This window comes from Camellia sinensis, chromosome 11, assembly GCF_055761805.1.
Source record: "Camellia sinensis isolate YWXY chromosome 11, ASM5576180v1, whole genome shotgun sequence".
Lineage (NCBI taxonomy): Eukaryota > Viridiplantae > Streptophyta > Magnoliopsida > Ericales > Theaceae > Camellia > Camellia sinensis.
The window spans coordinates 153453989-153526077 of NC_138971.1; the positions used below are offsets into that span (position 1 = coordinate 153453989).

A 72089-nucleotide genomic window follows, 5' to 3' on the forward strand; every position below is an offset into this window, starting at 1 on the left:
TAATGGCTTCAAAGAAGCTGAACCATTACTTCCAGGCCCATAAAATTGTGGTACTAACTGAACACCTCTTGAAGTCTTTGCTACAACAAGGAGACTTGACAGGATTAATAGCCAGATGGGCAGTGGCCTTGGGACAATATGACTTGGAGTACAGACCCAGAAAAGCAATCAAAGGCCAAGTTTTGGGCGACTTCGTGGCCGAGTTCTCACCAGAATCCATCGCACATCGGGCTCCGTTGAGCTAAGATGAACGATGTCCAAAAAAGCAAGGAAAAGCCCAGCCAAATGCAACAGAACAAAGGAAAAAGGAAAAACTCAGACTCTGCAGCATTTACATCGGCAACTCCTTTCGACTGTTTGTCGATGGGAGCTCAAACCAGCAAGGAGCGGGGGCAGGAGTAGTACTGGTATCTCCAGATGGAGACGTATTGGAACAGTCCATTCGATTGGGGTTCAAGGCCTCAAACAATGAAGCAGAATATAAAGCATTGATTGCAGGACTAAAGCTGGCGATAGGAGCAGAAGCAGATGAAGTGGTAGTCTTCTGTGACTCCCAGTTCATAGTCAACCAGACAACGGGCGAATTTGCAACCTGAGATGAAAGGATGTCAGCCTACGCAAAGGAAGTCAACAGGTTAGTAGCTTTGTTTCATAATTGCCGACTACATCAGGTTAGCCGAGATGATAACAGTCACGCGGACGCACTAGCCAATCTAGCCAGTGCAATACAACCTGAAAAAACAAGGACAATAATGGTCGAATACTTGCCAGGCCTGAGCATCGAACCACTGACCCCAGAGCACGAAGCAATGTGTGTGGACATGGGACTAAGCTGGATGGATGCAATTGTTGCATTCCTAAAAGAAGGAAAAGCTGCCAGACGACCACAAGGAGGCACACAAGATTAGATTGAAGTCAACGAGATTCAGTCTGATAGCAGAAGGACATCTTTATAGAAGATCTTTCACTGGACCCCTTTTAAGGTGTGTACACCCGTCACAAGTTGAAGATTTTTTGTATGAAATACATGAAGAAATCTGTGGAAGCCATACTGGGGGTAGATCACTTGCCCATAGGGCCATTACCCAGGGGTATTGGTGGCCCTACATGCAGAAAGATGCAGAAGCCTATGTAAAGAAATGTGAAAAATGCCAAAGGTTTGCACCATTGATACACCAACCAGCAGCAGACCTTAACCCAGTATCCAGTCCTTGGCCATTTGCCCAATGGGGCATGGATCTCGTTGGGCAACTGCCCCAAGTAACTGGACAAAGAAAGTATCTGCTGGTAGCAATAGATTACTTCACCAAGTGGATAGAAGCTGAGCCCTTAGCCAAGATCCAAGATATAGACGTGAAGAACTTCTTGTGGAAAAACATCATCACAAGATTTGGGATTCCGAGAGCAATAATTACTGACAATGGAACACAATTTGACAACAAGCTAATCAAGAACTTCTGTGCAAAGTTCAAGATCAAGAACTACTTTTCAACCCCAAGCTTTCCTTAAAGCAATGGTCAAGTAGAAGCATCCAACAAAGTAATCCTAGATGAGATAAAGAAGAGGCTGCAGGTAGCAAAAGGAAAGTGCGTGGATGAACTACCAAACGTGTTCTGGACATATCGGACTACGCCGAGAAGATCAACAGGGGAATCCCCCTTTGCCATGACCTATGGCACGGAAGCTATCATTCCCCTTGACGTCGGCAACCCTGGGATCAGAACCCAGGGAGTAGAAAGTGGGACTAATGATATACTCTTAGCCCAAGATCTGGATCTACTAGAAGAAAGAAGAAAGAAAGCTGTAATTCAGCTCGCAGCCTACCAGCAGCAGCTTGCAAGAGCTTATAATAAGAGAGTCAACCTAAGGGAGTTCCAAGTCGGTGACCTAGTCTTGAGAAAAGTCGTCGGTAACAAGAAGGATCCCAGGGAGGGCAAGCTTGGCCCAAATTGGGAAGGACCCTACAGAATCACTTCGATATTGGGCAACGGTACATATCGGCTTGAAGATAGTGAGGGCAAAGAGTTGCCAAGACCTTGGAATACTTGTAATCTAAAGTTTTTCTACCATTAGATTTTCCTTGTTATTTGCCGATGTCATGAATAAAATTTTAGCAGAATTCTTCTATATTTGTGACTGATGAAGATACATAACGTTGTTTCGGAATATATGCATAATGAGACCCCAAGTGGAACTTAGGTTCACATTAGGGGGCAGAGAGAAGAAATGATGTTTAAAACTTGTTGAAACCTGAGAAAAGTTTACAAGTTGAAGTTAAACCGATATGATGTTTAACACTTATTGAAACTTGAGAAAAGTTTACAAGTTGAAGTTAAACCGATATGATGTTTAACACTTGTTGAAACTTGAGAAAAGTTTACAAGTTGAAGTTAAACTGATATGATGTTTTACACTTGTTGAAACTCGAGAAAAGTTTACAAGTTAAAACCGAAAATGATGTTTCACATTTGTTGAAACTTGAGAAAAGTTCACAAGTTAAAACCGAAATGATGTTTTACACTTGTTAAACCTTGAGAAAAGTTTACAAGTTAAAACCGAAATGATGTTTAACACTTGTTGAAACTCAAAAAGTTTACAAGTTAAAGATTAAAGTTAAACCGAGAAGATGTTACACACTTGTTGAAATTTGAGAAAAATTTTCAAGTTGAAACCGAGGTCACGCTAAGAAAGCTACTTGGATACTTGCTGAAGTAAATAGTCATAACCGAGGTATGTTATCCCGAGAAGGTTACACAAGATAAAAGTATGTATTAAAGATATGCAAATTATTCTAAGTATGAAGGACATACAAAAAGCAATAAAGGGAAGACAAACAATGCAAGCATTCAAGAAAGAAGTTGTATTCATAAAAAAGCACATCGGCAATTTAAAGAGTTTACATTACTTTGAAAAGAGAAACAAAGAACAAGAAAGGAAAAGTAAAAACATCAAGACTAGGATTTCTCAGCATCATCAGCAGGCTGGGTCTGGATCTCGGAAGACTGCTGGGAGGACATCTCGGCCACCTTCTCGGCCGCAAGCTCAGCATCAATCTCCTGAAGGGCCTGATCAAGGCTCTTTTCGGTGAGAGGCACGTCCAATGAAGCCTCCTCAGGGGTAGCTTCCTTGGGGACCTCCTCAACCTCCTCATCTTGAGTCAAGTCCAGGACTTGCTCATTTTGAGTAGGTGACTTGGCCCCAGCAGCTTCCTTGGGCTTCCTCACCAAAACCTCCTCCTCGGACTCAGAGTCGTTGTCGGCGGGTTGGCTTGGAGTTGGGGGGAATGGTAGAGGAAGGACGTCGACATTCCTAAGGGGGAGTCCTTAGGGACATCAAGCCTTTTCGACAAGGTCATCCAGCCAAGGGTGAAACCCTTGTTGCATGCCTGCTTCACTTGCTTTTCGTAATCCGCCGTGACATCGGTCACCCCTTCGTTGTAGCCCTTTTCATCGGCTGCCTTGACTTCGGCCTCTTTGGTGGCCAGAGCGTCTTGCAGTTCCTTTTGGGCCTGGGCTATTTTCTCCTCGGCATCCTTCTTCTCGACCTCAAGTACCTTTTTGATAGCCTCAGCAGAGTCCGTTTTTTCTTCGGCGTCAGTTTGAGCCTTAATGGCAGCCTTGGCCTGGTCTTCCAGTTTTTTCATTTTTGATTGTAAACTTTTATTGGCCTTTTGAAGACTGGAGACCTCCCTCTTCATCTCGGCCAGCCTCTCCCAGTTCTCAAAAGATTGAACTGAGAAAGAATGGGCGTGCTGAATGGCCTGAAAATAAACAGAACAGAAGTTGTTAGAAAAAATTATAAGTATGGAAAGAACAAAACGAAAGAAGAAGTTGCTAGATAAAGACACTTACTTGAACGGAGCGTTGAAGCATCAGAGCGTAATTTTCATACTCGCTCAACTCGGCATTTCAGTCAAGATCGCCGGGAGAAGCAGAGCAGTACTGAGGGCTACGCCGACGTTGATGTCATCAGCGCTATCGTTGGCCATAACTGGCTTATCTTCCAGAGTGATTCTAGGGGCCCAGGGGGCATCGTGTCTTTTGGACCCCGAGGTTGTTGCAGAGGATGACCTCGGCTTCTTTGATCTTGGAGACTCAGATGGTTGGGCCTCAGAACGTCTCTTCCCAACAGCAGACTGAGACTTGTTGCTCTTATGTAATTTAGAATTCGGCAAGATGTCTTCAGTGTCAACCTAAGTTACCTTGGCCTTTGGTTGAGCCTTTTTTATTCGTTTTTGTTTTGGTGGAGGCTGGGTTTGCGTTGGCTGAGCATCAACGGTTGATGGGATGCTGGCCAGGAGATCTTTGGCAATAACTCTTTGACAACCCATCTCAGCAGGAAAAGTGGTTCGTCGCCGGCATTGTCGTTGGGATATCGGGATCAGGTATGGAGCCGAGGTTGACGGTTGCTCGGCCGGATCAGAGGTTGATCCCTGATCAGTCCGAGATGTGGACGCGGCTTGTGGAGTCGTGGCAGATGGTGGAGGAAGACTCTTTTTCTTCTTTTTTGGAATGTCGGAGAGTACTAATTTCTAAGTGGGAATGAAATTAAGTACCAGATGAGCTCTTCGTTTGAGGACTGGCAGATCCAAGAGTTTCCTCAAGTCTTTGCTGGGATAGAAAGACAGACGGAAGCCCTTTGGTGGTTGAGGAAGAGCTGCAAGAAAAAACAAACATTAGAGCAAATAAAATGTTGAAAACTTTAAAAACAAGTAAGTATGAACACATGGCTCTTACCATTGCCCTCTACGAAAATTGTTCGAGGAAGAGGAAAGAGATGAAGGTCATCATCTGGAGCAAACTCCCAGTTCCCCGAGATAATAAAGTAATCATCTCCAGCTCCCTTGTTGGAGTCTGGGAGGTCGGCTACGATTTTGTATTCGGTGGATCTCGGCTTGAGGTAGTAGACATAGCCCGTGTCTTTTTTAAGGCCACACATGGTGTAGCAATACTGGATATCGGCTAAGGTAACCCTAACATTTTATTGTTTGGCTAAGGCTATGATGCTATTAATGACTTGATAAGAATTGATGGCAAGCTGCATTGGGTTCAGTTTATAGTAGTGAAGTATTTCACGAAAAAGGATATTGAGTGGAAGCCGAAGTCCGCACTCAATAAAGGCAACCACAGGAAAGGGCATGGAATCAGTTATAGGCATGAGGGAGTCATCATCCCCAGCCAACCTCAGATGGACGTTGGCAGGGATGGAAAACTCTCGCCTAAAGTATTCTAATTTTGTCGGGGTGTTTACCCTATGCTTCCACATACCCATGGCGTTGGCTTAAATGGAGGTATCAGATTTCAGAAAGAAGTATTTTTTGAGGATTTAAAGGACCTCGGCTAAAAACCTAAAAATGTACTATGGTAAGGGTTTGTAAAGATCTAGAAGGAGTTCGTTTTAGTTTTTCCTAAAAACTTGTGGGTTCTATAAGCAAATCCCAAAACCTAACTCTATGGAAGCAAGGTTGGAGGCAGAAATCTAGAAAAGACACAGAAAACAGAAAACAAGAATGTGTTTCAGAATCAAGAACAATGGTGAACTACCAAGAACACTGTGACAGAGTGTGTGAAAGGGTATAAGGCCAAAAACAGTGGCAGAAATCAACAGGTATGTGAACAGTGCAAGTGTTCAAGACATGGGCAAAGAGCAAAATTATGAAATAAACATGCTCAGATACATGATTCACGAATCAAATATTTGGGTAAAACGACAATGGCGACTAATGATGAAACAAGATTTCTTAGAGCACAACAAGAACTGAAACCAGGAGGAACGATGACTTAGTAGAGGGAAAAAGCCAATGTTGAGATCGTCGAAGTCAGAAGAACGGCGGCTGCAGAACAGATTGGCAAGAACTTCGCCGAAGGAACTAGACGGAACGAGTTGCAGAGCTTTGGAAGCTTAAGCAATGGAGGATCTTGAAGGAAAAAGTTTGAAAGAGAAAAGCTTCGAATGCAAAAGTAAAGAGTAAAGAGTGAAGATACAGAGAGAAAAGAAACAAGCTTTGTTAAAACTTGAAACGACAGCAAACAGGGTAATTAATGCGCCTAAAACAACGTGAGCGTCAGATGGCACACAAATTCGCGAGACGATTTAGAAGCACGTCACAAGCACGATCTAGTAAGAAGAAGGCACGTGGCTAAAACGGTTGAATTGTGATGCATGACAGCTCATACGCGTGAAGAAGCCCTTGGGATTCTTAATCTTTAAGAAGACATATCGGCCTATGATGATGATCTCGGCTTACGCTGATGTACTGACAGGAAGTATCGATATAAGTTCCATCACCTTAGGATGCCGAGGTAATAGAACCTAGGGGACAATTGTGGGGATATATTTTATGAGTCCCAATACGTAGCCAAGGTGACGTCAACGTGTCAGCCGAGGTGCCACGTGCCCAGGACATAACGCCGAGGTGATCTCGGTAAGGCTGAGGTTATCTCCGAAGATATCAGAATCCAAGATAAGCGGATAAGGCACAAGAGTCCTAGAATAAGGAGGGACTATAGCATGGATAAGGATAACACTCTTAGGGAGTTTATCTTTATCTCTTAGAAAGTCGAGGATAAGCACTGAACAAGAGTCCATTGAAGCTAGGCTTCTAGTGGGACAATGATTGAGTTAATTATAAAAGAGAGGCACTCCCGTGCGTCTAAGGTACGCAATTTATATTCTGAACAATGAGTTTAGCACTATTGATTATCTTTGAGAGATATATTGACTTGATCGTCGGAGTGCCCCCGGGTGGACGAACCACCACCGGAATCTTCTCTTTCTGTTGCAGGTCAGCTAGGTGTCATCTATTCTGCCAGTACTCTCCAGCTGATTACTGAGTTGGGCAGTGTGATCGGAAAATCACTCACACACAAACAAATTAGAATTAGATCAGACCATATCATCAAAGCAAAAGAAACATCAGATTAAGCATCAGTATAAGGATTCTACGAATTCTTCATACACGAATTTCTGAATACAAAGGACAACTCAAAAAGCTACTTCCTACTTCCTTACACAAACACCCAAACCATGTAATACTATCCTCAAATATAAACGAAATGTATCAAGAAATGAGTTTTGCAATTTTAATTTCTTTTTCCTCACAATGGTAAATCTTTTTAAATTATCAACAGCAAAATAAAATTCTATATTAATCAACACAACCATATCAACTATATAATTAATTCTTTTGATCAAAACTGAATTAACACATCAAATGATAAAATACCAAGAAAAAACTAAATGATCATTGTAACATTACTCAAATTTTAAGCTAATAAATTAATTTTTAAGCCCCAATTAAACTAAACATGAATAACCCATGATTCAACTATGAACCAATAAACATGAGAGAGAGAGAGAGAGAGAGAGAGAGAGAGAGAGAGAGAGAGAGAGAGAGAGAAAGAGAGAGAGATAGATGCATGGAAACAAACCTAGTACAATTAATAGAGTAGAAAATAGAGAGCTTTTAAACAAGAACACAAAATCTTCCATTAAAGCGTTACATATAATTATATAATAATAACTTTCAACTAATAACCTTTAAAACACTTAAAATAAAAAGCACTTTCACTGTTAGTTATCAAAACGAAACTGTTTTCGATTCTTCAAAGTCTCATATCATAAACAAACACATTCTTATTATATACATACACAAGAAATAATATTCACTGAGATTTTTGCCCAATTATGAATTTTAAAGCATGTTGATTTTTTCTTGTCTTTCTTCTGCATTAATATTCATATATTTCTATTGATTGGCCATGAAACTCAATGACTAATATCACAGAGTAGGTATGTCCAAATCAAACTTCTCAAGCTCTCTCTCACCTCGCTTGTTCTGCCTTATGATAATACTCTAAACGAATCTAACACTCACAAATACGAATTAAAAATGAATCATATTATGATAATACATCATCAACACAAACATTACACTAATAAATAAGCATTTTCGAAGAATAAATACGAAAAATAGATCAAAAACCAAATCTATGGAACTAAAATCGATTAATCGATCAAACCTGGATGCTGAAATCATAGTGGAGAGAGATGCTATGAGACTCATCGGGGATGAAATTGTTGTCGAGATCAAAAACAATCAACGAGATCCGTAGAGAAGAACCATTACATTTGCGAAAGAAACCGAAATTAGGGATTTGAGAGAGAGAGAGAGAGTGATGAAATATAGAACCTTGACGCTTTGTTATCACTACAAGAAAAGGGGGTAAAAAACACGGATGCATTAGCGACGGCGCTTGTCCCGTCGCAAAAAATGGTTTTTTGCGACGGCAGATTAAGCCGTCGCAAATGAAGGATTTAGCGACGGCGTTGTCCCCGTCGGTAATAAAAAATGCGCGGATAGGGGAATAAATGCATCAGTATTAGCGACGGATGTTTTTACCGTCGCCAAAAAAATGTTTTGAGACGACATACGTTTGCTGTCGCAAATAGTTTACATATTGCGACGGCAATTGTCCGTCGCAAAAAAGTCTAATTTAAACGGCGTCGTTTTATGAACAAAATACTTGCCATTTGCGACGATGTAAAACCTACCGTCGCAAAAAGTGAAATTTTTTTTGCCCCTGCTCTTCCCTATTCATCTTGCCGGTCGATCAAAACATAATCCAAATCCCTAAATGTTTGAAACCAATTTCTTTCCCCCAAATCCCTACGAAGCCGAACGGCTGTATTGATCATTTCAACCAAATCCCTACGAACGGCGAACGGCGAACGGTGGTGCGGTGGTGCTGCGGCGAGGACGACAGGTATGCTCTCTCTCTCTCTCTCTCTGTGTGTGTGTATATATATATACAGATCTGTATCATCTATATATATATATATATATTGATATATATATAAAAATATGTAAAGTATATAAAAATATATATATACATTATAATTCTAATTACATTGATATTATTCCCAACTTAAAACTAAAATCTGTTTTCATTGTTTTCCAATCATTTTATTTTTTTGAAAATAAATAATAACACTTAATTTGTATATTTAAATAAATAATAATAACATTTATGGAAACACTCATTATTTCCAATCATTTTATTTTATTGAAAAATAATAAACTTTTAAAAATTCACAACCTATTTTTATATATTTAAAAAAAAAAAATTGTTAACGGGTCTCTTATTTGTGGCCACTTGCTAAAAATGTTGGAAATGAAAATATACATGACTTATGAAAGTGAATGATGTATAATCATTTTTAGCCTGATTAATCAATTGTTTTAGTAGGGGTGTTTACATACTAGTTTAATTTGTTTATGAGATGATCCAAGTACTAAACCTATCCTTAGAGAAATTTTGGAATCATAAATTGTGAAATTTTAGAAATCGAACGAAAACCAAACTGCAAAATTTGTTCAAATCCGGTTTAGTTCCACGATTGAAGAGTTTCAAAAAACTTCATTGGTATACTTCAAATTTCATAATATAACCCAACAAATTTCTCATATTATATACACTACTTAATCACTAAAGTAATGCAATTCTCAATAATATAAGAAGTGTCCAATAAAAAATAATATGAAAAATTACAAAAAAAAAAAAAAAAAAAAACTCAAAGTTTAAGTCTTATAATAAAATAAATCATGAGTTTAATTTTGCTGATACTGTTATTGATGTACCTATCATTTGTTCTGTTTTTCTTCCAGACAACTGTATCGAAAAGTAGTCTTTTTGATCATTTGATAAACTTTTGGGAATTTAGGCTGGGACTTGATCCAGGAACTTGAAGCCTTTATTTTTTGGTGGATTTTAAGTTCCAGTCACCACTCTATCGATAGGTAATGGTTCTGTGCTTAATTTGGTTATACTGTACATCTATCTAGTCTGTGAACTTCATAACCATAGCTAATGCAGTTCTGCTATCATTTCATTATATGTAGTTTTTGCATTTTCTTTCAAGGAGAGCATATCTTACAATGTTCCCAACATGTAGTGTGCGAGGCATTTAAGTATTTACGTTACCTGGTTGATCTTTGCTGGTGTGTTTGTGGAAGTAATTTGTAGTATGGAAAGTAATTGGGCCTCCATATATATAGATAGAAAAGAAACTTGGACTGGGCTTTCTTATTCTACTTTGTTACATAAGATTATGTATGTGATGTTCAAAATTATAATATACAGAATAATGATCCATCTTTATTAAATAATTTTTGAGACAATATACTTGATTAGTGTGTTTTTGTATAACTCATCTATCAAGTTTATAAATAATGCCGCATAGTATTATGGAATACTAATAATTTGGAGAATTCTACCATACACATCCATTTATCATATGCATCATTAGTTATGTCATTTTTTTTTTCTTTAGTTATGATGAATTATCTTCGTTAATTATGATATTATTTTAATTAAGACTTATAAGATCTTTGGTTGTGCCTTATGTGGTGTTTGGTTATGATTTATTTATTTTTTAAGTTATGACTCAGAAAGTATGAAATTATATCATTTTTTTCTTCAATTAATTGATCTCACGTGTTGTTGTATAAGTATTTCATTTTTTATGTTATCCTATTAAATCGGTAAATAACTAACTAGGATAAGACTACCTACCTATTTGAGAGAAATTGGATGGATAGGTATCATGGTACATGAATACGTAGGTATTATATTTAGAGTTACTTTGATGAGATATTTTTGTGGATGTGTACAGATGATGGATAAGAGTTGGATCGATTTTCCAAATAGGATGTCGAGCGAATACATTAATGGGATTGATGAATTCTTTGTGTTTGCCTACACCAATAGGGTTGAAGGTTCGATGATCAATTGTCCGTGTAGGAAGTGTGAGAATCGATACTATTTTGTACGAGAGGGTGTACGGGAGCATCTGATTTTGAATGGTTTTTTAAAAAAATACAAACATTGGATTAATCATGGGGAATCTTACGTATCTCTGCATGGTAATCGAGAGAATGAAACATTAGCTAATTCAGACATTGGGGATGATATGATTGGAATGATACAAGGGGCTATGGGAAATCCACATGCCGATACAAGTGTCGAGGGTGATGAACCACAGGGGCCTAATCCCCATGCATTTGAACCCCAGCTCGGTCCAAATGCAGAGACTGCAAAGTATTTCAAACTTCTTCAAGATGCACAAAGTGAATTGTATCCTGGTTGTCAGAAGTTCACATCTTTGTCATTCATTGTTCGACTTTTACATTTGAAGGTGCTTAATCAGTGGACAGACAAGTCTGTTGACATACTGCTTGAGTTATTGAATGAGGCGTTCCCGTTGGGTGTGAAACTCCCGGACTCATATTATAAAGCTCAAAAGGTCACAACAGATTTGGGCTTCACGTATGAGACGTGGGATGCATGTCCCAACAGTTGCATGTTGTTTCGAAACGAGGACGCCAATCTTGATAAATGTGTCATATGCAACAGTTGTAGATGGAAATCAAATGGTGATGGTGGTTCAAATGGTCCTAACAAAGGTGGCAAACGAATAGCTGCAAAATAGATGAGGTATTTTCCTTTAAAGCCAAGGTTGCAGAGGTTGTTTATGTCATCCAAGACGGCCAAGTTAATGAGATGGCATACAGAGGAACGAACTGATGATGGTGTCTTCAGGCATCTTGCTGACTCCCTTGCATGGAAAGATTTTGACCGTCGGAATATTGACTTTAGTAATGATTACCGAAGTGTAAGGCTTGGCTTAGCATCTGATGGTTTTAACCCATTCAGAACGATGAACATAGTTCATAGCACTTGGCCTGTTGTGCTCGTTCCATACAACTTGCCGCCATGGATGTGCATGAAGCAACCATTTCTAATTTTAGCTGTGCTTATTGACGGCCCAAAAGGACCTGGTGACAAGATTGATGTGTACATGCAACCGTTGATTGAGGAGTTGAAAGAACTATGGAATGAGGGTGTGTCAACATTTGATGCATCAACAAATCAAATGTTTCAAATGCATGCAGCTTTACTGTGGATAATTAGTGATTTTCCTGCATACGCAAACTTGTCAGGATGGAGCACTAAAGGTGAATATGCATGTCCTTGTTGCAATAAGGAAACTACATCGTGTTGGTTGAAGCATAGTAGGAAACAATCATACTTGGGTTATCACAGATTTTTACCTACTGGCCATAAATTCCGGAAGGATAAAGTATCATTTGATGGTAGTCGGGAAGTCCGACTCAAACCCAAATTGTTGTCTGGAACTGAGATGTTGCTACAATTTGAATCTGAGGGTATTTTAACCCATTACAAGAGGGATGACCTTAAGGAGAGGCATATGAGACAGGTAGAGAAGGAGAAAGCTGGACATCGCACCCACAGTTGGAAGAAAAAGTGTATCTTTTATAAATTGCCATATTGGGAGCACAATCTAATAAGACACAACCTCGATGTGATGCATATAGAGAAGAATGTTTGTGACAATGTGTTGTGGACAATATTAGGGGTTGCAGGAAAATCGAAGGATGGTGTTAATGCTCGGCGTGATTTACAAGATATGAATATTAGAAAACCCCTACATTTGCAGTTAAGAGGGTCGAATAAAGCCTATTTACCAGCAGCACAATTCACGATGACCAAGGATGAGAAAGATTTGTTCTTGAAAGTGTTGAAGGAAGTAAGAGTTCCCGACGGGTATTCATCCAATATATCACGTCGTGTGCGCTCACATGATAGAAGTATTGGGGGTCTTAAGAGCCACGATAGTCATATTCTGATGCAACAACTTATTCCATTGGCTATTCGAAGATCGTTACCGAAGAATGTAATTGAACCCTTGATTGAATTGAGCAATTTCTTTAGACAATTGTGTTCAAAAGTGAATCGTGCGACGGATTTGCAATATATTCAAGATCGTATCGCTATAACACTTTGTCATCTAGAGAAAATATTTCCTCCGAGTTTTTTTGATATAATGGAGCACTTGCCTATACATCTAGCTGATGAAGCCTTATTGGGTGGAGCGATTCAATTTCGATGGATGTATCCAATTGAGAGGTATCTTCTTACTTTGAAGCAATACGTGCGTAATAGAGCTCATCCTGAAGGATCAATTGCTAAAGGATATCTTATGGAAGAATGCATGAATTTTTGTGCACAATATCTCAATGATGTGGAAACCAAATCTAGTCGACCCGTGAGGAACTATAGTGGTGCTGATAATTTGGGTCATGCTATTGGTGAAAACACAAGCTTTTATCTTGATAATACTTCTTGGGTACAAGCTCATCGGTACATCTTATTCAATACAAGCGTGGTTCAACCATTCATAAAGTAGGTTAAGTCACTCACTCAATATTTTATTATGTTTTATTGAATTTTTTACAAATTTTTTTGTATTGCTAAAATTTCAATCTACAGCGAACACCTTGAAGTACTTAAGCTCAAAATGCCTCGTGTTGACGATCATCAGCTTCGGCGTGAACATTTTGAAACTTTTCACATTTGGTTCAAGGAACATGTATGTATTTAACTCTATAGATTCTAGTTACTTAAGTCGAACTACATTTTAAATTTTACATTTTCGTGTAAAATAGGTCCAAACTTTGCGAAGGACTATTGATGTCATATTTTACGAAGAGATTATTCTATTGGCAAATGGTCCTCATAACTTGGCAAGGAGGTTCAACGGGTATATACTGAATGGGTTTCGGTATCGAGTAAAGGCCATGGATGATCGTCGAGCCACACAAAATTGTGGTGTAGCTTTGAAGGCAGATACCATAAGTTATGCTAGTCGAAAAGACAAGAATCCTCGTGTGGGGTCTGTGTACTATTATGGACAATTGACAGATATTGTTGAGATTCGATATTCCAATGAGAAGAAACATGTGTTGTTTAAGTGTGATTGGATTGACAACATTCACGGAAAGAAAGAAGATGTCTTCAATTTCACGTTGGTGAACTTCAATCATTTGTTGTACCGAGATGATCGAATTACCAATGAACCTTTCATCTTGGCGTCCCAAGCAGAGCAAGTTTGGTATGTTGCAGACCCGTTACAACCAGACTGGCAAGTAGTGGTGAAGATGTCTCAGAGAGGTTTATTTGATATGAGTTCGACTCATCCACAAATCGAGCCATACATGAGCCAACAATTGGAAGAAAATATAATGCTTCGTGATGAAGAAGTTGGTTGGGTGAGGGAAGCCGCAGAAGGGGAAACAGTTGATGTTCAAATAGACTGATAGTGGTGGAAACATTAGTAATTCAATTAAGGCCAAGGTTGTAGTTAATCATCAATTTCTTAATTTACTTTGTCTTTGTAATTGTATTAGTTCAATTAATGTCATATTATAGTTGACGACAAACCATTGTCTATGTTTCTAATGTCAATTAATGTTATATTGCTTGCAGATTATTATGGGAAGGAAGAGGAAGCCTGATCATCCCCGGCGCATGATGTCTGATGTGCTACATAACAGGACATCAGTAGCACCACCATCAGAGGAGGCATCACATCGGCCACTATCGGAGGGGCCTTTAGTGGCACCACAGCAGTTACCATGTACTCAGCCTCCACGCCTACCATCGGTGCGTCCACCATCAGTGCCACCATAGCAGCTATCATCATCAGCTTATGAGCCATCCGCAGGTATATAAATTTGCTTTGATTTGTATGAAAATTATTTAAACATACATTTATTTATGCTCGTTATATATAACTTGTTTACTCTCATTGTATTTTGTAGACCCTTCGACTTCTTCATAGCCCACCTCAGGTTTATTTGATATGATTTGTATTCACATTATTTAAATTTGCATTTGTTTATTACCATTGCATATTGTTTATTGTTATTGTATCTCACAGGTCATGTTAGTTCTTCATCAACCTCGACTAGGCGTGGTAGAGGATGTGCCAAGGGCATTAAAGAGTGAGGTACTGGTAAAAAGCTAGACATACAATTTGATCGAAATTACTGCCCAATAGGGGATAACGTGGCTAAGTTAACTACTCAACTTGGCATTATTGTGCGGAATGGTAACATTGTTCCTCTTACTTTTCTTGACTGGAACAATGTGCCTGATGATATTATTGATGCTATTTGGAAGGATGTGAAGGTAAAAGTATATTTTTGTCCACAAATTCGAATTCCAAAATTGTGTTATTATTATTTAAACTTTGAAATTGTGTTTTATAGGACAATTTGAATATATGTTCAGAGGAGTACAAGCCAATCTGCATGAAAAACTGCAACAGCATATGGAAGGATCACAAGAACAAGCTTAAGGCTAAGTATTTCAAGCCTAGAAGTTCTGATCCTAATCTGAAGGATGATGTTCCTATGTACATTGTGCCAAGCCAGTGGGAAGAACTTGTGGAGTATTGGCGTACTTCCGATGCTGAGGTATACAAATAAGTTATATTTATGATATGTAAACATACAAATCATATTTACATACTCACATTTGTCGAACCTGTTATAGAAAATTGCAAGTAGGAACGCTAAAAATCGGCGAGCTCACGGCATAGCTCATACCACTGGGCGTACTACTTTCTCTCAGATACGGCATAAGGTTTACATTTTATTGTTTTATTTTTGTATATAAATAAACATTGTATATTTGCAAATTATTTAGATTCTAATTTTCATATTTCTAAAAAAATGCAGATGACCAGTAAGGGGGAGTCTACTGATAAGATAAATGTTTGGCTTATGACACGTAGAGTAGATGACCCAGAGGTTATTCAGACCTTGGTAGTTTCCAAACACCTTTGATTGTATTTAAAGTTTATTTTTTGTGTGTCAACCATCTTAATTTGGCATATACTTGTATGTCTTATTCAATGCAGGATGAGTTTAATCGTCAACTCTCTATGCTACCTGAGGATGGTCGGACTTTGGAGGCTAGGAATGCCATTTTCCATGAGTTGATAGGTCATGACGGACATGGATATTGTCACACATACGGGAGAATTGTGCCTCGGAGAGCGGTGTATAAAGATGGTGCTAGGCCATCACAATCAACACCCCAGCCATCGACTATTGATCAGATCACGCAGAAGGTTCGTGTAGAGCTAAGGGATGAGTTGAGGGAGGAGCTGCGAGCAGAGTTCTCTACACATTTACAGCAGATGAGAGCTGAGATGATGGCCTTAGTGTCACAGGGGGCAAGTGTAGATCCCAACAGACAGGTTCGATATAAATTAAATTGTTTGATAGTTCAAATTTCACACAAGATTATGTATAAAATTCGAATATGATTAACACATTATGTATTGACTATCATAGGTTCCTAATGCATTGAGTGGCCACCGGGCATTTAGGGAATTTGCAGAAGACGAGAATCCATATACACCACCACCAGAAGACCAAGTATAAAATGTATCTTTGCATTCTAAGCTAAAATGTATCTTTGCATAATTTAGACATTCTAAGTTAAAGCGAGACTTGTGGGATAAAACGGGGCTCGAATCGGGTTCCCGGTTTGGGAGTTAAAGCCGGATTTCACTTTAGGCAAACTAGTTCCTTAAGAAACTTGAATTCGAGGAGTTAACGCCCCAAAATCACCAAATGGCGTCAGTTTAGCACGAAACCTGGCACACACGACCGCCTAGGCACGAGAGACTTGTGGGAGAAGACGAGGCTCAAATCGGGTTCCCGGTTTGGGAGTTAGAGCCAGATTTCACTTTAGGCAAACTAGTTCCTTAAGACACTTGAATTCGAGGAGTTTACGCCCCAAAATCACCAAACGGCGTCGGTTTAGCACGAAACTTGGCACACACGACCGCCTAGGCACGCGAGACTTGTGGGAGAAGACGGGGCTCGAATCGGGTTCTCGGTTTGGGAGTTAGAGCCGGATTTCACTTTAGGCAAACTAGTTCCTCAAGAAACTTGAATTCGAGGAGTTAACGCCCCAAAATCACCAAACGGCGTCGGTTTAGCACAAAACTTGGCACACATGACCGCCTAGGCACGCGAGACTTGTGGGAGAAGACGGGGCTCAAATCGGGTTCTCGGTTTGGGAGTTAGAGCCGGATTTCACTTTAGGCAAACTAGTTCCTTAAGAAACTTGAATTCGAGGAGTTAACGCCCCAAAATCACCAAACGGCGTCGGTTTAGCACGAAACTTGGCACACACGACCGCCTAGGCACGCGAGACTTGTGGGAGAAGACGGGGCTCGAATCGGGTTCCCAGTTTGGGAGTTTGAGCTGGATTTCACTTTAGGCAAACTAGTTCCTCAAGAAACTTGAATTCGAGGAGTTAACGCCCCAAAATCACCAAACGGCGTCGGTTTAGCACGAAACTTGGCACACACGACCGCCTAGGCACGAGAGACTTGTAGGAGAAGATGGGGCTCGAATCGGGTTCCCGATTTGGGAGTTTGAGCCGGATTTCACTTTAGGCAAACTAGTTCCTCAAGAAACTTGAATTCGAGGAGTTAACGCCCCAAAATCACCAAACGGTGTCAGTTTAGCACGAAACTTGGCACACACGACTGCCTAGGCATGCGAGACTTGCGGGAGAAGACGGGGCTCGAATCGGGTTCCCGATTTGGGAGTTAGAGCCGGATTTCACTTTAGGCAAACTAGTTCCTTAAGAAACTTGAATTCGAGGAGTTAACGCCCCAAAATCACCAAACGACATCGGTTTAGCACGAAACTTGGCACACACGACCGCCTAGGCATGAGAGAATTGTGGGAGAAGACGGGGCTCGAATCGGGTTCCCGGTTTGGGAGTTTGAGCCGGATTTCACTTTAGGCAAACTAGTTCCTCAAGAAACTTGAATTCGAGGAGTTAACGCCCCAAAATCACCAAACGGCGTCGGTTTAGCACGAAACTTGGCACACACGACCGCCTAGGCATGCGAGACTTGTGGGAGAAGACGGGGCTTGAATCGGGTTCCTGGTTTGGGAGTTAGAGCCGGATTTCACTTTAGGCAAACTAGTTCCTTAAGAAACTTGAATTCGAGGAGTTACCGCCCCAAAATCACCAAACGGCGTTGGTTTAGCACGAAACTTGGCACACACGACCGCCTAGGCACGAGAGACTTGTGGGAGAAGACGGGGCTCGAATCGGGTTCCCGGTTTGGGAGTTTGAGTCGGATTTCACTTTAAGCAAACTAGTTCCTTAAGAAACTTGAATTCGAGGAGTTAACGCCCCAAAATCACCAAACGGCGTCGGTTTAGCACGAAACCTGGCACACACGACCGCCTAGGCACGAGAGACTTGTGGGAGAAGACGGGGCTCGAATCGGGTTCCCAGTTTGGGAGTTTGAGCCGGATTTCACTTTAGGCAAACTAGTTCCTCTAGTCAAAATTATTTACTAAACTATCTTTTTAATTATATGGTAGTTAATTTTTTTATATTTTTCTGTAATTAAAATATTACCGCCATTATATTGTTATTAATTATTTTTACTTTGTTTTTTTCAGATATTTCCTGAGTAGCAGTTTGCTTCGTGTGGAATGTGGGCGCGTAAAGATTATGACCAACTTCTGTTTTTGTAACTCACGAAAGAATCAAGACGAAAACTTTTGGTTTTGATTTTGATTTATGTTATTTAAATTTGTGACCAACATTATGTATGTATTATGTGACCAACATTAGGAATTTTTATCATTTGCCAACTTTTGTTTATGTATGGATTTATATTATTATGTCATTTTTTGATTTTTTTTTTAGCTATTTTTCACTTGCCAACATTAGTTATTTTATTTATGTATTTATATTATTATATCATTTGCCAACATTACAGGTTATTTTTATATTTTAAATAATTGTAAAACAGGGGTTTTTTTTTTAATTTTTTTTTGAGACGGCAGAACACCCCGTCACAAAAAAAAAAAAAAAAAAAAGCTATGCCAGGCTTTTTTGCGACGGCAGCCATACCGTCGCAAAAGGTGTGGAATTTATTTGAGAAACAAGGCTTTAGCGACGGTGAAATTGCCGTTGCCAATAGTCATTAACGCCACATTTTTTGCAACGGCATTTTTTGCGATGGAATTTTGCCGTCGGCAAAATCTATTTAGCGACGGGAAGCTTGTGCCGTCGCAAAAAAGCCCAGATCTTCATCCACTATCGGCGATAGAAATTTGCCGTCGCAAAAAAGAAATATTCCCGTCGCAAAAACAATGGCGACGGCAAGTGCCGTCGCTAAAGGTCTGTTGCAACCCCCCTTGTTGCGACCCCTACTTGCCGTCGCAAAAAAAAAATTTACCGTCGCAAATAGCTTTTGAGACGGCGTTTGGATTATTTGCGACGGCGTTTTGCCGTCGCAAAAAACCATTTTTTTTGTAGTGTATTATTTTTTTTAAAGATAGTCCCGACTATTGAGTTCAAAAATCAATATATAAAATAAAATAATATGTGATTTAGGATTATTAGGGACCAAGTAAAATTATAAGTAAAAGTGATTGATCATTTTACAATCAAATAAACTTATCTAAAAAATATAATAACATGATTAAATATATATATATATATATATATATTTAAATTCCTTCATTTTGTCCTTAAAAGTATAATTTTTGCAGAAAAATTATTTTTATCCCTACAAATTTATCTCTAAAATCTTAATTTTGTATTTGAAACAAGTACAATATGGGCAAAATTTAAGTGATAAATATGCACAACCTTACAAAATAGTACTTGCACAGCACCAAAATAACATTTGCACGGGGCACATGCAACATTTGCATCATAAATAGGGTTAACTCTACCATCAAAGGCCGATTCATTGCTCACAGCCAAACTCTTTAGAATTAAGAGTGGACTCCTAAAGCTTTGGGGTCGACTCTGTGATCTCTGTCTAATTTTTTGTAATTAAGGGTCGAATCTAAATTAGTTTAGAAAATATAAAAAATTCACATAATTTATATTTATATACCTGATATAGTTAAAATTAAACTATACACATGTTATACTTTCGTGCAATTTGAAAACACGTTGGTGGCCCAGTGGGGAAGGCATTGCCTTCCCATAGTCTTGGGTCAAGTTCGACTCTTGGGGGACGCGAAAATTTTGAATTTTTTAAGGGCACTTTCCTAAGACCTCGCGCTGTGCTCCGATCGCACTTGGTCAGGGCTGGGGCAGTTGATGAGCTCCACTGGTGCTTTGGTGGTAGGTCCCTTCCCATGGGTTGGGTTAAATCAGGCCGGCAACCGACTATCCCAGGACCTGGGCCTGCGGAGGTCGTGATGTCCCCACAGAACCTCCTTTTTCTGATTCAAAAAAAAAAAAAAAAAAAACGTTTATTTATTCAAAAATGCTTTAGACCACTAATTAGTGGTGACTCTAATGATGTGGCAGTGGACCCCACCCACTGCCACATGTGTTTTGTGTCTTGTTTTTTTTTTTTTACTTTTTTTTTTCAATTGCCACCTCACTAGTGGTGGTGTTAGTGATGATAAATTAGTGACCTATAGCATTGCTCTTATTTATTCTCTAATCTTTTCATCTCATAAATAAATAAATAAAATATTTAAAAATATATATAATTTTTTATTCTTATATTTAAACATATAAACATGTACGGTGAGCGAAATGACTGCATTTTGAGTCTCTCTTGTCTCACCCCCAATCCTCCTCCTCCTTTTTCCCCCCGCTTTCTCTTCAATCAAATCCTCAAACCCACTCGAGTTTTCTAATCCAATCTCTATTCAAAACCTAGTGTTCAAATGCCATAGCTCTCTTTTTTTTCCTTCTATTTTTAACATTTTATTTTATTTTATTTTATTTTATTTTATATATATCTTACTCGATAAAATAATCAAAGCAAAAGCAGCTTTAAATCTTTCTGACACTATTTTTTTATTACTTTTTCTTTCTTGCTCTTAATTTCTTTTCAATAATGATTCATTCCATTAAAAATATCACCATTAATAGCACTAATACATTAAAAAAAAAAAAAATACAATTTCAAAATCAAAACATTACATCATTAATGATGAGACTCACTGCCACCTAATTAGTGGGAGCACTAATTAGTGCTCCAAGCATTTTTCATTTCTTTTTATGTTGTTGTAGTAACCATGGCTAGTTTAGATTTAGCAAATGCTTCTCATTATACCCATCACCAATTCCACCCCTTCGAAACAAATCCTGAAAACGAAGAACACAACGATGACAACGGCGGCAGCCACCGCTCCGATGATATGGTCACTCGTCGGCCAAGAGGCCGACCACCCGGTTCCAAAAACAAGCCCAAACCACCGGTAATTATAAGCCGAGAGAGCGCGAACACGCTCCGAGCTCATATTCTCGAGGTCAGCAATGGCTGCGACGTGTTTGACTCCGTAGCCATCTATGCCCGCCACCGGCACCTTGGGATCTGTGTTTTGGGCGGGAGTGGGACCGTCACGAACGTGAGTCTCCGGCAGCCAGCCATGGCGGCGGGTGGTGGTCCGGTGGTAGGGTTACATGGGACGTTTGAGATTCTGTCGTTGACGGGGTCGTTCTTGCCACCGCCGGCTCCGCCGGGAGCGACGAGCTTAACGGTGTTTTTGGGGGGAGGGCAGGGACAGGTGGTGGGAGGGAGTGTGGTGGGAGAGCTCGTGGCGGCGGGGCCCGTGGTTGTGATTGCGGCGTCGTTTAGTAATGTTGCCTATGAGAGACTGCCGTTGGATGAGGAGGACGAGGAGGAGGCGGCGGTTCGGATTCAGCCGCCGGTGTCAGAGGTTTCCAGCGGTGGCGGCGGTGGTGGATTTCTTGACCCATCTTGTGGTCTTCCTTTCTTGAATTTGCCTATGGCTAATAATTGTCAGTTACCAGTTGATAACTGGGTGGAAAACTCAGCTCGCTTGATGAATCGATAATGTTATGACGATCACATTTGTTTATGATTCGATCTTCGCAACATCTCTGACTTGGGTGAAATACGCTTCTTTCTTCGAATCACAAAAAGGTGAGCAAGTTAATGTTATTACTGCTTATGATAATGATCATGGTTCTTCTCTTATCTTGAGTTGTCTTTGTTTTTCTTCATTTTAGACTTCTTGGGTTTTTTGTATCTTTAATTTTCTCGAAATAGTCTTCTTTCTGTTCTTCATGGAAACTCTATTCTTGTTAAGGACATGGTTTCAGACTCACTTGTGTTTAGAAACTGGCATACTCAAAATATGTTGGTAGTACTAACAGATCAATTAGCTCTTTGTGATACATATTTTATCTTCTATTTTATAGTGTTGCTTTGCTTCTGTACATCATTCGTTCATTCTTTTTAAAGTTATGTTTGAATCATGAAAATCAGGAGCTTTGTGATTTTTTGTATTGTTTTAAAAATGGAGATGTTGGTTGGTAATGTTTGACCTAACCTTTTTATCTAGTCTGGTAGGAAGATACCCGTGTGATTTGTAAGTTTCCTCTCTCTCTCTCTCTCTCTCTCTCTCTCTCTACCTAGTCATTTACATGCACGGCAAGTTTTCCTGAAAGCCAAGCAAGCAGTTTATTTATTTATTTATTTATTTTTCTAATTCTTAAACACAAAAGAAAATCAATCTTTCCCTCAAGTGTTCATTTGAACCAATTTAACGTGAAAAAATGATATACAAATTTATTTTTTAAATTTATTTTTAAATTCAATAATGTATTAGAAAGATAATTTACTCATTTAATTTGTCATCCTGATAAAATCAAATAAATAGGCAAGTGTATCATATTAGGCAAGTCCTTATCAGTGTATCACAGGCAAGTGGAGGCCGTTGAATCAATAAACCCAACATATACCCCGTCAAGTAACGTCTGGTACACCACATATGACTTAATGTTTCTTTTTTTAATATTATTATTTTATTTATATAAGTAGTCCCTAGTCAGCTTGGGCTAAAAGATTGTGTCAAACACAGAATTTTTATCCTTTCATATAATATTTGTATAAATTATAAATACACCTTTTAAGATTTGATTAAAATACGATTCACTTCCTGTAGTTTTAAAAATTACATTTCACCTCTGAGATTTCTAATTTCATAACAAATCGCATATTTTATTAATAAATCAATAAACAATTAACAATTTTTAATATTGTTAGAAATATGTTTCAATTAATAATTTAGGTAATTTTATTATTATATAAGAAAATAATTATGAATTTCATTTTTTTAGTTAATTCTGTTAAATAAAAAATTCTGACAATGTGGTATTTGTAATTTTTCAAATCACAGAGGACAATCTGTACTTTAAGCAAATCGCAAGGGATGTATTTATAATTTACCCTATATATTTTGTATATTATTCTGTAATCGGATTTATATATTTTTTAACTCTTTTTTATACTATTGGACCTCTATATAGGTGTAAAAATGACCCGCGGCCCAAGCCCAAGCCCAACTCGAGATGTTGGGTCTCGGTCTGGGCTGTCATTTTGAAGTTTGACCCGACCCGTGGGCTCGACCCATCAGCTTACTCAAGGCCCACTCAAAGTCCAGCCCCGAGGCCCGACCCACCCAAGACCTAGTTTCATTTTTAGTGAAAAACAATAAAATTTAGGTAAATAATTAAAAAAAATGTTCAGGACTAGGTGCGAGCCTGAGCCTTGGCCCGTTGTCATGGGCCGACTCCTTTAGAGGTGCAGCGGATCAATTTTTTTGCCCCGTGTGGTGCTCAAACTCCTCCAAGTTTAAGCCCGCCATAACTTGTTGACAAATCGAGTGTTGATGATCTCATCCGTTTGAACATTAGGGCCCAATGCTTTTTCAAGCAAAACAACTTCACAACGAAGCTCCGTCTTCATCTGGGTGCCACAAGTAGGCCTAATGCCTCAAGTGTACTAAGCACGGCATAAGTTGCTTCATAGCGCCAATCTTACTTTAAGCAAGGTGCTCACCCAACTTAGGTTCATGTCATCAAGGTGCCTAGCCACACCACAATGTGCTAGCGAAGGACCTCGACTTGGCCGACAAGCCACATTGCATGTTGGGTCTTTGTTAGCATCTCGAAGTTCCATAGGGTCAAGCATGCCTCAATAGATGCATATTGGATGGCCACTTGGTCATGCAAAGCCACAAGCCACCGATGATCAATCTCTTGCCTACGGTGTAGTCCTCGTGCCAACACATGTGTTAGATTCCGCCTATGGCCATTGCGCACCTTAGCGTTGCACCAACGTTTAGCATGAATAAGGCAATGTCTCAATCCGTAGCTCGCTTGTAGCATAAAGTAGTTCCTCAATGGACTTAGTCAATGCATAGCTTGATGCCTTCATTCAATGGCCCACATATGCGGTATTGCCTTCTAACCGCTTAGCTTAAGCCACTGGATCCTCTCGTGCAAGGTTAAACCCAAACCAAGTACTTGAGTTGGCACACGAGGCCTTTTGTCAAGACCCAAACCCGTCCCTATAGGTTTAACGTCGTAACTAACTAGTAATTCATAGATTACCCATGGCCTCAAAGACAAAATTTCAAAATCTTAAAAAAAACATCGAGGCTGAAACGGAAGCAAAACAAAAATAATAATGAGCTATGCGTACATGATCAACTGTAGTAATTAAAACATTCTTAACACACTTTTATATATACATGTACGAAGACATATTTTATATCTTACACACTACATAAAGGGACTACCAACAAAATACAAAGTTTAACCAAAGTTTGACAAAATAAAACAAAGCCTCTACACAAAGACACCTCTTGGGTGGCTTGACAAAAACGTGGATTCCGAGGCAAACTCTAATATTGATCCTTCAATTGCTCACCTACATATATGTATTAAGAGTGAGCTAACGTCCAGTGAATAATACCAAAGTAAAGAGACTGTATGAATGAGATTCTTAATTAAGTAAATCACATTAATACATATTACATATAAATCAAAATCAGAATGACCTCAGGTCCAATCCATCATGCTGAAGGCATATCAGAAGGGCAAAACGACCTCAGGTCCAAAATACTCATTCATACATAACGACCTTGGGTCCAAAATACTTGTCCAATGATATTACAGAACGACCTCAGGCCTAATCATAACACAGAACGGCCTCGGGCCCAATCGTATTATAGAACGACCTTAGGTCCATCATTTCCATATTCATATCTACGTGCATATTCATATTCGTGATTATGATCACATTCGTATTCAGACGGCCTTAGGCCCATTTCGTGTCCTTGACATACATATTAAACAACCTTGGGCCCATTTCTTATCAAACATATCCTTTGTCAAATATACAGAACGATCTTTAGGCCTATTTCATATTCATTCAGAACGACCTTTGGTCCATGTAATCAAATGTACAAAATGGCCTTTAGGCCCATTTCATATTAACTTAGAACGACCTTTGGTCTATGTAATCAAATGTTTTCGTACTTTTCAATTTCATTATAGAGTCTTGCACAATCAGACGAATAGAATGCTCATTCATAATTCGAATTCACAAATCTAGAAAACTTACACATGAGTAGTATTTAGAAATAGCATATGTGAACATATCTTTCCTAAAGTATTACTCACAATGTTCAGATGCCTAGTTCGCCCTTGTAATTAATCCTACACAATTCATAATACAGATAGAAATCAGGTCATAATATAATTCATTTCGTTCTTAACTTGTTTAATTCTGTTAGGCTTCCTTCTTACTCTTTCAATTCATTTATAATGCTCATTATATGCCTAAGAGTGCTTAGAAATAAACGGAAATCGAAATATGAAACAATTTTTCAAAATTTTTTGAAATAGGGCTCTAACATTGGCGGCTCAAGCAGACCCCTTTGTCTGCAAAACTACTAGTTGCTTGCATTCTACGCTCGAGCAGCAACTTCTCTGCTCGAGTGATGAAGTTGATTTATGGGTTTTCTAGAATGTTGTTTGTGCTTCAAAACATAACTTTAAATGATACAACTTACATGTTTCGTCCTATATATCAACCATACAACTTCTAACATGATATAATGCCAATTCTACAAGATTTGAAGCTCAAATCTCCAAGGATTCATCATACAAGCCCAAATTATTTCAAATTCATTTCCATAACTTCATAACTGATGCACGTAAATTCTACATTTTCATGGATTGTGCATGCATGTGAAATGTAGACTCTAATTTCATCTCAAATGGTAGAAATGACACCCAAATTCATGAGATTCAACAAAATTATGTATGCATGTGTGATTTGGTGCCAAATTCTCCATGTTTCAAAAATCATCTTTATTTATTTAATGAAACATAAATTGAAACTATAAAGCCCTTTCAAAAATATTTGCATGTATGAAATTTAATTCAAAACCAAACTTATTTTTTATTCTCAAATATAAATTATAATTTGTTTCCATATTTGTCCAAATTTAAATTTAATTCATGTTCTTCATATCAAGCCCAATTCTAAACTCACAAATTATAAAACATGAATTAAACTTTCAAAACAATTTCAAGACTTGGGTTCATACATGGCTTGTGTAAAAACACACAAACTCTTAAATAATCATGAAAATATGATCAATTTTAATACATTTATATCAAAACTCCTTTAATGTAAAAATTAAACTCATTTGTTCACAAACTCATAATTTGCCAAAGCTTAGTTCTTATTTCATCAAAACATGAAATCAATTCCAAGAAATCTATGATGCATGTAAATTTACATCTCATATATATCAAGGTTTCCAAACCCAAGCTCAATTCAAGAATTACAATTATTTCCATATTGATTAATCTTAACCATGTTCATGAATTAATTCTTTAATTTCTCCAAATTACATGCATGTAAAAATAAGACTCAAATTCATATAAGATATGCAAAATCAAATCCAAAATAATTAATTTCTAAGTTAATTTCCATAATCATGAACCTAACTCATTTTCTTGCTTATTTATTTTTCATTGCATGCAATTGAATCTAATTACCTCTTAATTTCAGCTTCTAGATGATTTATCCACAAGATTGAGCTTTAATTTCTTACCCAAAACTTTCAATTGAGCTTTAATTTCTTACCCAAAACTTTCAATTTGATGAGTTTCTACACAATTTCTTGAGTCTTTCTTCAATTCTTCACTTTTTCCAAGCTTTTAGCCTTTCTTCACCATTTCCAACACATGAGTTCTAAGATTTGAACTCTCTCTCTCTCTCTCTCTCATGAGTTTGCTCTCATGAGTTTGCCCAAAACAAATTTGAAGCTACACTTTTTTTTTTTTTTTTTTTTTCAACCTCCTTCTATCACAATAATGCTTCTAGCAAGTAATAAAATGGAGTTGCCTACTTTATCTCTCCTCAAATACACACTCCTCTCTTCACAATGCACACGTGCACACTTATTGAAGCTTCCAGTACAACACACTCATGCACACACACACAGAATTTCTTTGCACACCCAAATTTATCACACACACACCCACATATATCTTCAAACTCTAAATCATTCTACAATTTAATTTACGTTTAAGATTAATTTAATTAAATAACACTTATCCTTAATAAATCTTGATTAACACATAATTAAATTAATCATAACGAATCATAAATTTCACATAATTTAATTAGTCTAATTGACTTCCATTAGAGCCCAATTAATTACATTCAAATCTATCAATCTGAATTAGATTTTTAATCAAAGTTTCAAAAGGCTCCAAATATCAAATTAAATTTATTTCCATCCTCAATTTTAGTTTCTTAAATCATTAAGGCCTTCAATTTCAGATTAAACTTTAAAATCCTCGCCAATAAATTACATACTCGATTGAATACCTTATAAATAAATTTAATTCATAATAACCTTAATTTCCAATTCTCATAACTTAATTAACTCCAATTCGGACCAAATTAATCAAATCTCAATTTTACAAATCTGAATCAAATATTTAATTAAACTCCCATGCGGTCTGATACTCGAAATTAGAATAATTCAATTCACCAATTATACTCTCTTAAGCCATTTAGGCTTTCAATTTCGAATTCCAAAATAAATCCTTATTAAAATCAAATACGAATCAGACTCCAAGATTCTCATAAACCCCAAATTAACTTAGAGTAACAATCAATTAGAATCCAAATCTCCTTAATCAATTAAACATAAAATCTTATACATGATGTGGTTAGTTTAATCTAAGGCTTATGCTAATTAAACTCGATTAATTCATTACGGATTGAAATTTTACGAAATTTTACCACGAGCTGTAAAAATCATGCTAAACACAGATGTAAATTCAATTTTAGTTTCTGGCGACTCTAAGGCTATAAATTATCAGTTCAAAGCCCCAATTGCAATAGATTTTTCTACACTCAATAGACATAAATTCATAATCACATAATAACTCACATCATTAAATACACAAATTCATATCAAACACATAATCACATGCATAATTAAGTATATTACGGGTTGGGTTATCACACCTTTGGTGGTGCCTTGATAGCTCATTCGGTCTAAAGAGTCTCCAAGATGCCATAACGCATGGCATAAGGGAGACAACATGTCAAACCTCTCCCTCGGGAGACACGCACAGTGCTTACACTATTGCACCGTCCACAGGGCCCAAAAACCCAAGAGGAGACTCTAGACACCCCTTTGGATGCCTAAAGTCCGCCCTTGAGTTGCCTCAAGGTTGCTCACTTGAAGCCCAGTGTCATGACCCTAACCCGCCCTTATGGATTAGAGTTATAACCCACCAGTAATCATGAGATTACCTATAGCCTCAGTCAGAAATCAAAGCATACTTAAAAATAAGGGGCCAAACTGTGGAAACAATACTTGTAAAAATTGTCCAACGACCTTAGCATGCATGGTTTAATCAAAAAATTTCTCATATACATATAATAACTCACACCATGCAATATTTACATTATGTATGTACCACGTGCATCCAAAATCATTCAAAACAGTATCAACACCAAAATCCAAGGTTATACACAAGGTTGGTCATACATGACCAAAAGAAAACAAAAACAAAAGTAAGCCTCTTAGGTAAGGCGACCTTGGTTGACTCCTCAAAACACGATTTCTCATGGCTTACTGGGGTTGAGGCTGGACATCCCGCTGCTCACCTACATACATATAAATAAAGAGTGAGCTAACACCTAGTGAATAATACCAAAGTAAAGGAGTTCATGAATGAGATTCGTTTAATTCATAGGTTATAACCTAAACTTGTGGGTCAATACCAACGCAAGACGACCTTAGGCCCAACATATCATATGACTCATCCATATTCATATACTAAACGACCTCGGGTCCAACTCATACTTGCAAAACGAATCTTGATCCATTACATGTAAAACGACCTTGGGTCCAATTCATAGGCAAATCGACCTTTGGTCCAACATATGCAAAACGACCTTAGGTCCATCATATGTAAAGCAACCTTGGATCCAATTTACACACAAAATGACCTTGGGTCCAACTAATCCATTTTCGCATTTGTGCGTACTCATGATCCATGATCATGTCCACATTCATTTCCGCATTTAATTCAAAACGATCTCAGGTCCAATCATTTCCTTATTTGGAACGACCTCTGACCCATTCAACAATTATACAAAACGGCCTTAGGCCCATTTCATATACATACAGAACGACCTATGGTCCATATAGTCAAATACACAGGACGGCCTTTAGGCCCATTTCATATTTGTTCAAAACGACCTTTGGTCCATTCAGGTGATTTCATACTTATCAAATGCGTTATAGTCTTACACAATCAGATGAGGAGAATACTCATCCATAATTCGAATTTGCAAATCCAGAACACTTACACATGAGTGGTATTAAACAAAAATAGCATATACGAATATGTCTTTACTAAAGTATTACTCACTATGTTCCAGTGCTTGATCTGTCCTTGCACTTGACCCTACATAATTCATAACACATTGGGTCATAATACAATTCAATCCATTCTTTAATTTGCTTAATGCTCTTAGGTCTCTTTCATGTCCTTTAATTCATTTAGAATGTCTAATGCATGCCTAAGAGTGCTTAGAAATGAAAGAGAATGGAAAACGAATCATAAAATGACTTTTCAAAATTTCTGAAACAGGGCTCTCCACTTTAGCATAGCTTTGATCGCTCGAGCGAACTGCAAAACTTTGTAAAAGTAATGGTTACATGCATTTCACGCTCGAGCGAAATATCTGACGCTCGAGCAGGGAGTCTTGAAAAACAGGGTTCGCTCGAGTGCAGAGTTTGCCGCTCGAGCCACCGTGCAAATTTCTGCAAAATTTCTAGGAGCTCGACTTTCACGCTCGAGCGACGCTTTCCTCAATCGAGCAGACAAGTCGAATTTTGGGTTTTCTAGAACTCTGTTTGAAGTTCATGATTTAATTCCAAAGGCTCAAACATAATTAAATTAGATTAATCTAATTATTTTAATTCGATTCAGTTTTCAATTAAATTTCAGCATATGCTCTAAAAATTATGTTAATCACAATAATACTGTCAATTTCAGTTTCTGTCTCCTCTACGACCTTCAATTTAAATTTTATAACAGGAAATCAAACATATTTTCCTACGGTGAACAGATAAAAATTCAAAAATACATATAATCATATAATTAGCATTCAAAATCATCTAAAGCTCATAATTATAAGCATAATTAAGATTAATTAACATAATCCAGAGTTGGGTTGTCACACCCAGTTTGGGCGGGGAGGTATGTAGGTAGCACACCTTGCCCCTTTTTTTATATATGCTTGTTAAGCCATTAGCCCTTTGGCAAGAGGAAATATCAATATGTCAATGAGTCATAATGATTTTTCATAAATTTCACAAATTGAGAAAAATCAAGAAACTTGATCAAGAAAACACTTCCCACAAGACATCTTTCTAGTCAAAATTTCAACTCGAAACTCCTTCATTTGGATGCCCAAACAATGCACCAAAAATCTGCACTGTTAGGTGTTGTTGCTCACTGCTGCTGCCTGCTACTGTTGGCATGGGTTGCGGCCTTGTTGCTAGTGCTGGCTACTGCTGCTTGCTGCTGGCAGTGAGTTGCGGCCTTGCTGCTGTTGCAGCTTGTGCTAGCTGCTGGCATGGGCTGCGGCCTTGCTACTACTGGCTGTTGGTGGCCTGCATGCCTTGGGTTGCTTGGGGCCAATGTCGGGCCACGTTGAGGCACTTCCAATGGCCACTCTTTAGCACTCAAATGGCCACACCATCGCGAGCAAAACGTCACGGAGTTGGCCTTGCAAGGCAACCCGTGACACTCGCCCTGGCCTAGCCTGACGGCCCACCCAAGACCCGAATATCTCCTGGGCCTATGCCTATTTTTTTGGCCCTTGGACCGGGTCGGGCCAAGCCGGGCCAAATTTACACCCCTAGATCTTGAAAGAAGATATATGTAACAACTCCGACCCATGCTTAACGTTAATCCATGATTTCATATGTCTAATAAGTTATTAAGATCAAATTCTGAATTAATTACATGCGTGTTGCATTATTTGTGTTTATATCTGTTTAACGTAAGAAAATCTATTCATGTTTTTGTTTTGATTTGCAAATTGAAGGCCTTATCGGCATTTGATTCAGAAATTGACTTGGTTTTTGTGTTAATTGGAATTTTTGAAATTTTATAGTAGGTTTAATTGAAATTCGTTTCAGAACGATTAAATTGGGTTAATTTAATGCCACTTAATTAGCCTTAATTAACTATCATTAGGTAAGCCTATATAAGGCTTCTTATGTTCTCTCACTCACTCTTTTCTTTATTCTAACATATTTTGAGCTCTCACACACACACACAACGTGTAGAGAGAGAGAGAGAGAGAGAGAGAGAGAGAGTAGGGAGAAGTCTTCAACAAGAATTTGCTAGGAGATTTGGAGAATTACTCAAGATTTTGATAATTGAAGCTCAATTGGGTAGCCTAGGTAAGAGCTCAACCTTGCAACCTTGGAATTGAATCATTTAGCACATGAATACAAGTAAAATAGGTGAATTCATATGGGAATTGAGCTAGAATTAAAGAAAGCTAAGTCATTCCATACATGCATGCAGGTTTCCTAGCATTTTAAAGTTGTTTTCAAAGCTTTTCTCACATGCATGTTGTAATTCTAGCATGGTTTGAAGAGTTTATAACATTTCTCACCATTGGACCTCATTTGATCATGTTTTGGAAGCTAAGAACTCAAGTGAATATATGCATGTCAAGTTCATATCATGTTCTTACATTTCAAGTTGAATTTTTGCATGTTTGACATACTTTTAGGCCTTGATTTCATGAAATGATCTTCAAATCATAATATTTTACAAGTTCCAACATGTTTTCCAGAATTTTGGCCCAAGAAGATGAGTTTTGAGGTATGGAATTCAAGTTTTAAGCAAATACGAGCAATCTGGAAATTCCAGAATTTTGCTCTCCGCTCGAGCGTGATATTTTACGTTCGAGTGGCCACCTTTGTTTTTGCATCTTCGCTCGAGTGACCAAAAGTTCGCTTGGGCATGAATTGCATGCTCCTAAAAGTTACTTGTTTTTGCAGATTGCTCGAGCGGCAAAAGTTGCGCTCGAGCGAGGGATTGAGTCTTACACTCGAGCGACCATCGAGCGTTTGTCGAACATGAAAATCACATAACCAGTACTTTTTCAAAATTTTCAGAACGCTCGAGCGGAGGAAGTTACGCTCGAGCGTCCCCTCACATTTTTTTTTATGCCCGCTCGAGTGAGGAAAGCTACACTCGAGCGTGGACCCTATTTTCAGAAAATTTGACCAAGTGTTTTCAAATGCATTTTTGCATCCTCATTCCATCCTAGGCATTCCTAGGCCAAGATTAAGGCATAACAATGAGGGTATCATGTAGAAACACACTTTGAATAAAACGTAAAGAGTTAAGTATGTTCCAACGTATGTTTCAAATGTGTATTTGTTATGTGTTGATGTAGGTCACGTGCCGTAAACCGTTTGATTAGTCTGTGTAGACGCGCCTGTGGGCCCCATGCTACAGTTCAGACTCAAATTGTCACGGTTCTTAATCTGAACCAAAGAGTTCAAATTCGGCAAATCATTTTGAGAAAACAGATTTTTAGAAAAGAAGTGCCAAACATGGACTACTTTGCCAGATACAGAGTCGCCACCTAAATATTTTATTTTGGGGGAATTTAGGAAACCCTGACTCGGTGCCAAAGGCCACGTGTCTGTTATCACCAAAGTTGCCTCGGCTCGAGAACTTGGGTACGATTGGGGAAGGTCAGCTATGAGCACCCCCGCTCGCCCGATCAAAGATCGGCCTCTACTAACCACGATATCTTGTTTTGAAAACATTATATGCTCTTATTCCGGTTATTAGCCTAGAATTACTATGTTATGCGCAAACAAGTATAGACCAAATCGCCTAAATTGGAACAAAACATTTCATGTTTGTATTGAAAATGGTTTGCTACTCGCAAGTAGGCTAAAATGCAGATTTTGCCACCCTCAAGTGGGCTTTAGAAAAGATGGTTTTGCCACTATCTAGTGGGCTTACAACTCACAGTTTTAATGCATTATTCCAATTTAGGTAATTCAACCTCCATCCACAGGCATTCAGGCAGTTATATCACATAAGCAGCTAGCCTCATGGTAATTATGCTATCATGGCAACATTCATACACATGTGGCATGCTAAAGCATAAAAGCTTACTTAGTACTCCAAGCCAAAACAGAAACCAGTTAGTAATCATGTGCATGATCCTAGTTCATGTTAAGATGGCTAATGCAACACATGCAAAATGCAACTAAGATAGGCTCGGCTAATCTACAATGACATGTGAGATGTTACAACTAACACGTATTCAGTTTGGATTTGAAGTACAAATGCAGTTAGAATGATGCGCCGAGCCCAGTGCATGCAAAATGAATGAATGGATGCAAACATGCTATCATACTGTATGCTAATTGAAACATGCTCTAGACTAACCATTGAAAGCTAGTAAATAAAAGGAAAGAAAGACGTGGGGTTGGAAGACATGCACGTACGCACGCACACTTATTATAATTGCCCTCGCTCGGAGGGTCCGAATAAATATTATAGTCCGAATAAATAATACTAAATTAATCATTACAGAATTTCTAATTAATTAACAAATTGAATGCAGAAAGAAGGTGGCCACAGCCCCGCCTTGGGATGCGTGAATGATGCATGCTTGACTCGTCTCGCCCAAAAACTCGCTACCATAGCCTTGTTGCCTCTGTTTACACTGTCCTGCCCCTCTGAAAATTCTGAAAGTCTCCAGAACTGCTTTGAATCATTCCCTGAGTATTCTGGGATGCCACCAGCCAGAACAAAATGCCACCGGCCATCGGAATGGGGTTATCGGCCAAATATTATTCTCTCGGCCAAACACGTTCTGCCGGTCGGCACGTAACACTGCCGGCCGGCCAATTCTTTCTGCTGAAACCTGCAGCTGACAGCAGCAGAGGGCAAACAGTGTATGGCATGGAATTTTCGAGCAAATGTGAGCATGGCCACATTCCCTATCATGCAATGGACTCAAGGGAGCATGGCCCTCGACCCTCGGGTCATCAATTGCACATTTCGATGCGTGATGGCCTAAGAGGCCAAGTTAGCAAATCAATGTCAATGCATGCAACAAACAAATAAAAGCTTCACGCCCTATCATGTAGGGATCAAGGGCGTCGGCGACTGAGGATCGAGGCGCGTTACGTCATTTTGAGTACGAACGCACCTCATTCCTCGTGCTTGGTTTGACACCCCAAACGAAGCAAAAATGTAATTCATGGATGCAATATGGCTCGAGTATGCAAAATGACTCAAGCTAGCAAAGCATGTCAAATGTAAACACCAACCAAACATGCAAATATGCAACGTGCTAAGTATGCAATGCTACAATGCTACCTAGATAGACAACTAGGCAAAATGATAATCATGTAATAATGCATTAACTACAAGGATGCAACAATCATGCAATGTGATGATCATACTACAAGACACAAATGCATGGACTTACACTAGGATGGAGGGACCTCAGCCACACCCCAAAATAGTGGCCAAAGGTGCTAAAATAATGGTGCTAACATGTAAGACAAGCATGCAAACCAATGGGCCTAAGACCAAGGCATAAAAGCCAACTTTCAAGCGCACTTAAAAGAAGACAAACATGGACATTAGACCAACAAAATAAGAGCTATGGCATGTTAGAATGAGCCCCAAAACCCACTTAGATGGCATCCCAAATGCTAAACATGGTGGCAAACACAATGACCAACTGTTGAGGCACAAAACTACGACACTTCAAAGCATTGAAAATGAGCCAAATGCAAGTGTAAGACCACATTACATAGATTGAAATATGATCTCAAATGATGCCAAATTATGGGAATAAGCCAAGTAAAGCATGCTAGTGACCCATACACCCAAGGCTCTCAAGCCAAAATGCATGGTGGCTATATCAAACATGGAAAATATGATCAAATCAGCACCCAACAGACCTTTATCATGATAAATAATGACCAAAAGCTTCACAAAGCTAGGTAAAAATATGCAAGCATGAGGGTTTAATGGCTAGGTGTATTTCTAGGCAAAATGGAGGAATACAAAGCAAGTGTATTAAGCATGGGAGAGGCCATTAATCCGACCAAAAACAGAGACATATTATGACCAAACAACACCTAAAAATCTCTGAAATGGAACCCAAAACAACCAAGCACATATGCTACCCTTATGAGGCCAAAGCATGCACAAATGAGACACAAAGGGGAAAGGGGTGTCCCTCTCCTATGCAAGGCCTCAAGCCTCCTTCTTCACCACTGAAAATCCAAAGGGAAGAGGGGCGTCTCTCTCCTATGCAAGGCCTCAAGCCCCCTTCTTCACCACTGAAAATCTAATGGATTTTAGTGGTGAGAAGGTCAACACACAATAGTGACCAAAGCTTAGTAAAAAGAGCACCAAAAGGGCCAAACAAGGCCTTAGATGGGGAGGTCGACCCTCAACACCAAAACAACCTTAATGAAGTATCTTAAGAATGCAAATATAAGACTTTTTTCAGTTATACAAAAAGTCTAAAATCATAAGCAAGATAGGTAAAAGACTAGTGCAAGATTGGGGAATATAAAGTAAAAGTGTCACCCTTGGAGAATCCTTGAAGAACAGCAAATGCAGCCTTCTTCTTCTGATCGAAACCAGTCCAAAACCTCAAGAACAAACCCTCAATGCCTCTCAAATTCAAAGTATGGTGTAATAATGTGTGTTTTAGTGCAATACTATGAACTAAACACACTTTTAGGCTATAAAACACACACAAAATGAAGAGAGAGAGAGATATAGAGAGAGAGGATGATATATCATATATATGTATGCATTAGATCTGGATTTTATGAACCAAAACAAAGGAGGAGGAGGGTCTCCTTATATAGACAAGGGAATGGCTCCAAGCTTCTTAAAGAAGCTAATAAAAGAAGGGTCAAAGGGGCCAAGCCTCCAAGAGAAGCTAACCCAAAGGTTCAAGCTTCTTGAGGAAGCTAAGACAAAGGGTCAAGCTTCCTCAAGAAGCTTGAGCAAAGGGTGCAATCTTCTAGAGGAAGTTTGGATCAAAAAGGGTGCAAAGGGGCCAAAACAGCCACATACACGTATGGGGTTAGGGTTTGTGCAACCCAGCTGGCACAGTTGGCATGCACCATGCTTGCAAGAGTCAAAAAGGTGGTACCGGCCAGAAAAGGAGGCCATCGGCCAAATAAATGGTCAGTCAGCTACTTATTTGGTCGGTCGACTATTTTGATTGGCTGGTCGGCTAAATTGATGGCCGGTAGGTGGCTGCCAAGGCCAAAAAGTGTCCGGTGGGTGTCCAGATTGAAGCCTCAGAAGTTATCTTTCCAATGGCGCAAACCTTGAATTAAAATTCCTCCTGTGCAAAAAGTTATGCCCTTTTTGGTGAAGCCGCGCAGATTCGGTCTAACCGGAGTGATGCCCTACTTCAATCAACCATATCTCCCCCACCCGAACTTGGCTTTAGGAGATTCTTGAGTGCAAAATGAAGCCCCAGAAGTAAGATTTCCAACAGTGGTGGCCTCATAGCTAAAATCCAAGTATGTAAATGAATAAGCCCGATTCAGCGAGGGCTGCTCGACTCTCTCCTACCCGGATTCATGCTGAACTTCTCCCAAATTAGTTTTCTCCTCTCCTTTCCTCTTTTCTTCAACTCCAAACCCCTAAACAAAGTGTTTTGAAATATTTTTCAAAGATTTCATCTCTCTTTCATTCATTTCCACTTTGTCCTTGCTCAGTTTATCGAAAAGCGCATCATTTGACAAAATGTGAGCCTCGGAACATTGTAGAAACTTTATTTCAAAAATGTTTTGAAAGAGAGGGTTCTAAGATCTAAAAACCATCCAAAATAACTTTGGTCCGAAATGGGGTGTGAAGTTGAGATTTGACGCTCTCCTTGCCAAAGAAACCGACCTTTTGCATAGCATAGCCTGCACATCCTTCACCACAAAAAAAAACCATCAGTAATGCCCAAGTCTTAAGGGCAGTCAAAAATGGGGTGTCTACAGTCTGCTCTATCTGTCCGCACCCGAAGCCAACTGTGAGTAATAACTTAGTAAAGCTATGTTCAACTTTATTTATTTTCTATATGATAAAATAAGATTTATTTTCTGAAATGCTGTGTTCTGTATAATAAATGATTGTCCAATTTCTGACAATGTATTCATGGCATCCTTAGCATCATGTGATATTTGTTAGCTGTTACCCAGGATCGGAGGTTCCATTATGGAACTTAATATGTCTGCAATCTGTTACCCGTACCAGAGACTCCATCATGGAGCTCAACATATCTGTCATCTGTTATCCAGATCTAGAGGTTCCTTTATGGAACTGGTTACTCATAACCACCATATGTTCTGCATCTGTTCTGTATCTGCTCTGTTAGTACTAATGGATGTACCACGTATAATTAAGCATGAACTCTGACCTCTGTGTATGTTTTGAACAAGGATATGAATATGAATCTGAATTATGATTTTTGAATCTGGTATGGACTTCATTCATTAAACTCTTTACTTCGTTATTATTCACTAGGCTTCCGCTCACTATTTATATTATGTATGCAGGTGATCAAGCACGTGACCAAGCTCAAAGTTGAGGACCTGGTGTATCAGTTTTTGTCAGCCAACCTTTGTGCCTTCCGAGGAGGTTTCGAATTAAGTCAAGTTTAGTGGCTGTTTTTGTGAATGTACTAGACCTTGTTTCTTTTAATTTACGGGCAAGATTTCTGATAATATGTTCGTGGAGTGATGTGTAAATATTGTATCTTTTGATGTCACTCGCAAGTCTATAAAAGTTTTAAATTATATGTCCCATGTATGTCTTCACAACTCAATAGACTACGTATATTTTGTATATTTGCTTCTGCAACCCCTAACTATGTATTATTCTGTTAAGAGGTCTTTGGTAATCCAATGATTACTGGCCGGTTACGACGCTAAACCTATAGGGGTGGTTTGGGTCGTGACAATATAGGAATGGATTTTCATGTCATTTTCCTATTAACATTGATGGTTTAATGGCTATGTTTGGCTTAATGGCTATGTTTGATCATATTTGGTTGTGAAAAATGGCAATCTCATAAGATTATGAATTTCCTAAAAGGGTGGTTAACATGCCCACAGTGTGGTATTGCTAATCATATCCGCATTTTATATAATGAGGATTCGAACAAATTTAATCTCAATCGACTAGAACAAAATCTCATCACTTAATTTCATTATACTCGGTAACCTCAATCGACTTAAGGATTTAACAAAAATTCAAAATGTTTTGAGTGGATAACATTTTATGTCCACTCAAGGCCCACTCAAAACCAAATTTAAATCCTTAAGCCATATTTGGTTTCTATCCACTCAAGGTCCACTCAAAGCCTATTGAGGCCTGACTCACTCGAGGCCTAGTTTCATTTTTAGGGGAAAACAATTAAATTTTAGTGGAAGAAATAAAAAAAATGTTCAGGCCTAGGCCCGGCCCAAGTCCGACTTGATGACCCACCCAAGGCCTGAATACCCCTTAGATCTAGGCTTAATTTTTTTATACTATTTGATCTCACTGTGGCTCGGGCACAAGCCCAACCCGAGATCCTAGGCCTGGGTAGTCATTTTGAAACCTGGCTCGGCCTGGTCTGTGGGCCCAACCCATCAGCCTTCTTAAGGCCCACTCAAAGCCCGACCTGAGGCCCGACCCACTATAGACACCCTATTTTTGACTGCTCTTATGACTTGGGCATCACCGTTTGCACACTCAATGATGAATTTGTATATGCTTGTCAAGTGCTCAAAATCCTCAGCAGAATGCGATAGCTTTGAGCCTTCAAACCCTATACACCTTTTGCCTTGTTTTGGACCAAAACCACAGTTTTTCAAGCCTAAAAACCCTAGTACCTGCAAGCCCACTAGTGTGGGCTGCCGGCCACCAATGTGGGCTGTTGGCAATTTGTGTGGCATGCCGACCACTTGTGTGTTTTTGCAGATATTTATGCAAACCGTGCTAGTTGTTTCTACAGGTGCATGCATCTACCCACACGTGTATGTATGGATATTTTTGAGGGAGTTTCATGTTTTTCTATAAATAGAAAACCTCCCCTTCTATTTTTGAGGGTTTGAAATTTTGGAGTAAAAATATTTCTCTCTCTCTCTACAATTCCTTCTCTCTTTTGCAAATTCTTAAGCCTTTGCCTATACACTCTAAACCAAACATTGTGGTATTGAGCTGAGATACTTTTGAGCTTATTTTGAGCTCTTGAGGGTGTGTAAGTGTCGGTTTGTCACTTGGAAAGGGTTCTCCTCTTCAAGAGGTATAAGTCTTGGCTTGTTTCTCTGATTTATTTTCTATTTTTCCTACTTTTTTTGGACTATTTTTACATTGAATTTTTGGACTGAAACTTGTGGTTTAAGGCCATTAAGGGTAGAGCGGTGGATCACCTTCTTTGAACCTTGCTTCTAAGGCCTTTGCCCTTGTGTTTTCCACCTTCTTATCATCTTTACCACAGATTTTCAGAGGTTTTTCATAGACAAAAATTATGTTTTGAAGTCCCAAAAAAGGAGGGGGTAGCCTCCCTCCTTGTGTTTGCTTACTAGTTTAACTTGCTCCATGTTGTAGCTTATTGTTTTAGCTATTTTTGTCCAGCACTGTTTTTGACTATTTTAGGTCTGTTTTTAATTGTTCATTACATTTGAGCTTTGTATAACATGCTTGTAGTGTAATGGTCCTCATAGGTTTGGTAGTTTAGGCCTTAGCCACCAACCTATTTGAGTTGATAGTGTTTATTTCTTACTTTCCATACTTGTTTTCATCTTTAATCACCTCTGCAACCTTCTTACTTTCTTGGCTTTTTCTTTGCCTTGAAAGTTGTTTCAAACTACTTGCTTGTTTAAGCTTGAGATAGAGGTATTGTGCTTAATGGTTTAATCCCTTTGGGGGTTCATTACCAACGGCATGACACTTCTCTCATGCCTAAAGCAACATTTGGTTTGGTACTCCTTTCCATTAGTGGACTTAAAGCTCATTTTTGGACTTAATTGATTAAGGAATGAATGGTAATTAAAATGATGTAATAAAATTGGGACTAAAAGTGATACAAGATAATAAAATCAACTTGGGTTCAATCGGACGTTAATTGAACCCATGGAGTCTTGAGTCGTTTCATACTTGTTAGTGATGTAAACGGTTCAAAAGTCAATGTCAACCACTTCCCTTGATCAATCCATGATAGAGATGAGGGGTTTGTTGGTCTTTTATTATGCATTTATGGAAATTATGTCCCTTGATTCATAAGTCATCATGCAATGAAATTGCGTCGATTGATGATTTGCGAATCAAACTACTCCTCCTTTGACCTATTTGATGATAAGGAGAGGCAGGGTGGACAAGCATATCCTGAGAATACTCTGGTTTGTGCTCTGTTTGTCCTCTGTTGTTACAAGAAAGAACCAACATCAGTGGTTGGCCGACCACTACTTCTGGGTTGCCGGCCACTTTTTCCAGGCAAGCAGTGTCCTTTTTCCAGCAGAGCAGAGTAGAGGCTGAGGTGATAAACAGTGCAATGTTCTAAACTATGCAACAGGGGCATTCCAGTAGCAAAACGGAAAGCATTATCGGGTGGAAATCTACATCCATGCATGAGCCATCCCTTGATTCTCGGGACCCATCAAAGTGATGTTGTAATAGTAGCATGTTGTAAATAGTGGATTTGTAATTAATTAGTTAGACTAATTAGTTAGTTTTGTGATGTACTTATTTAATTAGTTAGAATAGCTAGTTAGTTAAATTTGGTGTTGCAATAATTAGCTAGTATAGTTAATTTATTTCATTTGGTTTGTACTAGTTAGTTAATTCGTAGCTTAGCTAGCTCATTTATTCGAACCCTCTTGTGCGAGGGCCAAACTTGTAATAATGTGTATGTCTTCCAACCCTACGTATTTCTCCTTTTTATTTACTTGCTTATAATAAGTAGTTTAGAACATCATGTTTCTTTTAGCATTTCCCATGTTTGCATCCATTTGTCTTGTATGCATCGAAGCTCTGTTCATCATTCTAAACAAAGCATTGTAGTTTACATACTTCGTTGAATACGTGTTTAAACCGCATGCTATCAAGTTGTTTCAAATGACATAACTAGTAGCCGAGCTTATTAGTTACATATCGCATGTGTTGCATTAGTCATGCTGCATTAGTTAGGAGAATGCATGTTTTCTAACTTTTTTGCTTGTTTTGGCTCACCTCGGAGTACTAGATGAGCATTTTTTTGCTTTAGCATATCTCATGCGTGTAATTGTTGCCATGTATAGGTGCTTAAGTGATAAATTGCTTAAATTCTTATAGATGAAGGCTAATTGCTTGAATTGAAATAATTTGAGTAAATGTACATATGAGATCACTTTTTCAAGTGGTACATATTCGAAACAATTTTCAAACAAACATGAATCAAAGTGTTCCAATTTTTGAAAATAAGTCTATACTTGTGTGCAACACATAGTAAAGTTAGTCTAATAATCGGAACAAGAGCATATAATATAAATAAGAATCACATCATGATTAGTAGAGGCCGATCTTTGATCGGGCGAGTGGGGTGCCCAATTCATGACCTTTCCCTCTCGTACTTAAGTTCCTGAGCCGAGACACTTTGGTGATGACGGACACATGGCCTTTGGCACGAGTCATGGGTTTCCTAAATTTTTCAAAAATATTTAGATGGTGACTCTGTATTTGGCAAAGCAGTCCATTTTTGGCATTTTGATTCAAAATTGATTTTCCAAACGAATTGTCGAATTTGGACTCATTTGTGTTTATCTATTTCAGATTGCACTTGTGGAAGCAGATTTCGAACCACGGGAGTCCAAACTGTAGGGTTAGTCATATCCGAAAGGAGCACAAAAAGTTGAGCGACAGTTTCTGGCGACTACACTGGGGAATTTAGAGAACTTGACTTGAACTTCATGATGTGAAATTTTATCTACGCTTATATGTTCTTGGCATTGCATTTGTATTGGTGCACTTAAGTCACTCTGTTTGCCATCTGTTATTCCTGGATGATTTGCTGAAGGCTTGCCCAAAAGCTTGCCAAAAGGCTGACCGGTCGTGGGCTCTACCACGATGGAAACATAACTCTTGGATATGGACTACCGCTGTGCCGTTTGATCCTCCTTTCACTTCTCGGTGTTAGGTGTGAGAGGTTTATTAGGTAGTCTTACTGAGGTATCCTTTTTGACCATTGGACCTAACTGCATATAGAAAAGCCATAGTGACTGTTCCAAACTAGGACATGATGCTCACCCGAATGCAGGATTGCATGAAACCGCTTGATTGAAGTAGTGAAACCCTAGATCATGCCAAAGCTAGGACAGGGTAACCCTACCCCCCCTCATAGGGGTGTTTTGGCTCTCTTTACCTAGTATGTGCTTTGTAGTGAAACTGTACAGGGGTGCTTCATATCAGCGGTACAATTGGTATCTATTTTGGGGCAGAATTCAGTGTGGAGCGTAGTCACTCAGTTGTGATCATATTCGTTCTAGTGAATTTTAGGCTGAGGTGATGTCTGTTTTCTTTTTTGCTAGGTAGTCCTGGAACCATAGCTTCAAAAGGCTTCGATATCCCTCAAGTACTTTGAACTTGTGTCAATAGACTTTGTGTGGTCAGAGCTTTAGTTCAGGGGCAACCAGTGTTTGTTTCACTCTCACCGGTTACAAGACGGAGGAGGATCAGGCAGAATTCACCAGTCCAGTTCCTACAACAGTCACCCCTCGGCTCACCTGTGTCCAGCTCGGTTCAAGAACACTCATTTGCTTCCAATCCAGCACAAGACCAGTCACCTATTCCAATGGCACAGTATCCCCCAACCAATGTGGAAGAACTGATACACCATCTGAAACAAGTAAGATGCTGCCTGTCAGGCCGAGGTCATACCTATAGCAATCCCAATTTTGACCCGACCTTCATTGTATTTTGGGCCTGGGTTTCGTGGTTTAATATTGTTATCCATGTCTTATTTTCCCTCTTTTGTCTTTGGGTTAGAGTATTGGAATGTCTTGGGCGTGTTCGGAGTAGGTTAGTTGCTAGTTGTTCAAGTTGTTGTTGTCCAGAAATTTGCTTCTTCGCTCGAGCGAGGCTTCTTGCGCTCGAGTGAGCCTTGTGAAATTCGCTTCTTCGCTTAAGCGAGGTTTCTTGCGCTTGAGCGAGCTTTGAGAGTTCTCAATATTTTTCCCAGACGCAGAATTTTCTGGAAATGTGAAGTTCTTCGCTCAAGCGAGACTTCTTGCGCTCAAGTGAGGGTGTGCGTCTGTGAAATGCCTGAAGGTATGTATTTTGAGCTCGAGTAACACTTCTTGCGCTTGAGCGAGGTTTCTTGTTGTGTCTGGTCGCTTGAGCGACAACTCCTTCGCTCGAGCGAGGGTCACGTATATCAGTTCGTAGCAGAGCAGTTGTATATCACTTGTTGATTTCCTTTCTTCTCAAAACCCTAATTTAGCACTCTCTTTCTCTAAAATATTCTCCCTTTCTACAAATACATCTAGATTTAGGGATCTCTCAACCCTAGTCCCTCTGTTAAAAAGGTGGAGCATTTCGTGTGCTTCCTATTAATCTGAATAAAAACGAGTTTGGGCATCTTTGAAGTTCTTCCTTTGGGTTTCTACATTGAAGGTAGGGATATTTTACACCTTAATATGGCTTTTAATCTAGATATTTGTTGTTATGCATAGATGATGGGATTTGGGAGTGAATTTGGGTAAATTGGGGTTTGGGTTCAAATTGAAAGAGAGTTTTTTCCATGTTGGGTTGTAAAATGAGTATGGGGCTTTGAATATGAAGCCTCTTATGTTAAAATGGTGAAATCTGGCCTTGAGGTTGATATTTGAAAAAGGGTGAAATTTGTCCTAATTTGGGTTGGATAATCATTTTGTATAAATAATGAAATTGATATGGGAAATGTGAAATTGGGAGGATATGTGAATGAATGGTGTAGTTGAAATTGTTAAATCACTCACCTATGAAAATTTGATAAATTATCTGTTATATAGATCATATAACTGTTTAGAAATATCTGTTTTAGACTGTCGATGGAGGCACTACAACAAAAAAGGGTTTTTACGGCGCGCAATACACGCCATAAAAACCCTTCTACAACATGCATTGCGCGTCATATTATGACCAGTCATGGAAAATCATTCACTTTCAACAACGTGCTTCGTACGCCGTTAAAAACTATTTAACGGCAGATTTTGCACATCGTTGTTACTTTTTCTACGACATACTATGGTACACCATTAAAAGCTATTTAAGGGAAGATTTTGTGCGTCGTCGTTAATTTTTCTACGACTACTTTTGCATGCCGTTAATTGGCGAGACAAGTAATGACGTTGATTGCGCTCCGTAAAATATGTAATACAAGGACTAATTATGCCTGCTGTAGAATATGTAATTTTTTTTATTTTTAAATTCAACAGGTTCTATTTGATCAATTTTGTACAATCTAACAAATATTACAAACACGCATCACAAAATATCAATCAATCACCAAAATATTGTTTGAAACATCAAAAAGAAACTATATCCATAAATCATAAACATTTAACAATTGTCTATACATTCCAAACATTCGAAAACTATATCCTTAAGTTCTAAACTGTACAAAAAGTTTAAACCATCCAAAACTATACATATCTAACTTTCTAAACATATCAACAATTATTAATAGATTATCTAAAATTACCGACAACAGTTCCTATAGCAGTTGTAGCAAATTCACTTGCTTCTATCACATGGACGAGGATGCCCAATGTATGCGTTAAGGCACTTAAACCCGCAACAATACTGGAGCAACTAACCCTGTTACATTTCTTGTCTACCTGACAAAGGAAACTTCACGTGAATACAAAAACCAATGACTCAGGGACAAAATATTTTTTGAGGTATTAAGAAATGATTAAGAAATTTTAAAACATCAATAAAACATTTCTAAAATTAATAAAATAATTCAATGGCCCCATAAAAGCAATTTCATAATGAAAAATTAGTAAAAATTCAAGATCTCAATAATCTCAACAATCTCAACATATATGCAAATAAAATCCACATAAATCAAAACCTTTTTTTTCATACTTCTAATGAAGTTGCCTCTTTTGTTGCAATGTTTCTAGAGGGAAATGAGTATATGAGGTTTAGGTTTGTATAGGTCTTATCCATTATCATTATAAGTTCCAAAATAAAGAGTCCAAGTCAAATTAGAGTTTATATTATTTACAAGTTTAAAAAGAAACTTTCAATCCATTATAGAAGAAATTTAGGTAAGTTTTAGTAGCTTTAGGCACTTTTTGGAACAATGTGATGTAATTCTACCAGAGTACTTACTAGCAAATACATTAGATAAGGAACTATAGGAACTATAGCAAATACATGAGATTATTATTTGTAGTTTATCTATATATCAGTTGGAAAGAAAAATATCAACAAATATGCCACAAGAGAAGCAAACATGTTTTATTTTTTTATTTTTTTTTAACAAAAAAACATGTTATGTTGAATGAATGTGTAATGAATAAGAACAATAATAACAATAATTAAAGAAACGAAGATAAGAAGAAATGTTCTAGATTATTTTCTAAGTACCATAGTTCATAAAATGTGGAATGCCCAAGACATGCATAGGCATCAAGTAAATCCAGCTTAGACAGACATCAAGTAAATCCAGCTTAGACAGACATCAATGACATGGTGAGATTAAAGCTTACAGGTATTAGCTGTTGTGGAAATTGAAGACCATCAGTGCCTATGAATGCCCCTCCATTAATCCTCTCATCTTGTAATGCTTTCCCTGCAACCATAAGATACCAAAGCTAATGATATTCTAACAAGGCAACCTAGATAAAACTGGGAAAATAAATCCTAAAAACATTACATATTTATAATATAAATGAATATTTTTTGGCGAGAATTCTATACCCCAAAAAAAAAAAAATGTGAAACCACCACAAAACAGTTTTTACCATATGCTAAGACTATCCATAGAAAAGCAACATCATGATGATTTACCCAATTTATCTAGGGGTGCAACAACTGTCCCTTTCAGTAGCAGTGACAACAAAGTAATAAAGTAAACTTTAGTCAGAACACAACAATATTGAACTACTCTCAAAACCAAATCATTTAAAGATAAATGATTCCTAGCTGTGAATGGTGAAACTGTGAAATTTCCCCCAAGAAGAGCATTGGCCCCAATTTGCAAGCTGAGAGAATGTGACCAATGTGTGCCCATCATCGCTAAGGTCAATACCTAAGAATGAGCCATGTGTACTAAATGATGAATACACCAACAGTTGCCATTCCAACATATAGCCCAATCACCTGCACATAATCCATTTGTTAATTATACAGATTATTATACTTCAATCTCATGGAAATCAGTTTTTGCAATGTGAAATCAGTTTTTCCAAAATTTTTACCAGATAGCGAAATAAAGTCCAAGGATTGATGAGCATGTCATCACTTCGGCAAGGGGGTTTCTTCATGATGTCTCTTTCTGGTGGATTGAATCCAAGGGCTGTCGCAAGAGGTCCATCTGTGACAAGGTTGATCCACAAGGGTTGGACAGGGATTAGGCCTTCCGGGACCCCTAATGCCGCTATTAAAAATATTGAGGCAACCTCACCTACATTTGAGGAGATCATGTACCTACAATAGGGTGAAAACCATTCACAACATGAGCCCAATTGAAAGTTCATTTTTGCTACAAGCAGGATTATGAATTACCCTTTTCTTGATGTGTAAAAAGCTGCAAATGTTTATAAATGATTCAAGACATAGTTTTATGGTTGAGATGGATTAATGCTATCATTGTAGATTTTCCCTTAGGAAACATTTTTTATCAACTATTTTAATGCAGTGATTGATTTTAGGATTGGTTTCTCCTATATAAACCAAGTATTGTAACGGTGAAAACAGTTTTTTGGTGATTAAAATTTTGTGTTTCTTTTTCTTTTAACTTTTGGGTATTCAGTATGAATCAACCAACTGTTGATTTCGTTAATCCTCGCATTCATACAGAATCAACAGATTTTAAACAAAAAAATAATTTCGCTTTTGGTATTCATTCTTGAATCAACCTATTCAAAATCTTGCTCTACTTTTCTCTTTATATGCTTTGATCATTTACTGCTTAGAGGGGAAGATGGGAAAGCACCTGATGAAAGCCTTCATGTTGTTGTAGATAGACCTCCTTTCACTTATTGCAGCGACTATCGTACTGAAATTATCATCAGCCAGCACCATATCTGAAGCTTCCTTAGCAACCTGGAAAGAGAAGAGAAATTAGTTTCAAGTTTCAAACAATGCTAACCTAAAGAAAATAAAGAAAAAACACACCTCCGTCCCAGCAATTCCTATAGCTATTCCAATAGAATTGGCTTTGTTTGGCTGGGCTTATAAGTCCATTTTTCTATAAAAATTTCATAAAGAAAACTTTAGGTCGTTGGCGTGCTTATTCCCTTCCAAATGCCAATTTTAAATAGTTCAAAAATTCAATAGAAAAGTCACTAAAAAAAGAAAAAAGAAAAAAAAAATTAGGAGTATGCCAAACAAATCAGTTACTTACCAATTGGTCAGTTGATATCAATGGTGGAACTTCCTCCTCCTTAGGCTCAGGCACAGGCTCAGGCTCCTGTTGTGTATCTACCAGTGTTTCTTTATCTTCAGCTTCTTCAACTTCTTGTTGTTCACTTTCTTTAGGGGCAACTTGCACAGGTTCTTCACTTGTCTCCTCATACTCCTATATTGTTGTTAACAACCGAATCAACACAAACATTCCAAAAATAAACAATGTCAATACCCATCTCATTCATTTTTTTTCATGTGTCCCCCGATGTGTCATGTCATGATTTTTTAAAAATCATTGTGTTAGCATATCCATGTTCTGTCGTGTCTATGTCTCGTGTCCATGTCCATACTTCATAGATTTATATACATTGCAATTAAAAATATATAATAAAAAATTCATATTCTTGTTGTCCATATCCTAATTTTTTTTTTTTTTTTTTAAAGACAGTGCCATGTGTCCGTGTGTGTATATGTAACTGTATTTGTGCTTCCTAGGTAATCTTGATGTAAGTGAATCAAGGCTACCATGAAATGGATCCAGTTTAGAAAATAAAATCATTTTTAAGACCTTGAAAATAAAAACATTTTTTAATATTTACAATCTCATCAAGAATTAATCCAGGTCCCTTGTGGTTCAACACAAAGGTCAGTCCAAAAAAGCAACTTTTTGAATGACTTTGTTAAAATGACTCACTGAGAGAGGAAGTTTGCATCAATAAAATTAGGTAATACTTCTTATGAGACTTGACCCAATCAGAGTTTGACCTAAATTCTTATAATCCATTGTATTCATATATTTAGCTAGGTTTCTACATATAAGCAGTATACTTTGGCAACTATTAACATATTACACAGTGAGGGCTCAAGAGCACAACATGATGAAGATATAATAATTCTACCTTAATCATACTCAATCTCTCTCTAAAATATGAAAGTAATAGTAGTTGTGGTGAAACCTAAACAGAAAAAAAAAAGTTTCCTCAACAAAAAAATAAAGAAGAAAAAGGGCATTTAGTGACATTATAATAAACATTTAAATGACTGAAGTTGTGCTATCATGGTAGTAAGACATCTCAACAATTTAAAGTTTTACTTCAGCTATAAATTCTGCACAATACTCAATCTACCTAACTCTATTTTGGACAACTAGATTTCAGAATATATTGAGTGAAAGTGTATGAATTTCCAGAAATTTAACGACGAATAGTAATTAATAAAAAGTATATGGAATTTTGACGATTCACTTTTCCTTTGGTTGAATATTTCCAATGAAATTCAAGTAAAGTAGGCCAGATGATTAATACTATGAATTAGGTCCTGGCCTCAAGTCCACTTATGACCTAGCAAAAGAGATATTAGAATGACAAAATATATTTATGACAATTTTGACAATTTAGAGGGGGTGTTCACAATAAGCCAAGAGGAAAACACTAAAAAATTGAAAAAATAAAATAAAAAGAAAATCACCAACCATGTGGCAAATTTTGGGTGCATTTACCCATGGAAATGACATGATACAATGCCATGAATCTGATAAGGGAAAAAACAGAGCATGAGCATGAGCCATGATTGCTTAAATAGAGCAACAAAAGCACTACATTTCAAGGTATACCTCCCAAACATGACAGGAATAGTATCAAAGGTGAGCCTTCCTCCAGATTGTCTTGTAACTTCATTCCACACATTATCAAACTCTTTTATTCTAATGCTATCCAGAGGCCAGAAGTAGTGAACCTGCAGATTAATGAAATTTTAACTACATAAAAGAGATTTAAACACAGAGTTGCATGGTATAGCTATTAATTTTCATTTGTTTCATTCTGTTTTGTCAATAAGCTAAGAAACAAAATCTTGGTGGCCACTGGCCATATAAAAAATCAACAAAGCTAACATATAATGCAAGGTGGATATACAAGAGACCAACACATTTTAAAATAATGAAGACCTTGACAAAGCTAACATATAAAAGTCATGTTGACTAATTTTTGGTCACATAAATCAATGAATTATATAAAAAAAAATATAAAATATAAAAAAATCAAACAAAATATTTTGAAGGATCATAGAAATCTAAGTTTGGCTTAGGCAGTTAGGAAACCAATCACATATCAATAAAGAATCACTATGAGGATTGATAAAAATTATAGCAGCTCAGCAACTAACATTAGTAAGATAAAAAAAAAGCCCCATTTGCTAGAGCTAAAATGGTCCCAACTTTCCTAACAAATTGATTTCCTTTGCTCTTGAACGCCTTTGTTTGCACATAAGCACTTACACTTTCTCCTTTTCCAGATCAACTCTCTTTTGTCTCAGGAGCACACTGTTGAATTTGCATTGGTGGCTGACAAGGGGGCCGGTCAGCCACTGCTGATGGTCGGTCGGCTACTGGTGGTGGCTGTCGACCACCACTGGCTTGGACTTTCTTGCTGCAATAGAGAGCAAACAGAGCAAAACAGTGTACTTTTTGAAGGTTTGTTTGTACTGTTACCCTCCTTATCATCAAACAATTTCAAAGGAGTGATACTCTTGGCTCTCAAACCATCAACGAAGCAATTTCATTGCATAATGGCCAAAGAACCAAGTTTGTACAAGTTTAATGAATGCAAAACAAGACTCAAATGACCATTACCCTGTCATGCATGATCAAGGGCAATGGAGACCTAGGAAAATGGCATAGTTCATCACTTTTGAGTATGAAATGTTCCATTTTCCTTGTGTTCAAACTAACGTCCGCTTTGAACACATGCAATGCAACACAAAGAATGCTTATCTTGCCTCTTTTGCTTGCCGATTTTATTTACACATTTTAATTACCAAATCATTCTTTAATCAATTCGTCTATTGGTGAGTGTCTTCTAGGATGAAAGAAGTGTCAACCAAGGGATAGTTTAAGACATGAGAGAAGCTTCATGCCGTTGGTAATAAACCCTCGAAGGAGGATTAAACCATTAAGCACGAGCCTCCATCTCAAGCTTAAACAACCCTAAGGTTAAAACAACCCTCAAAGAAAATGAAAAAGTGAAGAAATGAAGGAAATTGCAGAGAATATAAGTGCTAAAATTTGGTGAGAAAAAGCACTAAAACATGAAATCTACTCAAACCAATGATGGTTAAAGCCTTAAAGCACCAAGCTAGTGAAAGGACTTACACTACAACTATACAAAACAAGACTCAAAAGGCACCAAGCAGCCAAAACAGTGATAAAATAGTTCAAAACAGAGTGTAAAACATGCTGGACTTGAGCCACAAAAAACTAAAACATTAAGCTAATACATGGGGCTAACTAGGCATGCAAACAAGACACAAGGAGGGGAGGCTAACCCCTCCAATTTTGGACTTCATAATGAGTTTTTTGCCACTGAAAAACCTCTAAAATTTAGTGGTTAAAAGGTCCAAAAAGTTGGTTTCAAAGTGATGAATAAAGGCACAAAAACTTTACAAACTAAGAAGCAAGAAGGGTGAACCACCCCTTAATTGAAAATGGCCTCAAACCAGCACTTTTAAGCCAAAAAAACATAGTTTTTTTACAGTTCAAAATCAGCCTCAAAACAATTAAAAAGGATGGCAAAGCAAATGTACAAAACAAGTATAAAGAAAGAGTGTTATACCTCTTGAAGCCAAGTCACAATTTGGCCAATAAACCAAGCCAAGACCACCTTCTAGAGCCCAAAGAGGGTCTCAAGCAACCTCAGCCCAAAGACTAGCAACTTCTATCAAGGTTGTATTGGCAAAAGTGTAGGAATTGTGAGCAAATGTATATAAAATTACAAGAGAGAGAGAGAGAGAGAATTTGGTTCCAAATTTTCTAACCCTAAAAAATGGGGGAGGAACTGTTAAAAATACATGTATTATTGATTGATTGATTACAAGATGATAAATTACAATTCCTATACAATCTATATATAGAAGAAAATGTGGTAGTAGGTGTAGTGGAGGTGATAGTGGGTTAGGTGAAGTGGAGTGTGTGGTGAAGTGGAGGTAGGTGAAGTGGAGTGTGTAGTGGAGTAGGTGAAGGTAAAGATGGGAAATTCTAACAGCCCCCCGCAAACTCAAGGAGGAGAGAAACTAACCAACTTGAGTTTGGAGAGAGTAACAAAACAAGAAAATACATAAAAATAAAAAAGGATAGGAGACACTGTATGGTCGTGTCAGACCGTTGGTGAAGACACTGTATGGGGTGTCATAATGTTGTAGAGGACACTGTATGGTGGTGTCAGACCGATGTAGAAGACAGTTTATGGGGTCATGTCGGACCGTTGTAGAAGACAGTTTATGGGGTCATGTCGGACCGTTGTAGAAGACAGTTTATGGGGTCATGTCGGACCGTTGTACCCTTGTAGAAGCTAACCGGAATCAATGTCGGGACAGTTTACAGAGTCTTGTCGGACCCATAAAGGAGCTAACCGGAATCAATGTCGGGACAGTTTACAGAGTCTTGTCGGACCCATAAGTCTTGTCGGACCCATAAAGGAGCTAACCGGAATCAATGTCGGGACAGGTTACAGAGTCTTGTCGGACCCTTAAAAAGTTGCACCCTCAAAAGGTGTGCCCAATTTTGTCAAAAGGCGTGCCATCAAAAGGCGTGCCCAATCCATAAAAAGGCGTGCCATCAAAAGGCGTGCCCAATTCATCAAAAGGTGTGCCGGACATGATGGCGAGGCACGTGGGCGCCTTGGCTTGCGTGCCCGTTTGTCGGCTGGTGGCAAGAGGCGCGCGATGCGCGTGGCTGCCTCGGCTATAAGACAGAGGCTGAGGCTGAGGCAGAGAAAAGCTGCGAAAAACCTCTGAAAAAACAAAAAACTCTTCTTCGTTTTGCTGAGAGAGATAGTCCGTAACACTCTGTTGTCTGAGAGAGATTTCTGAGAGAGATACTCTGTAATACTCTGTGGCCCAGAAAATGGCTTCATCTTCCCGGAGTCTGCTCACTCTCTTTCCCGACCTCAATGAGTCAACAAGAGAGACAACTGGTGCGGTGGCACTGGAAACTCAACCAAGCGCCCCGGAGTTTGCTCCGTTGAACTTTCCGATGCGGTCGGTGGAGCAAAGAATGGCAGTGCAGTCGGATGTGGAGGCCAATCAGTATACTCTGAAGGCATGTGTGGAAAGCATGACGGCGGTCACAAACTTGTCGAACCGGCTGCAGAGTAGGACAAATGAGGTGCAGCATTTAAACTCCCAGCTGGCTCTGCTCCAACGCATGTATAAGGATGCGCGAGCAGAGATAAGCGTGCTAAGGGCAGAAAACAAAGAGCTGAAGCGGAAGGCCACCGTGATGTTCCGATTTGGAGGGCCGCCATATGCTGCAGTGGAAGAGTTTTGGGGAGTGAACGTGCCCAGTGGAGTGGGAAACACGGAGGCAACACCGTCAAGGACTGGCCAAGACGGAGGCAAGAAGAAGAGACCTGCAGCAGAGTAATGAAGAAGGGAAAAGAAAAATCCCACTGTGGGTGTGGTTGTGTTTTTTATTTTTTTTATTTTTTTTTTTTTATTTTTTTTTATTATTATTTTTTTTTTTGGTGTAAAATGGTGATCGGGGTGAGGCCCGATATGAATAAAATGAATTTGGTGTGCAGTTCGTTTTCTTCGATGTTGTTGTTGTTTTTTTTGTTGTGTGTTGTTGTTGTTGTTGTTGTTGTTTTTTTTTTTTTTTTTTTTTTTTTTTTTTTTTTTTTTTTTGGTTTTGTGGCAAAGAAAGAAGAATGAAAAAAAAGGGTGTGTGGTCCACGGTTGGAAAAAAACCTGTAATGGTTTTGTTTTTTTTTTTTTTTTTTTTTTGGTGAAAAAGGGAACACAAAAAAAATAAGATAAATAAATAAAAAATTCTATTGTGTGGTGAGGGAATCGGGGAGGGAGGTGCAAAAGGTGATGAAAAGAAATAAAGAAAGAAAGAGTGTGATGATGGATATGTGTAGAGATGTAAGAAAGGAAGGAAAAGAAAGAAATAAAGAAATAAAGAAAGAAAGAAAAGAAGATATGTGAAAGCAAAAAAAGAAAGGTGGTTTTGTGGAAGAATAAAAGAAAATAAAATAATTGTAAAAAAAATAGATAAAAATATTTGTGAATAGAAAAAGAAAGATAGAAAAAAGAAAAGAAAATAAAATAAAATTAAAGGAGGGATAGGGGAAAGAGAGGAGAATAAAAATATAGATAGATATATAGTAAAAGAAAAAAAAAAAAAAAGGTGTGAAAGAACGGGGGTGGAAGCCCATTGTGTTGGTGTGATGGTTGTGGATTCTAAGTGGGGGCATAAAAAATAAGAAAAGGAATGAGTGGAGAGAGTTGGAACGTGTAAAGAAAAGAGGGGTGGTGTGGGGAATAGTCCCTTTTGAGGCACACCAAGCCCGAGCCCCTTTGTTTTTTTTTTTTTTTTTTTTTTTTTGTCGGAAACCACTCGAGTATTTCCACCATCCACATCCATCTTTTCCTCCAAGTTCCTTTCCCTGTATGCAATATATTCTCCAGCAGTGGAGATGTGTAGAGCAACATGTATTGGGGTCCAAAACCAGTTTTGATGATTCGGGCGTCCACCAAATTTCGAACACTGAGGAGTTGGTGCTGCGACTTTGGGCATCCTCTTATAGTAGCAGCGGCAGTTAGAAGAAAATGGTGATGGTTCGTGGTTCTTTTCCTGACGCTCGTGCGAGAAAGAGAGAGAGAGCCCGAGAGCAGATGCCCGAAATCAGAGGGAGAGAAGATGCTATTGAATATGCTAAGAAACATAATGTACCTGTCCCAGTGACCAAGAAATCTATCTACAGCAGAGACAGGAACTTATGGCACCTCAGTCACGAGGGAGACATCCTGGAAGACCCAGCAAATGAGCCGCAGAAAGATATGTACATGATGTCCGTTGACCCAGAAGATGCACCTAACCAACCTGAATACGTAGAAATTGGGATAGTTTCAGGACTTCCCATTTCAGTGAACGGGAAGGAGCTCTCCCCTGCATCTCTTCATCTCCGAACCAGTTCATGCCAGAGAGAGAGAGACCAGGTGCAGAGAGAGAGAGAGAGAGATATCAAGCATCTCTTGTGTATATGAGATGGTCTGTGTGGAGGATGGGTCTGGAAAAGCTTGGTCTTCGTTGGCAGCCATTGTAAAGGCAGAGAAGAGCTTAATTATGGAAGAAGGTATGTGTAGAAAAACAAGCAGACTAGGTTGAGGTCCGGCGGGCGGCCAAGGTGAGGCTGCCGCCCGCCGGTGAAGCAGAATGATCAGGTTCTTAACCTTGCTCTGATACCATGTTAAAAATACATGTATTATTGATTGATTGATTACAAGATGATAAATTACAATTCCTATACAATCTATATATAGAAGAAAATGTGGTAGTAGGTGTAGTGGAGGTGATAGTGGGTTAGGTGAAGTGGAGTGTGTGGTGAAGTGGAGGTAGGTGAAGTGGAGTGTGTAGTGGAGTAGGTGAAGGTAAAGATGGGAAATTCTAACAGGAACCCCCTTATATATAGAAAAACAAGCCTTGAGCTTAGAAACATCCTACCATACACGTGTAGGGAGATGCAGCTCAGTGTGCTAACAGTTGGCACAACTGTCAACAAATATCTGGAAAAAGATACTGGTGGCCGACTAGCCACACCAATGGCCGACAACCATGAGCCATGGCCGACAGCCTATGGTGGTGGCCGACAAGTCACCACAAGTTCCAGGCTTGAAACAACAAGGTTTTGGTCCAAAACAAAATACAAAATAGACAAGCTTTAAAGGCTCAGAGACAGGGCGTTCCAACGAGGACTCCGGGCACTCAAAGTGAACAAATGCAATCGTAATCATCGAGTGCACAAGCGATGACGACTAAATCTTGAGGTCGGTCAAAAATAGGGTATCTACACAAGGTAAAGGATTTTTCAAGTCTATTCAGATTATCACAAGGTAAGGAAGACTCTTTGAATGAGTTTTATAAGAAGAGAGTTAGCTCAGATAATTGTTATTTGGCATTTAGAAGGGTTTTTATATTGACAGAAAATGAGCCCAAGATTATAAAGTTACCTTGTAGTCCATGTCAGACCACTTTGCGCACAAGAACCTCCATACCTCTTTTTTCATATTTTCAAGTCGATCCGCAAAGGCAGATTCCATTGTAGGGAAACTTCTAAAGCGTTGTCGTAGGTCATGGCAATAGTTCTTATATCGATTGGGCATCAATTTAAGGATAGATTCAATAGCATAGGGTTCATTGGTAAACTTAAAACCTTCCTGTCATATATACCATATCAAACAAAAATTGAATAGGCACTGTTAATTATGCACTGTTATTGTCACACCCCGTATTTTATTACTCGGATAACATTACCAATATTTATTAATTAAGTCAATTTACAAATGACAATTCATCCTTTGATGAAATGATGAATAACTAAATATACATGTTCCCTCTCGTTATACAACAATGACATTTACACACAAATAAAAGAAATACCCTGAGGCTTACAATAAATAGGATAGTGTTGCCCTTTACAAAGCAAATAGCACTCAGCCAAATAAACAAATGAAGTAGTGTAATCCATCACTACATTACACTTATGAGGTAAACCCATTGTTTGATCTTCAAATCTGAAAAGCATTCCCTGCACACATGTATAGGTAGGGGGGGTGAGTAACCGCTAACTCACCAAACAATCTCATATTATAACATTAGAAGATATGCGGGTACGAAGATACATATACATATATGTGAAATCATATCATGTCAAAACTATATGATTCTATTACATAACCTCTTAACTCTAATTTATTTTAATTAACCACAACTAGTTAACTTAAATAAATAAGCATGCCTCAATAGCAACATGACCTCCCTTTCAATTTATTCAATTACCCTATTGTCAACTAAATCAAATAATTAAACAATTCATAATGACATCTAACAAAGCATCAAATACATTTTATACAACTTATGAGATGAATGCATATGTCATGTCATGCTCAAAATATTTTTCTCATTTTTTGAAAATCTTGTGCACAATGCCAATTTGAAAACACATTAATCCAACAATTTCAATATAATTTCAAGGTGGTAAATACGACTCAAGTAATCCTTAGGCTGGTGTCTACAAGTAGGCATATCAAGCACTACCAAATCCCTACTTTACCAGCCTCTCACCGGAAGGCACGTGATTCTTCCTCTACGCGTGTTTTCGGTCTTTCACCATGGACACTTAGGCCAACTTTACCAATATCAAACTACACCCCCCATCCGGATTTACCAACGTATTTACCCAAAACAAATCAAAATGACCTTGTCTCACAAAAACAATTCCTTTTTCAAAACAATAGTTTTCAATTGTAATCTGAAATCCATGATAACAATGAAATGGAATGGCAATGCAATATGTAACAATGCATTTGAATAGTTCTAATTTCAATCCCACCACACAATGCTCCATTGTGATCAAATTCCATATCTCTATCAATGTAATATCATGATACAATCCCAAGAGATAATATAATAATGTCAATGTTCATGTATTTACCACATGTGAATCAATAACTTCCAACTTAGTCTTTTCAAGACAACTTAACAATATTCTTTATGTAAAACAAACTTCCAAAATCAAACATTTTCTTACCTTTTCAAGAATCTCCTCATTCAAATACCAACATAGTAATCCTCTACCGGTTACCAAAACCAAAACTTTTAAACAGTAAGTTCATCAATAGCAATAACATATAACACCAAAGCGGGTTAAAGGTTTCATCAATTTCTAACTCACATACTTTATCAATGAAATGTAATTACAATCTTTCCAAAACTCATCCTCATCCCAAACATTAAATAGAATCAAATTCCCATTTTTCTCATGCAAGTGAAATCTCGGGATCTTCAAGTTCAATCATAATTCTCAATAAGCATTATATCAAAATCATCTCTTGACTATACTTATAAAATATAACACGAGTGTTTACTTTTCAATTATCAACATCAACCCATCGAATTAAACCAAGGAAAATAATAAATAAATAAAAATTTTGATAACTCATTCTTGCTTTAATCCAATTCATTCATTTGCTCCAAACGAGCTAAAATCACATTATTTTCTTTTCTTGTCAAAACCGCCAAACAATTCAAATATCTCATAAGAATTTTGAAGTACGAAATTATTATTATAAAATTACTCAACTAGTAAAACTAGGAACCCAATACTAAATCGCCTCAACTTAACTAATAATCTTAGTTCAACTTTGTTTCACACCAAACAACTTCATCTCACTTATTTTCTCCAAATCTCATACTTATGAAATATTAATATTTTCATCCTACTACATTAAAAGTTATGGTATAATCTCAATAACACACTTTTAACCATAAGGATATAAACTTTTAACCAAACTAATTTAATCCACTAATACCAAACATAACTTAACCCAACTTATCTTTCAAACATAATCATATCTCATGCCAAGCTACTCAAATAGCCAATCTTTCCCAAATTCTCTTCAAATAACAATTTTCATGACCTTTCTAAAGTTAACTAATCAATATGATATTTATATCAAAAATTGTGAAATATGCCCCAGAGTATACTTTTAAGATTAAGAGTTCAAAAGTCCTCATTTCATACTTTCATTTTTGCAAAAATGAACAAAAACTAAATTATCAACACATCACCTTTTATAAAATATCATGAATATAACACTTTTAGAGTTTTTAATCCTAAAACAACTCTACAATCTCAACTTAACAATTTACACAATATTCATCAACATCATTTTTTTTTTTTGGTCAAAAAGAAATTTCAAAACTTAAAGATGAGATAAATATTTCAACAATATTTTCTCAAAATAAATTATCTAACCATAATATGAGGTAGATACAACTCATACAACTATTAATTTCATTTTCAGATTTTTTTTTAACAAATATTACCAACACAAAATGATTTTTTTTTCCAAATCAATTTCAAAATATCAATGTCCTTAACACTTCAACATAATTTTTTTTCCAAAAATTAACCAAACAAAAATATGAGAAATATATATATATGCAATACCTCCTACAATGATATATTTTCTCAAAATAACCCTAACATAGCTTTAAAGTAAAATATGAAAAAAGTCCCTACCTCCAATAATGAAGAGGAGCAAATCCGAAAGGCAAACTTCGCTCGATCATGAATTCGAGACCACCATTGCGAAGATCACGACGAGCTCTCTGACTTTTATATACAAAGTTTTTGCAAAATACCACTCTCAGAACGTCCATTTGAAGCTCAAAGCTTGAGCAACCACAAAGGAGAGAGAGAGAGAGAGAGGGGGGGCAGAGCCCTCTGCTCAAAAGCAAAGAAAAGAAATGGAAGAAGGAAAAAAGAGAAAGGGAGAAGGCGTGGGGAACAACCCCACGTGGGTTCACTTCTCCAAAATTGATTTCCCCAAAAGAAATATATATAATTTTTGTAATAATATCTCAAAAATTTATAATATAAATTATAAAATGATATAATTTTTTCTCACCATAAAATATAACATTTTTGCACATCGCAAAATATAACATTTTGCTCACTATGAAATATACACCCACTTTATTCACTATAAAAATATATAATTTTTCACCATATGGTCCATACCATAAAATCAACTATCAAATATTTATTATAATCCTATATAAGAAATAATAACAACTCACAAAGTGGTTACTACCAATCATACAATTAAAAATGACCAAACAGTTAAACATGAGTCATTAAACAAACTAAAATTAAATTGAATCTAAGTCATGAGTCTTGAATTAAATTCTCACCCATAAGCTAAACATCACCCAATTACATATCAAAGTAGACCCAACAAACTAATCGCAAATCATGGTCCAAACACACAAAACTCATTTTCAATTTTTGCTATAAATTAAACTGAACACCAATCAGTCCGTGAATTTTCATAAAATAAATACTTATGAATAAATTCTGAAATTTTTATCCAAAGTGCTTGACTTACATGGGAACAACATACAAAAATTTCAAAATTTTCTGAGAATGGGAACTATTTTTTAAAAAACAAAAACAAACTATTTTTACACAGAATTTTACATAGTATTCAAATCCAAATATTGCTCAATTAAATTATGCACTGACTATTTAAAAGAAAATATTTCGGGACATTACAATTATATTGAATAGGCACTGTTAAATTATGCACTGTTATGCACTGTTATATTGAATAGGCATTGTTATATTGACAAAAAATGAGACCAAGATTACAAAATTATGCATTGTTAAACCATAACAAACAAAAATTGAAACTTCCAGCAGAATGTACCACTTATTTGAAGGTATGCAATCAATGTTTCTTTATACTCTTCACTAATATCGGTCCATGATGGCACATTTTGTGGGGCAAATTGCCTAGTGACTATCCCTAATTCACTGGTAAATTTTTGAAATGCTTCACCATATGGTCATCCACTAACCTTGCATATCTGAATAGGCAGTCACACCCCTTGACTTTTTAGATTGGCCAATTTAAGGCTTTGGGACTACCCATGTCATCTTTTACCCTTGGATGTGCCTACTAGAAACAATGAAAAAGTATTATATTAATATATGGATTGAAATAAATAGACCAACTAAAACAAAACATAAACTTAAAATATTTACAAACCATCAGTGTTACAATGTGTTCTAGAAGTATCCAAGTGTGAAACTTGTGACGTAACTTCATGCACCGATTCTGATGTAAATGGGTGCCGCGTAGATAATTGAATTGATTTAGTGGATGCATGGGGTCTAGGTGCATGGGGTCTAGGTACATACCATGCTCATCATCTGCCTCTTGTAAACATACCTGTTTACATATGAATTTCAAACTCATTAGAAAATAAACCCTGAAAAAGAAAATGGAAATAGACAACATATGATAAAAAAAAAAGCATGTCATTTAAAAGCTCTGAGCCTCCACAAAATACTGAATAATAGAGTATTGAATGTGTAAGCTTAATCCCATCAATTCAAATGCTAGCAAACCCATTTGTTCACTCAAACACAATGAGATGATTAGTGCAGAAGCAATAATTTAAGCACTAGATAAAAAAAATTAATGAGATTTAAAAAATATATCAAACCTGCACAAAATCAGGAACCCAATAAGTTTGTTTATTGTTTTCTAGCAATTGATCTTTCAACTTCTCCACTGCAACAAACCTAAACATATATGATAAAGATTCAGCTCAATAAGAATGAACTTGCTAATCAATCAAACAAGAAAAAGCATGGAAACCAACAATAAAAGCATAAACACGATGAGTAAGATAACCCATAAAATAAAGAATGAAATAGAAGATAAGAAAGAGATTTCCTAGTCTCTAATCAATCTTGAATCATATAGTTGGATTCATCAAATCAAAAGTTACCAAATCAAGGTAATGTTGACATGAGAGATTAAATCAGTTAAAGAGCATAAGGAAGAGATTTCCTAGTCGCTATTGCGCATAGTTTCTAAATGTGATCATTCATTCAAGCTGACTATTGGATCACAAGCAACAACATGCCTCATATGGCATAAATTTGAGTTATAAAGTTTCTTTTAGTAGAGGAGGACAAGTTAGTTGCCAATGGTTCCAAGTAAACATGAAAATGGCAGTTGAGCCCCCACAAAATACTGAATGATAGAGTATTGAATGTATAAGCTTAATCCCATTAATTCAAATGCTAGCAAACCCATTTCTGCGTGACAGTTGAATCATATCATCATTGACGATCATCATCAATCATATCATCTTCATGATCACTATCATCGTCAATCATATCATCATTGACTTCATCATCTTCAAGTTTCTTCTCATGGAATTTGCCATCAATATCAACACATATCATTTCCATGTCTTGTTTGCATAATTATGTGGGTTGATCATTCACATGTACTGCATTTCCAAGACCACGTGATTCAAATTCTTGGTATGGTTCATCATTGTCTTTTTCTTCCTCTTCGTCTTTCTCTTCCTCTTCATCCCCTTTCACTAGAATGTCATATATTACCTGAGGTATTATTCTTTGTACAACTCGATAATTGTTGCCAAATTTCATGTCCTTCATATAAAACAGTTGTACAGCTTGGCATGCTAGCACAAACGGTTCATTCTTGTGCCAAGTTCTCATAACATTCACACTAGCATATTTAAAATCATCAAATTTCATTCCATTTTTTTCATTGCCAACATTGTATTTCAACTCAACTATATCTCTAAAAACTCCATAAAAATCAATAGCTTCTCCTTTATGGTCACCCTTAACAACCACACCACTATTTTGAGTTTTTCGGTTTATGTCACGATCTTGAGTGTGAAATTTGGTCCCATGGATAATTCAACCACTGTATCATGTCATTTGACTATCAAGATCTCGAGCTAGGTTCACAAATTGATTGGAAGCGTCCCTGGTCCCTTCAAGTTGTTGTTTTGTGACCTAATTCCATTTATGATGTGAAATGTAATAGCATATATTGAACTGCGTTATTTAAATGTAAAGATAACGTTAAAAATTTATAGCTCTTAAGTATTTTAGAAACCATGAATGGAACTCTGATTCTAGCCTCTCTTGAACATTCCTCAAACCTTGTCTCTCAAGTTCATCCATGTATTGCCTATAAATTATTATACAACATTATTTGACACATATAGTTGTGAAAGTAGTAGAATTCAGAAAGAAAATTTTTCTAGTGAATATAATCATATGGTGGTTTACTTGCCTTACATACGGTTGAACTTCATCACAATCATTCAGCACATACCATTGAGCTTTCCTCAAATGTTTTAAATTCAACACATCATTAACTGCAGCTTCTATTCCACGTACTTTTTGCTTAAATAGAAAAATATTTCCATCTTGTGTAGCTTTAATAGGCCTATTATAATTCCATTCTGGTCTATTAAATTTTGTCTCACCTTCATTGAAGTAGATAGAGCAAACGGTAAGAGCCTCATTATCAATGTAACCTTCAGTAATAGAGCCTTCTGGACGGGCTTTGTTACGCACATAGCCCTTAAGAATATGCATGTACCTCTCAAATGCATACATTCACTGGTATTGCACCGGTCATGCAAGGATTGCTTTACGTGATAAGTGTACGCATAAATAAATCATAATATCGAGAAAAAAAATGATGGAAATATCTTCTCAAGTTGTTCTAAGACATCAACTCTCAATATTTTTGCCGATAACTCCTTAAAGAACAAGCAAAGCTCAGTTAAAGCCTTGCTCACATCCTTTTCAAACATCCACGTAGGGCAACATAAAGCAATCTTTGCAAGATAACATGGCAATCATGGTTTTTCAACCCTGTAATTCGACAATCACTAATGCTCACACAATGTGATATGTTTGATGCATAGTTATCTAGAAACTTAACTGTACTCAAGAATTCACAAAAACTCCTTTTTTCAGTTAGAGAGAACATGAAACAAGGAGTGGGTAGGAAAGTTTTTCTATCTACTTGCCTTGGGGGTGTAATTTATGCCTTATACCCATAGCCACTAGATCTAGACGAGTGTTGTATGAGTCCTTGGTTTTTCCATCAACGTTTATCTATGTTCCCATCGCACTATCGCATACATTCTTTTCAATGTGCATAACATCAAGGTTGTAGCGAACTTTGAGGTTTTCCAATAAGGTAACTCGAAGAAGATGCTTCTTCTTGTCCAATTTAAATATTGAGGAGAACGTTTTCTCTTCTTCCCACGTTCATCTATCTTCCCAAATACTGTCAAGTCAAGACGCTCCAATTGTCCCGAAACCTCCTCCCCAGACAACAACTTGAGTTCCAATCTACGCTCTGGCTCACCATTGAATGCCTTGCTTTTTCGTAAAACATGATTATGCGGCAAAAAACAACGATGTCCTATGTAACAAGTTTTCTTCCAATGATACAAGTATTGGTGAGATACATCCTCATTACGTGAAGGACAAGCCAATTTCCCTTTGGTGCTCCAACCGGATAGGTTACCATATGCATGGAAATCGTTGATGGCCCATAACAATGCAACACATAATTGAAAATTTTGGCCAATTGATGCATTGTATGTATCTACCCCTACCTCTCATAACTCATTTAACTCATCTATCAATAGCCGTAAAAACACATCAATGTCGAACCCGGAAGCCCTACGCCTAGGAATAAGCAAAGGCATCATAAAAAGATGAATCCTTCATACATTTCCATGGTGGTAAATTGTATGGGACAAGAAAAAAAGGCCATATGCTATATGAGTTACTCAAGTTTCCAAACGGTTAAAACTGTCACTAGCAAGTCCAAGCCCAACGTTACGAGGATCTTTGGCGAATGACTCATGCTTGTAAAAGTCTTTCCATGCTTCAGAGTCAGCTGGATGACGCAATACATTTTCCTCCTCTACACGTTTATCCTTGTGCCATTTCATATCAGTAGTCGTCTTCCTTGATATGAATAGCCTTTGTAGCCTTGGCTTTAACGGAAAGTATCGCAAAACCTTATGAGAGATCTTTTTACCTTTACCTTTACCTTTATGAACTTTGTATCTTGGCGCTTGGCAAGTAGGACACTCATCTTGATTTTCGTACTCCTTCCAAAAAAGTACGCAATCGTTCTTGCATACATGTATTTTTTGATAATCAAGGCCCAAATCTTGAATTATTTCTTTAGCCTCATTACAAGCGCATGGAAGCGTTTCACCAATGGGAAGTGCCTCCTTCAACAATTCCAGCAACATCATGAGTGATTTGTTGCTCCATCTATTAAATATCTTTAGATGTAGCAACTTAAGCATGAATGATAGTTTAGGGAATCGTTGGCAATCTGGATACAAATCTTGCTCCGCATCCCTCATTAATCTTGCAAATTTATTTATTTCTCTACCACAACTACTAGGTAAGTCAGGATTACGACTACTAGATACTTCTCCCACATAACCAAATGTGGTTGTTCCACCTCGTATGTCATGAATAACTTCTCGCACCTCAGTATTAGGGCTATTTGACTTCTCTTTCACATTGTTGAGATATTCGTCATTTTCATTATGTGAGTCATCGTTGTCATTCAACTCAAAACCTTCCCCATGATACACCCACCTAGTGTAACTCGTGACCACCTCATATGTATACAAATGAATGTCAACTTCCTCTATAATTTTTTGAATATGGTAATTATATCTATAAGATGGACACCAAATCTTATATGTCCCTCGTTTCATATGATCACAAGCAAACAAGATAAATTCCCTCACCCCATCAATGTATTAAGGTGACCTTCTATTATGAAGTTACATCCAACTCTTATCCATGGTGCAAAAGAACTAAAGAAGAAAGAGAAGAAAAAAAAATTAAAAGCTTAAAAAATAAGATATACTAAAAATAGGAAATATGATGCTAGAATTTTCAAATCTAATAAAACAAGCGAATCGAAATAAATTTAACAATGCAATCAATCGAATCGGCTTCTACATTTCCAAATAACACAAATATAATCAAATCAACAAATCAAGATTTGATCAGACCATATCATCAAAACAAAAGAAACATTAGATTAAGCATCAATACAGGGATTCTACGAGTTCTTCATACACAGCTTTTCTGAATACAAAGGCCAACTCAAAAAGCTACTTCCTACTTCCTTACACAAACACCCAAACCATGTAGTACTATCCTCAAATATAAACGAGATGTATCAAGAAATGAGTTTTGCAATTTTAATTTCTTTTTTCTCACAATGGTAAATCTTTTTAAATTATCAACAACAAAATAAAATTCTATATTAATCAACACAACCATATCAACTATAAAATTAATTCTTTTGATCAAAACTGAATTAACACATCAAATGATAAAATACCACTACAAGAAAAAATACTTTTCGCGACCACCTTTTTTGAGTTGGTTGCAGATATGTCACTTTCTACGACTAACATTTTGTTGGTCGCTGATGGGTTGTGTTTTAGCAACCAAAAATTTTTTTGGTGGCTAATAGATGATTTTTTGCAACCAACAATTTTTTTGGTGGCTAATGGCTGCTTTTTTGCAACCCCCAAAAAAATTTGGTCGCAGAAAGTATTGGCAGGAGAGGGGAAAAAAAAGCAAGATATCAAAACTTTTTCTCACCAATAAATTTTGGTCACAAAAAAAAATAATATCATATTTTGTATCAAAACTACGTAGTTTTGAATGTCAATGGCTTAAACAATGAATTCCTAAAAATTGATCTTCCTTTTTATCGTTGCTCTCTTCTTTGAACTCCTCATAGTCAGATTGGTAGCTTAGTTGTATCTCCTCACTCTCTACACTCCCAACCAATAACAAAACCCTAGCCACCATCTCCATTCCATTCAGTTCATCTCTTGTTTTGCTGCCTCTTCATCTTCACTCTGCTACTTCTACTTACTAGGTTAGTCTCTTTCTCTCTCTCTCTCTCTCTCTCTCTCTCTGTAGACACCCCGTTTTTAACGGCCCTTTAAGACTTGGATGTTCTTGTAGGTACATCCATTGACGAGTTTGATTGCTCGCCCAACGCTCGAAGTTATCGGCGGAATGCCACAGGTTTGAGTATTCCAAACCCTGCATCCATTTTGTCTCATCTTTAGACCATGCCTAGGTCTTTTCAGCATGAAGTTTCAAATGGCCTGCCGGCCATCCTTGGAGGTTGCCGGCCACCACTTCTTTGCCAGCTATTGATGTGCCCTGCCGGCCATCAATGAAGCCTTACCAGCCACCAGTGTTTCTTGTAGATATTTTATGATATTTTGTGCCAACTGTTTGTATAGTTTCATGCATCTTCCAACACGTATATGCCTGGATGTTTGTGAGGAAATTTTGTGTTTCCTATATATAGGACCCCTCTCTCTCATGTGTGGGGGTTAGAAAAATTTGAGACATAAAAATTTTCTCTCTCTAAATTTCTCTCTCTCTTTTGCAAATTTGTGTGTGTTTTCTTAGTTTCTCTACACTTTAGCCCACATCTCCTAAACCAAATCCTCTCACCTTTGAGTTGAGGTTACTTGGGGCCTTTTTGGAGCTGTTGAAGGGGTTTTGGCTTGAACTTGTGCCTAAAAGTGTTATTTGCTTCAAGAGGTAGAATACTAGTCTTGCTAGCTTGCTTTTAATACTTGTTTTTCTATCTTCTTTCAACTGTTTTGAGGCTGGTTTTGAACTTTAAAAGCTCTATTTTTATGACTTAAGAGTGTGGGTTTGAGGCCATTTTTGGTTAAAGGGTAGCTCACCCATCTTGCTTCTTTGCTTATAAAGGTTTTTATGCCTTTGTTTATCACTTTCAAACCAACTTTTTTAGGCCTTTTAACCACTGAGTTTCAGAGGTTTTTTAGTGGCAAAAATCTCATTTTGAAGTTCAAAATTGAAGGGGTTAGCCTCCACTCCTTGTGTCTTGTTTGCATACCTAGTTAACTTCATGTATTAGCTTATTGTTTTAGCTTTTTGTGGCCCGAGTCCAGCATGTTTTAGACTATATTTAAGGTTGTTTTCCCTCTGTTTTGGGTTATTTGTTTCATTTGAGCCTTGCATGGCATGGTTGTAGTGTTAATTCCTTCACTAGCTTAGTGTTTTAAGGCTTTAACTATCATTGGTTTGAGTTGGTTGTATGTTTTAGCGCTTTTAGTGCTCATTTTTAGCACCTAATCATATCTGCAACCTCCTCCCTTTCTTGATTTTATTTTTGTTTTGAAAGTGGTTCAAACCATTTGCTTGTTTAAAGCATGAAATTGAGATGTAAGTGCTTAATGGTTTAATCCCTTTGGGGATTCATTACCAACAGCATGAGGTCTCTTTCATGCCTAAAACAACCTTTGGTTTGAGCCTCCTTCACCTTAGAGGGCACTCACTAATGGACTAAGTGATTAAGGAATGACTTGGTAATTAAAATGTGTAAACAAAATTGACAAGTAAAATATGCAGGATAAGCATCTCTTTGTGTTGCATTGTATGTGTTCAAACCGGACGTTAGTTTGAACCCAAGGAAAATCAAACATTTCATACTCAAAAGTGATAAAAATGTGTCATTTTCCTTGGTCTCCATTGCCCTTGATCATGCATGATAGGGTGGTGGACTTTCGAGTCTTATTTGTGCATTTATCGAAATTGTACAACTTGGATCTTTAGCCATCATGCAATGAACTTGCTTGATTGGAGGTTTTGGATCCAAATGTGTCACTCCTTTGAGATTTTGAGATGATAAGGAAGGATACAGTACAAACAAATCCTTGGAAAAACCCCATTTTTTGCTCTGTTTGTGCTTTGTTGCAGCGTGGTGATCCAATGCATCAGTGGCGGGCAATGCACCACTACTGGCTAACAGGGCATCATTTCTAGCCGGCAGTACATCTTTTTGGTTGGCAGATGGCCGGCAGTAGCCATCCATAGCCGACATGCTACTGATGCAAGCCTTAGAGAATATTTGGTAAGGTAAAGCAGAAAGGTTCTGGAAATGTTTAACCCTGCAAACAGAGGCTTTTGATAGGAAAATGGTGGTCTTCCCGAGTGAGAACTGAGCATATGCATCTTCCACTTCCTGAGGCGGAACAGTGGCAGCATAGTTTAACGTCTTAATTGCTTAGTTCGTATACGTTTGTATTGTAAATTAATTAATTAGTTTGCTAATTAGTTAAAGTGTTGTAATAATTAGTAATTAACTTAGCTAGTTATTCATTTGGCTTGTAATAAGTAGTCTAATTAGCTTATTTATTCGAACCCTCCTTCGCGAGGGCGTAATGTTGTAATAAGTGTGCATGTGTGTGTATGTCTTCCAACCCCACGTTTTTCTCCCTTTTATTTAATCGCTTTTGATGGTTAGATTAGGGACATCATATTTCAATTAGCATATCACATGCTTTCATCATTTTATTCATATTGCATGCACCGAGGCTCGGCTCATCATTCAAACTACATTGTCATTTCAATATCTTATTTGAATACGTGTTTAATCGCATGTTATTTAAATCGATTCATATGCTATATTAGTAGTCGAGCCTATTAATTGCATATTGCATGTGTTGTATTAGACATCTTGTATAATTAGGAATCATGCATGTTTTTTTTTTTCTAACTCATATCTTCCTAGCTTGGAGTACTAGGTGAGTTTTTATGCTTTAGCATACTTGCATGAATGTGAATGTTGCCATGTCTAGCATGCTTGCCATGAGGCTAAGTGCTTACTTGCTTAACTCTATGAATGCCTGTGGATGAAGGCTTGTTGTTTGAATTGGAACGATTCAATGAATGTGCGTTTTAAGCCCACTTTGTTGAGTGGCAAATCATATTTTAAGTCCACTATGTTTGGTGGCAAATCCGCATCTTTAAGCCCACTTGAGGTGGCAAATTCAAACCATTTTCGCAAACAAACATGAGTTAAATTGTTCCAAATTGAGCAAACTAGTCTATACTTGATTGTGTGCATCACATAGTAAAGCTAGTTTAATAACCGGAATAAGAACATATAATGTTTATAAAACATCATATCATGATTAGTAAAGGCCGATCTTTGATCGGCAAGTGGGGATGCTCAATTCATGACCTTCCCCCTTCGTACCCAAGTTCCCGAGCTGAGGCAACTTTGGTGATGATGAACACGTGGCCTTCGGCACAAGTCAGGGTTTCCTAAATTCTCCCAAAATAAAATATTTAGGGGGCGACTCTGTATCTAGCAAAGCAGTCCAATTTTGGCATTATTTGATTTAAAATCGATTTTCCAAAAAGATTTGTCGGATTTGGACTATTTGGTGTTTATCAGTTTCACATTGCACTTGTGAGACTATATGTAGAACCACAGGAGTCTGAACTGTAAGGCCTTCTTTTCAAACCTTTACAAAAGGCGGGGCGCGAAAAAAAGGTGTGCCATAGTTTCTAGCGACTCTGCTGGGGACTTAGAGAACTTGACTCGAACTCATGATATATTGTTTTATCTACACTTATGTGTCTCTTTACATTTGTATTTGCATCGGTGTGCCTAAGTCACAGTGTTTGCTATCTATTATTCCTGAGCAGTTTGTCGGAAGCTTGGTTAGAAAAGCTTGCCAAAAGGCTGATCGGTTGCAGGCTCTGCCACGATGGGAACACAACCCTCGGATTTAGACTACCGCTGTACCATTTGATCCTCCTTTCACTTCTCAGTGTTAGGTGTGAGAGGTATATTAGGTAGTCTTGCTGACGTACCCTTTTTGACCAATCGACCTAGTTGCATATCGGAAACAATAGAGACTGTTTCAAACTAGGACAGGTTGCTTACCCAAATGCAGGATTGTATGAAGCAGCTTGTTTTGCATAGTGAACCCTTAGCTCCTAACGAAATTAGGACAGGGTAACCTTACCCCATGATAGGGGTGTTTTGGCTCTCACTTGCTTGATATGTGCTTTTGGAGTGAAACTCCATAGGAATGTATGTATCAGTTGCAAGTCTGGGTATCAGTTTTGAGGCAGAAATCAATGTTGAGTACAGTTCTCCAACTTAAGATTGTAACTGCGTGTTGTTTGTGTCTGAGCCGAGGTGGTGTGCGGTTTTTTATTTTTTCTTTATTTTCTTTTTGCAAGGTAGTCTTTCATCATTGCTTCTGACAACTCTGTTACCCCCAAGCACTCTGGACCTAAGTTAAAAGGATTTTTAGATCCGGGGATCTTGTTAGTGGACAGCCAGTGTTTATTTCACTCTCACTGGTTACCAGATGAAGGAGGATCAGGTAGAATTCACCAATCCAACAGTCACCTTTCATTTCACCTGCGCCCAGTTAAGCCCAATCTTCTACTCCAGAAAGAGAGTATTCACCAGTTCTGATAGCTCAACATCCTGCAGTCAGCATAGAAGATATGTTTCATCAGCTCTAGCAGACTATCGAGACTATGTAGCTAGATGCTACCCGCCAAGCTGAGATCGCAGTCCGCCAAGCAGAATTGATAGATAGGCTTCAGTAACAACAAACCTAACCGGCAGCAGCCTCTGCATCCCATGCACCCCTAGTGGGAATTCTGGTACCTGGGGTCATAATATATGTCCAGGAAAATGCAGGCATTCAGGCAGATGCCATCCCACCTCAAACCTCTAAGGCACCAACTTACCAGACGGAGGCACTATTTGAATTTGAGGTTGACCCTACTGCATTGAAGGTCAGTAAGCTAGAAAAGCTCTTCAAACAAGCGTAGGGCATGAATTCAATCCCTGATATTGAGATGGATACACTAACTTGGCAGTGACTTTGCCAAACAGATTCAAGATGCCACACATAGACCGGTTTGATGGTTCTGGGGATCCTATGGTCTATCTACGGTTATTTTTGAATATCCTATGACCAATGGGTCTTTCCAGACTGTAGAAACTATCACTTTTTGGCCGGACCCTGTCAGGTATAGTGGCCATCTGGTACGCAAAGCTTGAAGACTCTGTGAAGAGGAATTGTGATGAAATGGCCGAGGCCTTTATAGTGCAGTACTCCTATAATACTCAGATCAAGGTCACTACCCGTGATCTTGAAGCGACCCGCCAAGAACCAAAGGAGGGTTTCTCAAACTTTGTGACTCGATGGAGGGCTAAGGCTTTTATGATGACTACCCGGCCATCTGAAAAAGATTAGATCAGAATAATCGTCTGCAACCTGCAGGGGAGAATGCTACAAAAGATGATTGTCTTGCCCTTGTTCACATTTGTTGATCTCCATGAGATAAGAGTTCACATTGAGGATGCAATGAGACAAGGGTTGATAAATGATGAGAAGGAGCAGCCCAAGAGGGCTTTCACACGCAATTCCAATGTGACTACTAGCAGTAGCGTAGCTGCACGGCCTTTAGATGTAGGTATGGTCACCACCACACCCAAAACGGCTAACCCTTTTGCCGGTACATCCAACACAACCTCACAAGCCTCAAGCCATCAGACCCGAGGCCAGAGGGTCTTCACCCCACTTTACATGTCCTTATCCAAAGCCCTAAGGGTCCTGATCAAAAAAAGGCATCTTAAGCCGTTAGACCAACGCCCACTGCCCGATCCTCTCCCACCTAAACACAACCCGGCCAAATACTGTGCTTTTCACCAACAACATGGTCATGACACTGATCAGTGCTACAAACTGCGTCATGAGATTCAAGATCTCATTGACAATAAGGTGATAGCACCTCCTCAAAAACCCAATGTCACCCTCTTCCACCACATAATCAAGTCCCTCTACCCCGACATATAAACCTCATCCACACACTGGCCGTC

At 37.9% G+C, this 72089-nt stretch overlaps 3 protein-coding genes across 4 annotated transcripts; 1 reads left to right on the forward strand and 2 right to left on the reverse strand.

Moving 5' to 3' along the window:
- Nucleotides 1-20947: 20947 nt before the first annotated feature.
- LOC114283232 (AT-hook motif nuclear-localized protein 23) lies at nt 20948-22108 on the forward strand. Its single transcript, XM_082895911.1, has one exon. The coding sequence runs from the start codon at nt 20969-20971 to the stop codon at nt 21749-21751; it is 783 nt and encodes a 260-aa protein (XP_082752037.1). The 5' UTR covers nt 20948-20968; the 3' UTR covers nt 21752-22108.
- A 24256-nt stretch (nt 22109-46364) lies between these two features.
- Nucleotides 46365-47741, reverse strand: LOC114283277 (calcium-transporting ATPase 1, endoplasmic reticulum-type; the record flags this gene model as incomplete). Its single annotated transcript, XM_082895564.1, is given in 5 exon segments — nt 46365-46631; nt 46633-46679; nt 46778-47006; nt 47515-47624; nt 47697-47741. Coding segments are annotated over 5 exon segments (564 nt in total), but the record flags the coding sequence as incomplete, so codon positions are not given.
- Nucleotides 47697-49678, reverse strand: LOC145802955 (uncharacterized). 2 transcript variants are annotated; one of them, XM_082895912.1, is made up of 3 exons: nt 49540-49646; nt 49399-49457; nt 47697-48099 (listed from the first exon to the last, which is right to left on the reverse strand). In XM_082895912.1, exons 1-3 carry the CDS (start codon nt 49610-49612, stop codon nt 47914-47916), a joined length of 318 nt encoding a protein of 105 aa, XP_082752038.1. In that variant the 5' UTR covers nt 49613-49646; the 3' UTR covers nt 47697-47913. The 2 variants fall into 2 exon arrangements, 1 of the variants encoding a protein (XP_082752038.1); XR_014344828.1 differs by lacking the exon at nt 49399-49457 and having other exon boundaries at nt 47929-48099; nt 49540-49678.
- Between the last annotated feature and the right edge of the window lie 22411 nt (nt 49679-72089).

What these genes read in the sequence shown, in the direction of transcription:
- LOC114283232 (XM_082895911.1), top strand. Translation starts at nt 20,969, where the DNA reads ATGGCTAGTTTAGATTTAGCAAATGCTTCTCATTATACCCATCACCAA.
- LOC145802955 (XM_082895912.1), bottom strand. Translation starts at nt 49,612, where the DNA reads ATGTGTGGAATGAAGTTACAAGACAATCTGGAGGAAGGCTCACCTTTG. An exon ending in ATTCCTGTCATGTTTGGGAG is followed by an intron (nt 49,458 to 49,539) that starts GTATACCTTGAA and finishes TTCCCTTATCAG; the next exon opens with ATTCATGGCATTGTATCATG. An exon ending in CACCCAAAATTTGCCACATG is followed by an intron (nt 48,100 to 49,398) that starts GTTGGTGATTTT and finishes ACAACAATATAG; the next exon opens with GAGTATGAGGAGACAAGTGA.